The sequence below is a fragment of the Triticum urartu genome, chromosome 6 (assembly GCF_003073215.2).
Source record: "Triticum urartu cultivar G1812 chromosome 6, Tu2.1, whole genome shotgun sequence".
Taxonomy (NCBI): Eukaryota; Viridiplantae; Streptophyta; class Magnoliopsida; order Poales; family Poaceae; genus Triticum; species Triticum urartu.
This window is the reverse complement of record NC_053027.1, coordinates 2,172,160-2,244,248: the sequence shown is the minus strand read 5'-3', so window position 1 is coordinate 2,244,248 and position 72,089 is coordinate 2,172,160. Positions and strand designations below refer to the sequence as shown.

General features: G+C 43.9%; 2 protein-coding genes and 1 pseudogene across 2 annotated transcripts; 2 read left to right on the top strand and 1 right to left on the bottom strand.

The window, feature by feature from the left end:
- The first annotated feature begins 4,359 nt into the window (after positions 1–4,359).
- On the top strand, positions 4,360–5,975 carry LOC125516187. Its single transcript, XM_048681669.1, has one exon. It carries the CDS (start codon positions 4,551–4,553, stop codon positions 5,514–5,516), a length of 966 nt encoding a protein of 321 aa, XP_048537626.1. The 5' UTR covers positions 4,360–4,550; the 3' UTR covers positions 5,517–5,975.
- Positions 5,976–55,561: 49,586 nt separating this feature from the next.
- Positions 55,562–57,659, bottom strand: LOC125513820 (BTB/POZ and MATH domain-containing protein 3-like). Its single transcript, XM_048679029.1, has 3 exons — positions 56,833–57,659; positions 55,841–56,157; positions 55,562–55,695 (listed from the first exon to the last, which is right to left on the bottom strand). Exons 1-3 carry the CDS (start codon positions 57,657–57,659, stop codon positions 55,562–55,564), a joined length of 1,278 nt encoding a protein of 425 aa, XP_048534986.1.
- A 5,247-nt stretch (positions 57,660–62,906) lies between these two features.
- Positions 62,907–69,305, top strand: LOC125516087 (annotated as a pseudogene).
- The last annotated feature ends 2,784 nt before the right edge of the window (positions 69,306–72,089 follow it).

Genomic DNA, 72,089 nt, shown 5'->3' with positions numbered 1-72,089 from the left:
CAAGGCTTATGTGATGTGTATTACCGAGAGGGCCCAGAGATACCTCTCCGACAATCGGAGTGACAAATCCTAATCTCGAAATACGCCAACCCAACATCTACCTTTGGAGACACCTGTAATGCTCCTTTATAATCACCCAGTTACGTTGTGACGTTTGGTAGCACCCAAAGTGTTCCTCCGGCAAACGGGAGTTGCATAATCTCATAGTCATAGGAACATGTATAAGTCATGAAGAAAGCAATAGCAACATACTAAACGATCGGGTGCTAAGCTAATGGAATGGGTCATGTCAATCAGATCATTCAACTAATGATGTGACCTCGTTAATCAAATAACAACTCCTTTGTCTATGGTTAGGAAACATAACCATCTTTGATTAACGAGCTAGTCTAGTAGAGGCATACTAGTGACACTCTGTTTGTCTATGTATTCACACATGTATTATGTTTCCGGTTAATACAATTCTAGCATGAATAATAAACATTTATCATGATATAAGGAAATAAATAATAACTTTATTATTGCCTCTAGGGCATATTTCCTTTCAAAAAGGACTAAGGAAATGTTTCTCGTTTATGGAGGTGACGAAGAGCTCGTCGTAAAGGGTTACGTCGACGCTAGCTTCGACACATATCTGGATGACTCTAAGTCACAAACCGGATACGTGTATATTTTGAATGGTGGGGCAGTAAGCTGGTGCAGTTGCAAGCAGAGCGTCGTGGCGGGATCTACATGTGAAGCGGAGTACATGGCAGCCTCGGAGGCAGCGCATGAAGCAATTTGGGTGAAGGAGTTCATCACCGACCTAGGAGTCATACCCAATGCGTCGGGGCCAATCAAACTCTTCTGTGACAACACTGGAGCTATTGAACTTGCCAAGGAGCCTAGGTTTCACAAGAAGACCAGGCACATCAAGCGTCGCTTCAACTCCATTCGTGAAAATGTTCAAGATGGAGACATAGATATTTGTAAAGTACATACGGACCTGAATGTAGCAGATCCGTTGACTAAACCTCTCCCTAGAGAAAAACATGATCAACACCAGAATTCCATGGGTGTTCGATTCATCACAATGTAACTAGATTATTGACTCTAGTGCAAGTGGGAGACTGTTGGAAATATGCCCTAGAGGCAATAATAAAAGCATTATTATTATATTTCCTTGTTCATGATAATTGTCTTTTATTCATGCTATAATTGTGTTATCCGGAAATCGTAATACATGTGTGAATAAATAGACACCAACATGTCCCTAGTAAGCCTCTAGTTGACTAGCTCGTTGATCAACAGATAGTCATGGTTTCCTGACTATGGACATTGGATGTCATTGATAACGAGATCACATCATTAGGAGAATGATGTGATGGACAAGACCCAATCCTAAACATAGCACAAGATCGTATAGTTCGTTTGTTAGAGTTTTTCCAATGTCAAGTATCTTTTCCTTAGACCATGAGATCGTGTAACTCCCGGATACCGTAGGAGTGCTTTGGGTGTACCAAACGTCACAACGTAACTGGGTGACTATAAAGGTATACTACGGGTATCTCCGAAAGTGTCTGTTGGGTTTACACGGATCAAGACTGGGATTTGTCACTCCGTATGACGGAGAGGTATCTTTGGGCCCACTCGGTAATGCATCATCACAATGAGCTCAAAGTGACCAAGTGTCTGGTCACGAGATCATGCATTACGGTACGAGTAAAGTGACTTGCCGGTAACGAGATTGAACGAGGTATTGGGATACCGACGATCGAATCTCGGGCAAGTAACGTACCGATTGACAAAGGGAATTGTATACGGTGTTGCTTGAATCCTCGACATCGTGGTTCATCCGATGAGATCATCGAGGAGCATGTGGGAGCCAACATGGGTATCCAGATCCCGCTGTTGGTTATTGACCGGAGAGCCATCTCGGTCATGTCTACATGTCTCCCGAACCCGTAGGGTCTACACACTTAAGGTTCGGTGACGCTAGGGTTGTAGGGATATGAATATGCAGTAACCCGAAAGTTGTTCGGAGTCCCGGATGAGATCCCGGACGTCACGAGGAGTTCCGGAATGGTTTGGAGGTAAAGAATTATATATAGGAAGTGCTATTTCGGCCATCGGGACAAGTTTCGGGGTCACCGGTATTGTACCGGGACCACCGGAAGGGTCCCGGGGGTCCACCGGGTGGGGCCACCTATCCCTGAGGGCTCCATGGGCTGAAGTGGGAGGGGAACCAGCCCCTAGTGGGCTGGTGCGCCCCCCTTGGGCCTTCCCCCTGCGCCTAGGGTTGGGAACCCTAGGGTGGGGGGGGGCACTTGCCTTGGGGGGCACTCCACCCCCCTTGGCGCCCCCTTGGGAGATTGGATCTCCAGGGCCGGCGCCCCCCCCTTGGGGACCCTATATATAGAGGGGGAGGGAGGGCAGCCGGACCCATGCCCCTGGCGCCTCCCTCTCCCCTCCAACACCTCCTCCTCCTCCGTAGAGCTCGGCGAAGCCCTGTCGGAGTACTGCTTCTCCACCACCACCATGCCGTCGTGCTGCTGCTGGAGCCATCTTCCTCAACCTCTCCTTTCCCCTTGCTGTATCAAGAAGGAGGAGACGTCACGCTGACCGTACGTGTGTTGAATGCGGAGGTGCCGTCCGTTCGGCGCTAGTATCTCCGGTGATTTGGATCACGTCGAGTACGACTCCCTCATCCCCGTTCTTTGAACGCTTCCGCTCGCGATCTACAAGGTATGTAGATGCATCCGATCACTCGTTGCTAGATGAACTCATAGATGGATCTTGGTGAAACCGTAGGAAAATTTTTGTTTTCTGCAACGGTCCCCAACAGCTCCCAGGCAGGAGGCCTTGCCTTTTCGATCGATGTTGCTTTTGTGCTAGCCTTCTTAAGGCAATCTTGTCTAATTTATGTCTGTACTCAGATATTGTTGCTTCCGCTGACTCTTGTGTATTCAAGCTTATGTATTCGAGCCCTCGAGGCCCCTGGCTTTTAATATAAAGCTTGTATTATTTTATTTTGTGTCTAGAGTTATGTTGTGATATCTTCCCGTGAGTCCTTGATCTTGATCGTACACATTTGCGTATATGATTAGTGTACGATTGAATCGAGGGCGTCACATGCCACTAAGGATAAAACAACAGGGTTTCATCATATTGATTGATGTCTTGGTGTCTACATTATGTCATCTTGCTTATTGATGCTTTGGTCCTTGCAAACTTAACACATTGAGATGCATGCTGGATAGCGGTTGAGTATTAGTGGTAGATGCAATTGGATTAACAGTCTACTTATTATGTAATGCCTATATAAGATTGTGCCGTAAATGATCATAGTCATAAATATTGCAATTTTATCGTTGCCCAACTGTAATTTGTTCACCATGTCATTTGCCTGTTTTCGAGAAAGATACCACTAATCAACCTATGCCCACTAGGTCTATTCTCCGTTACTAAATTCTTTTGCAAAATGGCTACTTCTATTTTTGCCGTGTTACATTACTACAAACTATCTCTACCACTTGCTATTTAATCATGTAACTAGGAACACAAGGGGATTGACAATCCTCTTGCCATGTTGGGGACGAGTGTGTGTGTGTGTGTGTGTGTGTGTTTGTGTTTGTGTTTGTTTGTTAGCTTGGAGACTCCTAGTGGATTGATAACATTGATTCTCTAACTGAGGGACATATTGCTCCTGTTCTGCTTCACCCTTATACTTGGAGAATCCCAACAACTCATGTGGCACCGAGCAACCTTCTTGGCCCTCGCGCAGGCCTACTGCTGGGCTCCTTGTAAACGAGCCGACCACTTTGTAGTACACCGTCGTCCCTGAGTCAACAAGGCCAAGGCAATAACTTCGTCCATGTACACGGACACAAACACGTAAACGAACATATACGCGGCAGTGACTTACACGGAAAGGCCATATAATGTAAAGGGTGATGGCCGATTGTAAACTGAAGCCCGCAAACCAATCAATCAATCAATCAATCGGACCTTTGTTACAATCTACGTCTTCTTCATCCTTTGTCACGACTTCCGTTCATCGGCAACCCCCGCTCCTTACAATTTCGCCCGCCGATCGACGATCGAGCTAGAGGCAAGCAAATCGACCTAGCTCAGCCAGTCGTGGCCATGAACCCTGACAAGGTCCCTTTCGGACGAGCGGGGCTTGTGGTTGGAAAGTCTCGGCTGAACTGTGTTGCGTATCGCGCTCCGAGTTGGCTCTCCAACCTTCCATGTGGCTTTTGCGATTGTGTTTGTGGGAGGGTGGCTGAGAGAGCCGTTGTGCTGTGAGGGGCGGGCCCACTTGGCAGCGAGACAAGCCGAGCCAAGGACACAACGGCTCTCCCCCTTTCTCTCTGTCCACTTCCAATTGGATTCCCCACACCACACCACACCCACTGAGAGTGAAGACTGAGCTTAGGAGAGGAGCGGGCGGCGGGCTGGTCAAAGCCCTAGCCTTTGTCCGGTCAAACCAAATCGATCCCCTTTCCCCGCCGCGGAATTGGTCTCGCCTCCGGCTCCCGGGCGGCGGCGGTGGCGGTGGCCGGCGGGCGATGAATCCCGACCTGTCCCGGTGCGCCAGGCACCCGTCGCAGCCGCCCTTCACCGGCTTCTGCTCCGCCTGCCTCCTCGAGCGCCTCTCCGCCGCCGCGCTCCCGGCCACGCCCCCGGCCCCCTCCCCGTCCCCCCTCCCCCCTCCTCCTCCTCGACCGGTGGTGGCCGCGGCGCAGGAGGTGGCGGAGGAAGGCGGGGGCAGGACGACGCTGCTCCGCCTCTTCCAGCTCCACGACCAGCAGGACCGGCCCGCGCCGGTCGGAGCTGGAGACCAAGATCCCGAGCCCAGGGCCGAGCCGGAGCCGCCGCCACCGCTGCAGCGGAAGCGCTCCCTCCGCCAGTCCTGCGAGTGGATCGTCTGCTGCGAGCACGGCCACGACCCCGCCTCCTGGCTCCCCTCCCGCCAGTCCTGGGACGCCAACGACTCCGCCTCCGCCTCAACCTCCGCCGCCGCCGCTGCGCCCAGCACCACCGCCCCTGCTTCCGCCTCCGCGCTCGTGCTCCACTCCAGCTCAAGCAAGGCCTCGCTCAGGCCGTGGTGGGACCGCACCCGCCGGGCGGCGAACCCGGTGGCGGGCTTCTTCAGCAGATCCCTGTCCTCCCAGTCGTGGCGGGAGACAGACGCCGCGGCGAGGTCCCGGGCGCAGGGCCACGCCGCGGCCCGGGTCAACGGGGGCAGCCACTCCGTGTCGTCGTCCGCGGGCGGCGTCGACTCCGAGGTGTCGCCGGCGGACTCGCTGCACGCGCATGTACATAGCGCCGGCCGCCGCGACTCCCTGCTCAGGAGGTTCTACTGGCTCGGCCGCAGCAGCAGCGTCCACTGCCCGTCGCCCCGCCGGAGCCCCGACACCGGAATGCTGCGCTTCCACCGCACCCCTTCCACCACCAGGAGCAAGACCCAAGGCAGGAGGCGTCTCAACCTCTTTCCTGCTCGCAGTCACAGACATCAACAGCAACAACATTAGCCATGGACAGTGAAATGTTTCTCCTGCTGCAGGCTCAATGTGTCCTGGTCCTGGTCCTGGTCCTGGTGTAAAGGCCATTCAAGTTAACCAAATGTTGCTCTTCCATGTTGTCACAAGGATGTTTCAGGTTCACCATCAATTCAGAAGTTGTCTTGGTCGTGGTTTGCCGATATTTCGCTGCTGGCGACAGTAATCAGGCTGCCATATTGGACAGCATCGCGACCGACGGTGCCTGGGAGTGGAAGACGCACGCCAAAATGTCCCCTCATTGGTAACTTGTAGGTGTTAATAATTCGTCCCATTCTTTGTACTATGTATGTTATACAATAAACTGCTGGATCCAGAAACTGAAATAGAAGCTGATAATAGCTGACCCTGTTCGTTCATTCTTAAGAGTGTTCACTGATGGACGAGCTGCTGTTTTTGATGTGGATAGAAATTCTTCCTTTTTTTCCTGCATTTCATCCTGATTCCTAAATGAATTCGCCTGGTTATGACATTTTCACCTGTTTGTTGGATACAGCATGGAACTCAAGGTTCTTTTGTAGTGGTAGTGATGGCAGAATCAACAGTCAACTTAAAGAAGTCTGATACTGGCTCGCAATGATATGATTCATTTGTGTGGATGGGTTTTACCTAACTGTAGGCTATTTTGCCCAAAGTACTCTGCTGTTTTGCTCTGGTTGACTATTCTTCTTCTCTGACACGGTTCATTTGTGTGGAATGAATTTTAGTTACTTATAGGCCATTGACCAATCTGGTCATCTTTGTTTTATTGCATGACATTGCTACAAAGGTGCGCACATCCAGTGAATACTTACTCCTGACTTTTTGCACTGATTTAACAGTCATCCAGTGAAATATGTGTTGCCATGCTACTATCATGTTAAAGAAGGGCCTTTTATGAACATTCAATTGTGAACTTTGATATTTTTTCGATAACTCATGGACACACAATGCTGTTTTGCTGTGGTTAGAAACTCTTATTTCTCTGCTTGATAAGCATGTAAGGTGTTAATAACCAGCCTCATTCTTCATACTCCCTCCGTTCCAAATTACTCGTCGCAGGAATGGATGTATCTAGAACTAAAATACATCTAGATACATCCATACCCGCGACAAGTAATTCGGAACGGAGGGAGTACTATATATGTTATACAATAAACTGCTGAAAGTCTGACATACGAAAACAGAAGCTGAATAGCTGATAATAGCTGACCCTGTTTGTTCATTTTTCAAAGTGATGACTGGTGGACACTTTCTGCTGTTTGCTATGGCATCAAACCGATGAACATTCTTGTACTATGTATATTTATATGCAATAATTGCTGAACTCTGAGATGCCGAAATAGACTTCATTCTTCAGAGTGATGACCGAGCGGCGCACACTCTGCTGCTTTTCTGTGGTTGAAAATTCTTCTTCTATGCGTGCAATGGTCCTGAATGAGTTCCTTCTGTTCAGCCATGCTATAACTTATAAACAGTATGAGATTTCCACCTGTTTGCTGGATACAGTTTGAAACTCAAATTCCTTTTGATTGTCAACTTAAAAACTCTGATTCTGACTCATGACAATAAGTTTCAGCTAATTGTAGGCTATTTTCCAATTTAGTCATCTTTGCTTTATTGACACTTCCAGTCAATACTTATGACTTTTCATTGCTAATACAACACAAGTCACAACTTTAGCACTTCTGTCTCAATTGTGAAATACACATTCATATGATAAACAAGGGATGTTAATATGAATTTTCAGTTTTGAACTTACTATCAGTTCTTTGCTTCATTTCATCTCATTTGGGAATGTATAAAGTATCAACCATCAGACTTTAGATCGTAGCAGCTCTAAACCTTTTGATCATGTATTTCTTGATTTAATCCCATTTTCTTCAGCAGGAATGATTTAATCTCATCTGGGAGAACTAAAGAGTCTCCATTGATTGGGCTTAGGATCCTTGTCAAATAACATTGTTTTGCTCTCGGCTGAGTTACTAGATGGGCCTATAATGAAAGCAACAACTTTCCTCTGTTGTTCATGTTGACGTGAGAGCCTTGCCCAGGCATGCTTTTAAACGATAGAAGACCAACTCTGAGCCCCCTAGTTTCATTTTACCCGATGTTCTGAATGATGTAACTGCTTTTTGGTACCAACTATGAAGAACTGACCAAGAATTATATTCCTCACAATGTTGCCTTCAACTTGAGACGTTGCCTCAAAAAATGGAAAATCCGGCAAAATCAAAGCCGTTTGTTTAGCTAGATTGATTTTCTATCTCTGATCAACACCCTACATGTTCTACACAAAGCTATCTTAGCAAGGTCAATTGTATTCCATTATGAAATATTCAGCAAGTACATGTAGAAAAAATTGTTAGTCTTTATAATATGTGAGATCCATTGAACTTGAAAAAAAAAGGTGAATAAGAGCCTGTTCGGCAGCCCTCAGCTCCGCAACACCGCTCCTGGAGCGGCCAGTGTGGCACCGAACGCGCTAGCTTGACGCTTTCATCAAAGCGGAGCGGAGTGGCCAGCAGGCCATTTTCTCGGAGCGGGTGAAGTGACGCTCCGCGCACTCCACGCCTACATGGAGCAGGGAGTTGCGAAGTAAGGAGCAGAGGGCTGCCGAACAGGCTCTAAGCATGATGCTAATTGTTTGGTAACAAGCCCCAAATAAATATTTTACATATTCTAGAGTTTTCTATGTGCATACACCTAATCATAAACTAGTATCTATTCTAAAGATATTTATGAGACCATATCTTTTACGGATGCACACACACATATATGTATATAAAATATGAGTATGTAAGTATCATAAATTAATCTACGAAGGCATGCAATGTTATGTTTTAATATTATTGTTCACACATCATATAAGTTTGATTCAAATATATTTTTAAGGCACAATGTAAATCAAATATAAAGTAATATAACTTTGATTACAAATGTGATTTAAAGTTAGTGCACGTGCACGTTCATTTTGAAAAATTAACATTACAATATTATCATAAATAACATTACTTCAAATATTTTAGCAACACTATGATCTGATTAACTATAATAAATAAATTTTAAAAGGTACTACGATTGTTATTTTTAAAGAGTTATTACTAAATATGAAAGTTTGCAATAAATATTGAATTTATTTTTGCACGACATTCAACGCCCGTAGAATTCCGGTTGTCTCCACCTGCTCGAGCCTATCGTCATCTTCATCCGATGTTTTTAGTCTTGCCACTGTTATAGGAGCAGAGAATAACATCAGCAACGTTACCACCACCTGCAACAATATAAGAAAAACTGGCCCATGTCGCTCAGTGATTCACTCCAGCGGTGGCGCCTCTTCCAATACCCGAATCAAGTACTCCTGTATTTCGGAAAATAGTCTGAATTTCAGCAAAATTTCTGAATTCCAAACAAATTTTGTAATTAAAAACACTTCATGAATAAATAATAAATCACAAATTTTATAAAATATTAACAAATTAGATAAATGTTCAATATTTACAAAAATGTTTAAGAAATAAAGAATGTTCTCAGATTTCTTGAAATGTTCCAATTTACTTACTTTAAATTTTGATATACCTTAGATTTTAAAATGTTCATGAATTTTAAAATGGGGTATGAATTTCAAAATTGGTATACGGTTTAACAGCTGTTCATGATTTGAAAATATTCATGTATTATAAAAATGATAATGATGTGAAAAATATTTTTGAATTTATAAAATTGTACGAAATTTCAAATGACATTCATAATTTCTTTAAATTTCCTATATTTGAGAAAATGTTCCAAATGCCAATAAATAATTAATTAACTAGAAAGAGCTCCTGGATTGAAAAACATTTCATGAATTTGACAATTGTTACATTATTTCTATAAATTCATGACTTCGGAAAACAAATTGGCGCTTTGAAAAATTTTCTTATTTAAAAAAGTTTCTATTTTTTTAAAAGTATTTGAATTTTAAAATATAAAGATGGGAAATGGAAAAAGGAAAAAAGAAAAAAGAAAGAAAAGAAAAAAATAAAAAAGAAAATGATTTAAAAAAATTAATAAATGGAAAAAAAAAGAAAAAACCGAAAGAAAACAGAAAGAAAGAAACGCAGAAAAGCAACCGATTCAAGGAAGGTTCCTGTATCTTCCCAAAACAATTGGAAAGCATACACTGATAAAAGGGCAAAATGTGGTCGCCCATGTAGCGGGGCAGCCCTCAGGGATCGTGTGCGTTTGATGGGCATTTACGGCCCAACGTGGACAATAGGTTTTCCTGTATTTTGAGTAAGAGCATTTGGTGTCAAAAAATACAAACAAAATATTTTTATCTCATATAGGTGAAAATAAAAGAATTTGTTAATCATCATTTTGAAGTTAAAAACTATATATTATGGGGGAAATACGCTCACATTCATGCATACGAAATTTTCATTATGTATTGAAAAAAATATTAATTGCATAGTTGAAAAATAATTGTCATGTTTCTGTAAAATATGCATCACATATTATAAAAACAATGCTCTATAGATATAAGAAATAGGAACGAAAACCAACGGAAAAATTGAAAAGAGGGAGGTGGGATTTATTTGTAAACAGACATCTATTACACACACACACACACACACAGAGAGAGAGAGAGAGAGAGAGAGAGAGTGAGTGAGAGAGAATGCTCGAGCTGAGTTGCGTATGAAAATTTTGCTGTCGATAGCCCTCCACCAAGTCAAAAGGTGTTATCTTCGCAAGTATTTTACCAGTGGTCATTGCTAGCGTGGTACCTGGGATTAAAATGTCCCATTCTTTGTGCTATGTATGTTATGCGATACCAAAATAGTAGTTTATAATTGCTGATCATGTTGGTTCATTCTTCATAGCTACGCTCCTACGACACACTCTGTTCTCCTAAACCGGTGAGGAAGAAACCCAAATTGGGCCGGCCCATATAGATTACCAAGCGCGCTAGGGGTTATGGGCTAGGTCGCTATTTAGTGATCCAACAAAAAAGGGTCGTTATTCAGCGTCCTATCCGCCAATAGGACTGGCCATCATGAACCCTCATGCGCCTCCGAGGCAGAAAGGGTACGCGAATGGTTCTCGGCCCTCCCTTATATAATTCGGCTCGCAAGTGATTGGTAATGGCCCAGAGCCAAAGGCCGAAACCGTCCAAGGATGCCATTACCTAAAGTGATTTTCTATTTCCGTGCCCATGGTTTCCTGGTTGTGCTTACCAAACCAATCGAGTAATTATTAAATTCCACACATAAACAGGTGCTCAATCCAGTAATTATTGAAATTGTTGCATCATATCTGCAAGCACAACTAAGGAACCAAGGGCATGAAAATTGAAATCCCTTACCTAAAATAAAAAACAAATTCATGGAGTGCTGCTGCCAAGGAAATCAGGAAGCCCCTATTCGGTGCTTCAGGCGCAAGGGAACCTCCCTGGCGCCCACGCGCCGAATAGGGCTCCCTGATTTCCTTGGCAGCGACACTCCATGAATTTGTTTTTTTATTTTAGGTAAGGCCCCGCCGGCCATGCACCGACACTACTGGGCCGGCCCATGTAGATCCCAAAAGCGTCTGGTTTGCCTGGCTTGCTCGATCACATTTGGGAAAACAATTGAGCAGAAAAAACAACACAAAATCGAGAATCCAAAAAGTTCACAAATTTTGAAAGACGTTCATGACTTTGATAAAATGTTCAACGAATTTGAAAACTATTTATCCATTTTTTATAAAAAATTATCAAATTTGAAAAAAAATTCATTGATACTGGTAAAAAAATCATCAATTTGAATTTTTTTATTAGTTTTGAAAAAAGTTCATCAATTTTGGGGTTTTTTATTGATTTAGAAAAATCAACTTCAAAACATTCGTTTCAATTAGCAAAAGGAAAAAAAGAAATAAAAATCAAATAGAACTTTCCAATAAAAATGAAAAAAAATACAGATAGAAAACGGTGTAATTGAGCACATCAGGTGGGGATGGCAGGGGGGGCGGCCGCCCCGGGCCCCAAAATTCCAGGGGCCCCCTCCCAGGGTTTGCATGTTGTATATAGGTAATTGGCCCATAAGGCCTTCCGCCTTCTCCGGAAAACAAAAGTAACCCAGCGTACGCTTTTCTCAGAAAGAAAAGGTCCAGAGTACGCACGCAGTTAGCGCCAGGGATGGGGTACTCACGTAGTTTTCCTTTGATGAATTACCTAAAAAAACGTAGCTTGCCTTTGATCCCTCAAAAGAACGATTGTGAGATCCCTAATTACGTACTCTCTTTTCCCCAGATCCAGTACTCCCGATTCCCATCTCCCAGGCAGCAGCGGAGGCACAGCAGTGCAGCACGCACAACATCGCCGAGCGCCTCTGGTCTCTGCTCTCCAGCCTTCACACACTGGGTGTACATGTACATCACGTCATCGCCGACTTTCATCGCCTACGCGATCTCGACTAATTCACGATATTAGGTATATCAATAATCATTCCCTATTTCCTATTCCCTAATCCTATATATGTTGCTATTTGCTAATTGAGTAATTTACCTTCGACTAACACTGGGCAGCCATTGATACATTTTTCTTTATTTTCAGCATTGTGTTATCATGTGGTCGAAGATTACTCATTCGGTAGGGATAAAAGAAAAAGAAAATAACCTGAGGTCTTCTTGGTAGAATCACAGAGAGGGTCTATTGGCAAAAAAAAATCAAGGGTATACTAATGTGTCGATGAGCCAAGATGATGAATTGCCGATACTCATGGTGTTTGAAGATATATTCAGATTTTTATTGAGAGCGGGCACCCTGAAGTCATTCAATGATAATGAACATGAAAAGTGTTGAACAAAAATTGCAAAAACTTTGTCTCGCAATGGTTCATCTGACATTGAGGTATATGATTTTACTTTGCAATTAAAGGTTATAAAATTCACTTTGCCAGATGGTGATATGTAGATTTTCGAGCATTTGATACTGTTCGATTATTATCCTAATGTCTCCGTTGCTTATCATATCTTATTTACTGTGCATATGATATTGCACCACCTGGAAGAAGCTTTTCAAAGTTGAATTATTGAAGAAGTATTTGGTTCAATAATGACTCGAGAGAGGTTGAATGATTTGGCAACGTTATGCATAGAGAAGAAATTATTGGAAGAGGCTGACATTGATCGTAAGTGAATTTACATCGAGGAATGTTAGAAGATGTTTTAATGTAATATGTATAAATCATTTGGTATGGATACTGCACTTGGACACATTTTAGTGTTTATTGGTTACATTTCAGGCCCCGAATTTTAGTTTCGCCCCGGGCCCCCGAAATTTCAGGACCGGCCCTGCCAGCAGGCGCGGTAAATATACAGCACTCGCGCCCAGCACAAACAACATATCACACTCAAAATAGAAACAAGAAGATCAAACACTTAAAACATAAATCAACAATAAATAGTCCAATTTATTACCACTCGAACAAATAGTTTATTTTTCAATACAACAAATAGTTCAACAATACAACATCAAACATACAACATCAATAGTTTTGTCAGCCATTCTATGCCCACCACTCCTCGACTCCCTACTCAGGAGGTTCTACTGGCTCGGCCGCAGCAGCAGCGTCCACTGCCCGTCGCCCCGCCGGAGCCCCGACACCGGGATGCTGCACTTCCACCGCACCCCTTCCACCACCACCAGGAGCAAGACCCACTAGAATGTCCCGTGATCGATGACTTGTAGGTGTTAATAATTCGTCTCATTCTTTGTACTATGTATGTTATACAATAAATTGCTAAACTCTGAGATACCAAAATAGAAGCTGATAATAGCTGACCCTGTTCGTTCATTCTTAAGATTGTTCACTGATGGACACACTGCTGTTTTCGATGTGGATGAAAATACTTCTTTCTCTGCTTGCAGTTTATCCTGATTCCTGAATGAATTCCATTTTATCCAGCCATGCTACAACTGATAAATATCTCTTGCATTCGCCTGGTTACGACATTTTCACCTGTTTGTTGGATACAGCATGAAACTCATGGTTCTTTTGTAGTGGCCGTGATGGCAGAATCAATTGTCAACTTAAAGAAGTCTGATACTGGCTCGCGATGATATGGTTCATTCATGTGGATGGGTTTTACCTAATTGCAAGCTATTTTCCCCAAAGTGCTCTGCTGTTTTGCTCTAGTTCACTTTTGTTCTTCTCTGACACTGGTTCATTTGTGTGGATGAGTTTTAGTTAGTTATAGGCTATTGACCAATCTGGTCATCTTTGTTTTACTGCATGACATTGCCACAAAGGAGGGCTTATCCGGTGAATACTTACTCATGACTTTTTGCACTGACTTAACAGAGTCATCCAGTGGAACATGAGTTGCCATGCTACCACCATGTTAAAGAAGGGCCTTTTACGAACTTTCAGTTGTGAACTTCTTTTTCCCTGCCAAAAAAAACTTGATATTTTGTTGATGACTGATGGACACACTGCTGTTTTGCTGTGGTTAGAAATTCTTCTTTCTCTGCTTGATAAGCATGTAAGGTATTAATACTTAATAATCAGCCTCATTCTGTTTACTATATATGTTATAGAATAAACTCCTGAAACTCTGACATACCAAAAAAGAAGCTGATAATATCTGACCCTGTTCATTCATTCTTGAAACTGACGACTGATGTACACTCTCCGCTGTTTTACTATGGCTTCAAACTGACGGACATTCTTTGTACTATGTATGTTATAGAATAAATTGCTGGACTCTGAGATACCGAAATATAAGTTGATAATAGCTAACAATTCATCCATTCTTCAAAGTGACAACTGATGGACACTCTCTGCTGTTCTGCTATGGCTTCAAACTGATGGACATTCTTTGTACTATGTATGTCTTTATAGAATAAATTGCTGAATTCTAATATACCGAAATAGAAGCTGATAATAGCTGACAATATTTGTTCATTCTTTAGAGTGATGACCGAGGGGGGCACGCTCTGCTGTTTTGCTGTGGTTGAAAATTCTCTTCTATGGGCGCAATGGTCCTGAATGAGTTCCTTCTGTCCAGCCATGCTATAACTTATAAAGATTATGAGATTTCCACCTGTTTGCTGGATACAGTTTGAAACTCAAATTTCTTTTGATTGTTAATTTTAAAATTCTGATTCTGACTAACGATAACAAGTTTCAGCTTAGTGTAGGCTATTTTCCAATTTAGTCATCTTTGTTTTATTGGCTCGTCCAGTCAATACTTACTTATGACTTTCCCCGCAAAAAAAACTTATGACTTTTCATCGCTAATCCAACACAAGTCTTGTCTTTAGCACTTCTCCCTCAATTTGTGAAATATACATTTTTATGATAAAGAAGGGATGTTATTAGGAATTTTCAGTGTTGAACTTACGTTTTGGCCAAAACCTACCCACCTCAATGCAACCAGTTCTCAACTTGCTTCATTTGATCTCATCTGGTAACCGATCAAGTATCAACCATCGGATTTTTGATCGTAACAGCTCTAAAAATTTTGATCATGTATTTCTGGATTTAATCTCATCTTCTTCAGCAAGAATAATTTAATATCATCTGGGAGAACTAAAAAGTCTCGCCTTGATTAGGCTTCGGATCCTTGTCATATTGCATTGTTTTTGTCTTGGCCGAGTTACTATGTGGGCCTAGAATGAAAGCAGCAGCTTTCTGTTGTTTATGTCTTGCGCAGGCATGCTTTTAAGGTGTAGAAGACCAACTCTGAGCCCCCTGGTTTCATTTTACCTGATGTTCTGAATGATGTAACTGCATTTTGGTACCGTCTATGAAGAATTGACCAAGAATTATATTCCTCGCAGCTTTGCCTCCACCTTGAGACGCCGTCTCCAAGAATGGAAAATCCCGCAAAATCAAGGCCGCTCGTTTAGCTAGATTGATTTTCTATCTCTGATGAACACCCTATATTTCAACACAAAGCTATCTTAGCAAGGTCAATTGCATTCCATTATCAAATATTGAGCCATGTAGAACAAATTATTGGATCATGTATAATATGTGAGACACATTTAACATGAAAAGAAAAGATAAAGAAGCATAATGCTAATTGTTCAGTAACAAGCCCCACATAAATATTTTATATATTCTAGACATTCCTATTTGCGTATACCTAATCATAAACTAGAATCCATTGTGAAGATATTTATTACACCATATCTTTTACGGATGCACACACATATATGTATATATAATATGAGCATGTAAGTATGATAAATTAATTTACGAAGGCATGCAATTTTATGTTTTAGTATTTCACATTATAGAGATTTAATTCAAATTTATATTTAAGGCACAATGTAAATCAGATAGAAAATAATATAGCTTTCATTACAAATGTGACTTAAAGTTAGTGCAGTGCACGTGCATTTTCAATGATTGATATTACGACAGTATGATAAAAACTTTACTACAAATATTTTGGCAACACACTGATCTGATTAATTATAATAATTAAATTTCAAAAAGTATTACTATTTTTATTTTATAAGAGTTATGAATAAATATGAAAGTTTGTAATAAATATTGAATTTTCTTTTATAGTAAATTCACCACACGTAGAATTTCGACTATCTTGTACTGCTTCAGCCTGTCATCGACTTCGTCCATCGATTTCATTAAACCAACACTTACTCCACCCTGAGAGCAGATAATAATATTAACAACGCCACCACCAACAACAATAACTTAAGTAAAACTCGTACATATGAATTTAGCGATCATTTAAATCAACAATGTCTCCTGTCATCATTGAAGCCCTCGCTGACAATTCCAGAACTCTTTTATTTCATTAAACATTATAAATTATAAAAAATTTAAAAAATCAAAATTTGAAAAAAATAATCCGAAATAAAAATGTTGACAAGGTAAACAATGTTCTCAGATTTCCGAAAATGTTCTCAATTTATAAAATATCTTTAATCTTGATATTCCTTAATTTTAAAAATGCCGAGAAATATAAAAATCATATAAAATTAAAAAATCACGAATTTATTAATATTTGTGTATTTTAAATAATTGTCATGATATTAAAAATGTCTCTGAATTTCAAAGAATGTACAAAACTTGAAAACAAGTTCATAAATTTTTAAGATGTTCCCATATCTCAAAAAATGTTCCAAATATGGAGAAATATTTCATTAATTAGAAAATTTTCCTGAATTTTCCAATAGTTGTTCAGTAATTTGAAAAATGTTAATTCTTTTGAATTCATGTATTTGGGGAAAGCAGATTTTAAGAAAATTCCCCGATTGAAAAAAGTTTCTAGGTTTTAACACTTATATCAAAAAATTGAAAATACAAAGATGGAAAATGATAAAAATTATAAAACAAAACCAAAAATGAAAATGGGAAACATAAAGATGACAAAAATATGAACAAACCGAAAGAAAACTGAAAGAAAAAAGCACAGAAAAATAACCGATTAAAGGAAGGTTTCCAGAATTTTGCCAATGCCGATTAAAGTGCACAGATAAGAGAGAGAAACGGGCTGGCCCATGTAGCAGTGTGTGCTTGATGTGTATTTTCCGCCCTACGCGGGTAATAGGTTTTCCTGTATTTTGAGTAAGAGCATTTTGTGTCAAAAATTAGAAAAAATTTACTTCACATGTTGAAACATAAAATATTGTTCATCATCATTTTGAAATGAGAAAAAATATATATTATGGAAAAAAGCTCACACGCATGCATATAAATTTTCATTGTCTATTTGAAAAACATTCATTGCATATTTGGAAAACAATTATCATGTATCTGTAAAATATGCATCACATATGTATAAAAAAATCTCTCTATATATAAGAAATAGCAAAAAAACCCAACAGAAAAATTGAAAAGTGGAATGTGGTATTTGTTTCCAAACAATCATTTAAGAATTTAAACATTTTTGCCTGTTTTCTTTGTAATAGCATTTTTTGGGGGAGTAGGATTTAGGGGCTACTGAGTTGTATATTAAAATTTTGCTGTCGATAACCTTCCATTAAGTCAAAAGGTGTTGTCCTCGCAAGGATTTAGGGACAACATGGAGATATAGATTAAAACATTCCATGATCTATAACTTTTAGGCGTTAATTCGTCCCATGATTTGTACTATATATACAATAAACTGCCGAACCAAAATAGGAGTTTAATTGCTGACCATGTTGGTTCATTGTTCAGAACTAGGACACACTGCTGTTTTGCTTTGTTTTATAGTTCTTTTTCTCTGCTTGAAATTTGTCCTGGATGGATTTCTTGTGTGCATTGTCTTCTGAAAAAGAAAGATTGCATACTGAAAAAGTAAGACACTGTCTCCCAATGATATACTCCCTCCGTCCTATAATATAAGAGCGTTTTTGACACTACATTAGTGTAAAAAACGCTCTTATATTATGGGACAGAGGGAATAGTTCATTTGTGTGGTTAAGTTTTAGTGAGTTACATGTTATTACCCAACCTGGTCATCTTTGTTTTATTGACATGACAGTTACCAAAATAGGAGCTGATAATAGTTGATAAATATGCTACAAATGATAAACGTGAAAGGTGTTAATACTCCGTCTCATTTTGTTTTTGAAAAGATCGCTTTTATTAACTCAAAAGGTAACATCAAGAGGATACAATCTTGATGAGCAACACTCGGCCTTTGTATATCTAGGATGCACACATCTAAAACATGAAGGGTCTGAGAAAAGAAAAGAAAAACCGGAATATCAGCAACGGTAAAGTCCTGAGTGACCAACATTATGCCTATGTCAAGGGAGGTGCTGGTCGGATCAGGAGAATATGATGCCACCAATGTTAGGTAAAAACCTCCTTGGCCACCTCTCAAACCTCTTACACATCGCCTTGAATAACAGTTGGTACTTCATAAGGTGTAGCGTAGACCATGTATAAAGTTATTGTGTACAACCAGTGGCGTAGCCAGGCCCAGGCAACTGTGGCCATGGCCTGGGGCGTGGCTCTACGATCCTGTGTATATTGTAGGTATTTTTTGGCACTGTAGCCTTTGTAGGTATTGTAGATACAAGGGCTGGCCCGGGGCGTAGGCCTACCCTGCCTACGCCACTGTGTACAACGGAAAATAACCTGTGTTGTTGAAACAAAATCAGTTTTACATAGTCATAGCTACCATAATAAGGCAGACGCTCCCACCCTTATTAGCATATTAAACCTATTTGAGATTCTGCGAGTTGGCTGTCACGCATACAGGCTAGTGTCCTTGATTGATAACTCGTAGGTGTTAATAATTCGTCCCATGCTTTGTACTCGCTCCATCCCAAAATAAGTGCTGCTGATTTAATACAACTTTGTACTAACTTTGATTTAGTACAACTAAATTAGCGACACTTATTTTGGGACGAAGGGGAAGGGAGTACTATCTATCTTATAGAAAAAACTGCTGAAAACTGAGATAGCATAATATGAGCTGATGATAGCTGACCTGTTGTTCGTCCATTCTTCATAGTGACGACTAATGGACACACTCTGCTGCTTGGATCTGGTTGAACATTCTTCCTCTCTACTTGCGCTTGATGCTGAATGAATTTCGTTGTGTTGATTGTCTACTGAAGAACTATAACACTGGCTCTGCCCAATCTGTTCATCTCTGTTTTATTGGCATGATATTTTTGCAATGGTGGGCACACCCATTCATACTTCCTTGTGACTTTTGTCACCGGCTCTACACAAGTCATGAGTTTAGCATTTGTATTTGAATTTGTGAAACTAGTTAGCAACCCGTGCACCTGCACAAGCTAGCACTTTGGATATAGATCGTATGCCTAAAATTGTGCACATTAGAAATGTCAGGGAAAAATTAGAACACACACATTTTAAATATTATTAGTGAAATTCATGTTACTGTTTTTGATGGTTAGATTTGGACGTTAAATGAGTTATACTCCTTCTATATACCTATTGTGCCATGGCGCACTTGACCTCAGGTTGATAGATGGTACACCCTCTATTTCTATATATAAGACGTCTTATATGTAGGAACCGAGGTAGTAGTTAATATGAGGGTGCAACTTTGTTGACGTTGTGCATATGTGGTCAACATGCATTGGTGTGGATGAAGAAAAAAAATCATGTTTGTTCAATTCATTTATAAATATCTCATTAATTTGTAGAAGTTCTAGAAAAAGAATGAATGAAAGTCTAAATTTCATCTTCAGTTAGTCTTTATGACATCCATGCAGAAGTGCGCTATGTCGAAAAATATTTTATAAAAGGACAAAGTAATATTCTATACATTGAACAGAAAAATCACAATGTCATATTTTATTTTTTCAAATCGAAGCATGCAGGATGGATTATCTGTATGGTTGTTGTTTTTCTTAATCATGTATTTTCAATAAAATTTTATATGAATATCAAAACGGATGTTCCATGTATTTTATGTGAAAATGGAGCTTCCACTATGAACAACACTCTTTAGAAGTTGCGGACATTTTTTCTTAAAAAAAATTCGAATATTAAAGTGAAGTACTTGATATAATTATTATGAGAAGTATTTCACACTTTTTCCCTTTTCTCATCACAATGCGTTCTATAGAATAACTGATTGGTACATATGTGGACGTTAGTATCCGTAGGTGCATGCTTCCAGACAAGATACGGACACATACTCTAAAAATATAATTCACCGCTCACACATGTGTCACGCTTATGTAGTAAACAAAAGAGAGAAAAGTTAGATGATGCTCATGCTTTTTCTTCAAGGGATAACGCTCAACTATTTTATTTTGAGGGAAACAAATAGTGACCATGGGGAGGAGGACTCGCGTATGTTTTCTTTAGTGAAGACGCACAATTTTTTTAGCGAAACAAATAGAGACCATTGGGACAAGGACTCACGTATGTTTTCTTTATGGATGACCCTCAAATTATTTTTTTATTTGAGGGAAAACGGAAAGAGACATGGGGAGGAGGACTTTTGAGGGAAACAAAGAAAGACCATGGGGAAGAGGACTCCTGTAAGTCGGATAGGAGAGTTGGTATCCTGTTTCATCCTACGACTATAGGTGAATCATATATTAATCCGATGGTCAAAATTTCTTAATTCTGAGGATCAATGTGGTGTCTCGTATGGTGCTTCCAATTAGTAAATATAAGATATGTGCTGCCATGTCGCATTTGCATCCTGAATGAATTCCCTTTTGTGTCCAGTGCTTGCATTCATGTGACTAATTGTGTGATTTTGACTTGGTTTGTTTGAAACATTTATGAACTGAAGTTTCATGGGGTGGTAACATCCAGCATAACATTTGATACAGTCCCACAATGATATGGCTCATTCATGTGGACGAGTTTCAGTTAACTACAGGCTATTGCCCCAGTTTGTCCACTTTTGTTTTATGAGTGAGATTTGTATGTTTGTATGTTATACTATAATAAATTGCTGAACTCTGAGATGCCGAAATAGAAGCTGATAATAGCTGACCATGTTCGTTCATTATTCAGAGTGATGAAAATTCTTCTTTTGTGCATGTAGTTGGTCATGAATGATTTCCTTCTCCATCGATCGCTGCAACTGTTCTCATCTAGGAACATACCTTTTTTTTGTGGGTCATCTGGGAACATATCAACCATTGGGTTTCAGATCATAACAGCTCTAAACATTTCAAATTGCGTGCCTTGATTTCTCGATTTAACCCCATCTTCTTTAGCAGGAATGATTTAATCCCACTTGCGAAAACTGTTGCAGTACACAAGTAAAAAGTGTCGGTTGGCCCAACAACGGTTATGAGCTATGTTGGGCTTATGATCCTTGTGATCATATTGCATTGATTGGGCCGGCTGAGTTAGTAGATGGGCCTGGTATGAAAGCAACAGTTTCCTCTCTAGTTCATGTTTCATGCAACAGCTTCATCAGCAGTGTTTTTCTTTTCTTTTGACACGAGAGATTGTGCAGGCATGCTTTAAAGCGGTAGGTAGACGACCAACTTTGAGCCCCCTAGTTTCATTTCACCTGATATCCTTAATGATGTAACTGCTTTTTGTTACCGGCTATGAAGAGCAGACCAAGAATTATATTCGGCACAACATTGCCTGCACCTCGAGATGTCGCCTCCAAGAATGGAAAATCCTAGTGCAATATCAAGGCCCCTTGTTTAGCTAGAATGGTAGTCTCTTTGATGAACACCCTACATGTTCTATACAAAGCTGTCTTAGCTAGATCGACAGTATTTCATTATCAAATATAGAGCAAGTACATTTAACAACGAATTATTGAGTCTTTTATTATAATATGTGAGACTAATTTGGCATGAAACAAGAAAACAAAGCATCATGTTAATGTTTCGGTACCAAGCTTCTCATAAATATTTTAAATATTTCTATTTGCATAACCAAAAAATAAACTAGAAACCATTGCATAGATATTTATGGGACCATACGTTGTAAGAATGAACACACAGATATATACACTATATTCATGTAAGTATCACAAATTAATCTATGAAGACACGCAATTTTATGTTTTAGTATTTTTCCCACACTACGTTGATTTTGTTCAAATATTTTTTTAAGGCACAATGCAAATCAAATACAAAATAATGTAACTTTCATTCCAAACATGACTTAAATTAGTGCAGTACACGCGCATTCTTTAATGGTGGAGATTACAACATTTTTAATAATAATATTATTAATAATATTCTATCAACATTATGATTTGATTAATTATTATTATTATATTATGTAAAATTATTTACTATGATTTGTATTTATTGAAAAAAGTTATAAATAAGTATAAAAGTCTAAATGCTGGTCAAAGTAAAATATAGTATTAGAAACGACAGGTTGCGCCACATTGATAAGCGCAACAAAAAAGGACTATACCAGAACAACAAAAAACCCAATATATACATGGCTTATTGAGGGTTTATTCTTAGGATATGGGACGAATGTGGCGAGGGAGGCAGGCTCACAAGAATGGCTACCAGTGTACAGTAATGCATTTGCCGTTTGTACCTCTTGAACGGCTCATGTAGTCAGTTTTTCATGCTGAATCTCATACATTGTCATCATGTCATTAACCGATGAAATGTTCAGCATGGAGAGAATCTAAAGAAGGTTTCTTTATAATCCGGTAGAAGCACCTGACCGGTCCTACCACGAAAAGTATTGCATGGCAGCACACCTCTGAAGGATCCTAGTTGCTCTCTCGGGCTGTACAATGACGTTCAATCTGAGTAGTGAATCTGCTTGGGTCAAGCATGCCGCCTGTTATTAGAAACATGAACTTTATTCAAGTATGGCAGAAAAAATGCGATGTAAAAAACAGTTCAGACTGAAGAATAAATGAGAAAAAACATAACAAACGACCCAGTAATATTTTAATTAGCACTCAATCAGAACTAAAAAATTATTCATTTAATCACCAAGCTAACTAGCTCTTATGTGGTCTATTTCAAGACTATGTTTTCTTTGTCTAAAATTAGTACCAATCAGTAATGACTTTGTACGTCGTGTTTTGCAATCCTCTCAAATTAGGCTCAATATTCCGGGTCAGCTTCACTAGAGCAGAACACATGTATAACTTATACTTTAAACTGGACAAAAGCGAGCCACTATTTAAGTATTTTCAAGGTTTGCTTCATCCTACTGGAACAAGTCAAATAAAAATATTCACAAACGATTTGTACCTCAGTTAATTTCAATTCGATGTACGTAAGGTGTCATTACAATCCCTTGCCTCTCATTATTAGATCTTCCTCTTCACCATCCGCATAGTGGTTGGCAATATCCATCAACCGGCTCAGGGTAGAAACATCCGGGCAAGCAAGCTTTATTTCAACATATTTCATCAAAGGTTCTAGAACATCCAAAAACCAGTGAGGAAGAAACCCAAATTGGGCCGACCCATGTGAAGCGCAAGGGGGTACGCGCTAGGTCGCTAGTTAGTGATCCAACAAAAAGGGTCATTATTCAGTGACCTATCCGCCAAATACTACAGGCCATCAATCATCATGAACCCTCATGCGCCACTTAGCATGATTGTCAACCCTCTCTTATACAGTTTGGCTCATAAATGAACGGGAATGGCCCAGAGCCCAAAGTCCTAAACCATCCAAGGAGTGCCATTACCTAATATAACAAACAATGGAGTGCCGCCACGCGATCCCATGGACTGTCCCAGCCAAGGAAATCAGGGAGCTCCTATTCGGCGCTTCAGGTGTCAGGGAAGCTCCGTGGCGCCCATGTGCTGACGCTAGTGGCCGACCCATGTAGATCATGAATTCGCTCTGGTTCGCTAGGTTTGCTCAATCGCATTTGGAAAAATATTAGCAAAAGGAAAAAAAAATCATGAGTTGAAAAGTGTTCACGAATTTTGGAAAGAAATCATGAATTTGATAAAAAAGGTTCATCAAATTTGAATTTTTTGTAGATTTTATAAAAGTTCATCAAATTTGAAAAAAAAATCATTGATTTTAGAAAAGTGCATCTATTTGAAAAAATTTCATTGATTTTGAAAAAATGTGTTTTTCATAAAAATTCCATTGATTTTGTATTTTTTCATTCATTTAAAAAGTTCATTTCAATTAGCAACAAGAAAAAAACTAAACAGAACCGTTCCAGTAAAAAAGAAAAAATGAAAAATAATTCAGAAGGAAAGTGGTGTAATTGAGCACAACAATTGAGAATGGTGGGGTGGTTAGCGCAGCTAACAAAGGACCAGGAGGTCGCTGGTTTGAAACTTACTAGGCACATTTTTTGGGGCCCAACACGGAGGGGGGGGGGGGGGGGGGATGGGCGGCCCAACGCGGAGGAGAGTGTGCGCCCATTTGCAAGGCTGAAGCGCTCAATAGGAAATGCCAGGAAATCACCAAGCATCCCCATGATACGAAAAACGAAATCACGGAGCAATCGTCTGCATCTCCGCCCTTGATGACCCGCTCAGCACAGCGGCGAATGGTGCTAACCCTCTACTCAGAAGCGGAGGGAGGGAGAGTAGTACACCGTAGATGGCTACTCTGCACCAGGGCAGGGGATTAGGGCAACGGTCGCTGGCGAGGCTGTGAACACGAAGATGGCCTGTGTGAGTTCAGTAAGATACAGATTTTGTTTTAACTCCCAAGAAACAGACATGTTTACTCCTTCGAGGGGGATTCGGCAAGATGACCCACTATCACCTTATCTCTTTCTGATTTGTGTAGAAGCTCTTTCTAGCATGTTGCAGTATGAAGAAGAAGTTGGTGGCATTGATGGGATAAGAGTGTGCAGAAATGCACTGTCAGTTTCACACCTTTTATCCGCCGACGATTCTCTGATTCTCATGATGGAAGATATGTTAAATGCAACTTCCTTACAGCAAGTGTTGGAGACTTATTGTGTCAACTCGGGACAGTTGGTAAGTGTTGGGAAATCAAGCATATATTTCAGTCCAAACACTCAGATGCAAACTAGAGATGAGATGTGCCAAGAATTAAACATTACCAACCAAGCTCTATCAGATAAGTATCTTGGACTACCTGCAATGGTGGGAGCAGATAGAAGCTATAGCTTCCAATACTTTTGTGAAAAAATCAAGAAGCTTCTGAAGGGGTGGATGGAAAAGCAACTGTCAACTATCACAGGTAGCTATAGCATGTTTCTCCGGACGACGCTACTGCTAGTTTGACTAGCTATAGCTCTTTTTCAAAAAAGCGCTACTGCTATAACCAGTACCTATAGCATTTTTCCTGTTTGTTTCTTCTATTTTCTTTTCCTTTATTTTCCCTCCCTTTTCTTTTCTTTTCCTTTTTTCCGAGAGCAAGAACGAATGGAAGGTGATACAATGTATATAACTAAAGCGATATATATTGCATCATTTGACGGTTAAGTATGTATACAAAATAGGAACATATATATTACATCATTTGACCCATGCATAACAGTTAAGTGTGTACAAAAAATAGGAACATATATATTACATCATTTGACCGATAACGGTTCCTCATCGTCGACGTTTTCGTTTTTGAGTGAGATTCTTTCCCTTCTTGTTCGTGGAAGAATAATTTAGCCCCTCATTATGAATTTTCCTTTTCCATGGAGTACGATCTTTCTTAGGTTATGTAGTATTGTTTCTGCTTTTGACATATACTTCATCGTCATCGTTATCTTCCCTCATTGGGTTGTCGTAGTCTTCCTCGTTGGCGACTCCATCTATTCCAATGACGTTCCTTTTGCCTCTCCTCACGACAACACAGCTGGTCAGTTATGAAGAAGCATTGTGTCACGTGCTTAGCATGTACCCATGGCTCATTTTTTGCGATAGCTTTCACGGTAGCGCTCTTGGCGTCGGGTATAGTCATGGTAGTGAAATACCGGCTTTCTCTTTCGATATACTTAGCCCATCTGACACGAAACATCGTCGCATTGTGCAGTCCAGAGTAGTCAAGCTCCCAGATCTCCTCGATCCTTCCATAAAACCTCTCAGTTGCGCCGTTGTCACTGTCGGTCATGCATTCCATCATCACCCTTGAGTTCTAATCATCACTGTCCATATCTTTGGCCTCCGTGTAGAACGTGTATCCGTTGATATCGTATGCCTGATAGATGACGAGGTTGGACGAGGGGCCATGTGCTAAGGCATATATGAGCAATCAGTCCTTAGAGCCCTCTTCCGGGGGATTAACAATAATATGCTCTTTGAACCAATGCAGGAAAGTGGAGTTGTGCTCTCTAGTAACTTCTGCGTCCGTCCTGCAAACCCCTCGGTCACGATACTTCTTTGCGATAGTTTCTTTGTGCAGTGCCACGAAAAGATCTACCTGGTCTAGGTGTTGTAGCACTACCAAGTTTGCTCTGTCAAAGTCGTTGCGTTGATCTGAGTAGGCCACATGCAGTTCCTTGCGACCGTCGGAGTGACCTTCTCCTTTGAGCCTCCCATCGTGCTTGTTAATGGGCAAACCAACACCAGGCGGCCGGTCTGCGCCATATAGAAAATTCTCGCAGAAAGAGATGCACTCTTGTGTCAGATAGCCTTGGACGATGCTTCCATCCCGACGGGACATGTTACGAACGAATCCTTTGATGACCCCATTCATCCTCTCAAACGACATCATGTTGTGCAGGAATGACGGCCCCGGGTCTATTATGTCGTCCATAATATGGAAACATAGATGCACCATGACGTCAAAGAACGCGGGAGGGAAGTACATCTCAAGCTCGTTTAGTATGACAATGATCTCTTCCTATAGCCTTTGGAGCTGCTTCACACTGATCGACTTTCGACAGATGACGTCGAAAAAATTGCAGAGACCAATAAGCGTGTCATGGACGTGCTTGTCCATTATCCCTCTAAGGGCAACAGGTAGCATCTGCATCATCATCACATGACAGTCATGGGACTTCATCCCACTGAACCTTTTCTTCTTTGTGTCTAGATATCTGCTAATCTTGCCACAATAACCAGAACTAACTTTGATTCCGGTAAGGCACTTGAAGAATTGATCGATCTCAGCCGGACTTAAGGTGAAGCGAGAAGGGGGGCAATAATCCTCTTCCTTTACTTTTTCCCCTTCTTCTCCCACGCCTCTGTCTCCATCTCTGTCTCATCTGACTTTTTACAGGGCGGCATGTGCAGATCTGCCCTAATCTCAAAATCTTGCAAGTCTTTTCTTTCCTTCGGCCCATCCTTGGTCTTATCCGGCATGTTCATCGGTGTCGCAAGCAAGCTCTCAAGGACATTCTTACAGATATGCATTTGATCAAGGCAATGAGGCATGTCGAGTTTGTGCCAGTACTCCAAGTCCCAGAAAATAGACATCGTCTTCCATACCTTCAGCAGCGGCTTTGGCGCCTTTTTCATCATCTTTACCGGCGCGGGGCACTGTTCCCAGTTTTTCAACAGCTCATCGATTTCGGCACCACTCCGCTTACGTGGAGGTCCTCGATGCTCAGCCTCACCATTGAATAGATCTCCACGGTCTCTCCACGAGTCGTCCTTCTCGAGCCATCTTCGATGCCCCATGTACACGATTTTTCCAGACCCGCCATCTTTCCTTGACGTTAGCTGCTGAGACGTCGTATCATCCATGCACCTTGTTCATTCGCAATATCCATGGCACACCTGGCCTGCGACATATCCGTAACCGAGATAGTCGTGCACCGTTGTGATCAACACAGCTCTCATATAGAAATACTCGCCTTTGCCGGCGTCCCATGTCTTGGCCGGTGTTTTCCATAACGTGTCTAACTCCTCTTGAAGTAGCCCCAGATACAGATTAATATTATTTTTCAGTTGTTTCAGCCCTTGAATCAGCATGCTCATGTGTATGTACTTCGACTTCATGCACAACCAGGGGGGAGGTTGTACATCCATACAAACACGTGCCATGTGCTATGGTTGGTGTTCTGGTTGCCAAATGGATTCATGCCATCGGTACACGCGTCGAGCACGATGTTCCTTGCATCACATGCGAAATACCGATATTCGCCGTTGAACGCTCTCCACAGGCTTCCATCCTTGATGTGTCTCAGCTTCGTATCACCTCCATCGTCGGGCTTCTTCCTCTTCACGTGCCAGCGCATGAGCTTTGCTTCCTTGGGATCTACGAAATACCGCTGGAGACGGGGAGTGATCGGTAAGTACCATACAGCTTTCTGGGGAGATTTCTTCCCGGCCTTCTTATATCGAGAAGCATTGCACACCGGACAACTTGTTTTTTTTGCGGTGTCCTTTTGATAAATTATGCAATCGTTGATGCATGCATGGTATCTAACGTGCGGCAGATCAAGAGGGCACACGATCTTCTTGGCCTCATCCACACTAGTAGGACATAGATTCCCCGCGGGATGAACATCCTTTAGGTACTTGAGAAGCTCATCGAGGATAGTGTTGTTCCATTTGTTTTTAGCCTTCGTCTTCAGGAGTTCGAGTGTGAAACTCAAGCGGGTCACCTCGGGATTGCAACCATGATACAAGTGTTCAAGTCTACCACTAGTTGCTGCAGCTTGGCCTCCTCTCTAGAAGCAGCTCTCTCAGTACTCGTCTCCTTGCGAAGCAGTGCTTGAACATGAGGGTCCCGCACGATTGAACTTAGTACCGACGAATTCTGTGGCGTGGAGTCCATGTTCTCTCCGCCGCCATGTCCGGCCTCTTCTCCGCCGCCATTATCGATCATTTCTTCATCTTGCCCCGTGTCATCACTGCCTGCCCCATCAGCGTCCTCAACATCATCATCCACATCTTCAATTATCCACCGAGTATAGTCATCCATGAAACCAATCATGAGCAGGTATGCCATCACATCATAGGGGTCGAGCCAACCTTCTCCTTTGCATCTTCAACACGGACATAAAACCTTTGTCAGGTTATTTTCGTTAAGTCCTGCACCGCCGACCGCAACCACCTGTCCACCACCGTTCCACTGACCATCATGAATGCCTGCACGGTAATAATAAACAAATTTATTATTAAAATGCATGCATGCATCAAAGTCATACAAAAATTCGGCATGACCCTCCCTAAAAATAGGACATATAGAGTTTGCCCGAAATTCGTAGAAACGGAAATAAATCGACATTTCAGCAAAACATAGGCAACTCATGCCACACACACAATTTCCATCATATCGCCTGATTATGTCATATTGCACACATACACATATTTCCATTCTTGCAAAAGCATAACTTTTTAATCACCTATCACGAGATCGAGAACGGTGATGATGATGTCGATAGGTGTCGCCACACACACCTATGGAATGATCAAAAGTGGACAAAGCTCTTCTTGACAAGGCTATAGATCTAGTTAGGGAGGTACATAGGTCACTTCACTAAACACTACTAGGGAAAACCCTAGCAGTAGCACTGGTTTTGTGCTCACTAGTAGCGCGGGTAGGTGCGGTACTAATAAGGCGCTACAGCTACTGCTTAGCAGTAACGCATGCCACACGCGCTACTGCTAGGACAAATAGCTGTAGCGTTTGTTCACTCCCACGCTACTGCTAATGTAACTACTGGCAGCGTGTTTTATCTCCATCGCTACTAGTATTCTTTTTTTATTGTTTTATTTTTAGTGTATTTATGCGCCATCGTACAAATATTGGTACAATACCAGTTATGAGGTTTACATCATTATGTCCATAACAGTGTGTCAAATGAAGGTGGATTAGGTTCAAGTGGAGCCAATATGTGGTGCATGTCAAAAGTATACTACTAATCCAAACTTGATCTAGTTTGGACTAGTAGTACTTTTGATGTGCACCACATGTTGCCTCCACTTGAATCTAATCCGCCAGCACAAGCTATTTAATCATCATCATAGTCATTACCACCAACAGTATTTATTTAATCACCACTAACACTAGCTAATAATAATCATCATAGTCATTACCACCAACACTAGCTATTTTATCATCATAGTAATAGTGTAGCACATCATCATCCTCAAACTCATTCCTAGCTAGCTAACCACTCCTGCTGCTCTTTCTTAGGTAAAATAACATAAAACATGTGTAGCTCTCCTCCTCGATCAAGTTGGAGCATGCAGATGAACCTGTCTCCTAATCGTGGGTAGCGCATCTGTTTGCTGCCCCCTAGTACTTCTCTGCGCTCCCCCATCACATATTTGGTCCAGTCTTGCACTATTAAGCATCCGTCGCTAATCTTGAATGCACTAAAGTAATCTGTAGGATATCTTGGCCGTAAGCTAATAATACTCATGGTACCTTTAGTCTCGATCCCATAAGGCACAACATTCATCGGGAGTCCCTATTGAAGAATATCGTATGGTAACATACTTAGCAATGAAGTTTAGCTTCAAAAATAATGTATGGAAAAGATGAACTGAGGACAAATAGTAAAAATCTTACCATCCTTCCTAAATAGATGTGACCGTAGTTCATTACGAACACTATTGGTCGCACGTTTTCAGTACTAACATTTCTAAATGCAGGAAGAAAATTTGTCTTGACAGTATCAAGATCCGCAAGCCATGAAACATAATGACTGAGCTCCTTGCAGTTGAGTTCAGCCCCGTCACAGTATACGGTCCTGTCTACCAAGCGCTGGACATGTTTGCTTGCATCGAAATAAGCTGACAATACAAATTAGTTGTCAACTATTTTTGAATAAACAATATCAAAGACATAAATATGGTTGAGAAACTTACATAATGGTATAACTGGAGGCGTCTGCACATCGACCCAGATGTCGGTATTACCTTCAATATCATCTTCCGGACGAATATCAAAGGTGATAACCATATCAGGCTCAAATGCATAAGTTTTGCATAGTGCTCACCATGTTTTGCATCCAAAATAGGTGTAGTCATCTGAATTGTATAATTTTGCGTGGAAAATATAACCATGCTCGGTCTTCAAGTAAACTTTCTTTACCTCCATAGTATGACTGAAACCTATCTTATCCAATACAAAAACTCTTGAATGGCAGGGGATACGCTAGTAGAATAGTAAAAAAATATAAGTTGAAGCAAATGAAGCAGATGTCATGCTTAATTACAAAAAAAGACTTGTCGTTGTGACTTACTGTATCCACTTCGAAGTTCTCGTCCAGCTTGATGCTGAAGCGCCTATCATCATCTAGGAAGATTCCGTCGCACAGGCCGCACTCGTCTTCGCAGTATTTGCAAATACCGAAATCCTTTTCGTCGTCAGACATTTCCTATGTTCATAGTTAAAACATTAATTAATTGAAAATCGATCGAAGACAACTACCAGGATACTCAACACACAAATCCGGGGCACTCGATATTTCCTACATATTCTGGCACAAGTCATGCCAAAATTCACGGAAAAATCCGGCATGACCTTTGCTAAAATAGGACATATCGAGCGCCTGAAATTTGCCGGAATGGAAATGAATCAACACTCCGGCAAAACATAGGCCACTCGGAGGTGTAACCTGCAAACATGACCGGCCACTTGGGCAAGCACATATCCTATTTGAGCAACACAAGATATACATTTCCAATTATCTTATAGGACTCAAATTAGCATGCATTAAATAAGCAAAAGTAAATCATCTCATGCGTCCGTACATCGTCAAATATTATCACTAATACATCCCGAATAGTGTCATACATATAACATCACTAATACAACTAAAACCCTAGCACACGATAGGTATCGGCACGAGCGGTGGACACCCACAGAGAAGGAACCATCACGGGATCATAGCTCCAGTGAGATCCCTGGAGAACCTGCCTGGTATTGGAGAACCTGTGCTCCAACGCAAACAAGTAGCGACGGACGTGCGCGTCCTCCTCACTGACACGGTGACGCACCACCTCCGCGGGGTCCTCGAGCCTCTGGACCGTCACTGGCCCACGCGACCGCCACCAAAGAAGGTTCGGGTCAACGACAGTATGGCTCCTCACCAACCTGTGCCCCCCGATAGGTAGCGCCTCCCAGTACCACCCCAGCGGAGCCCAGTCCCGGACAGGCCCCATCTGGTCAAGCAGGTGTCGTCCTCCGCCGACTCGACGACGAGGATGCGGGATAGGCAACGTCCATGTTGATGCGGGAAAAATTGCTTTAACTAAAAAAATAGCAACAAGTTCTTACTAACTAGTTCTATTAATTCAACTAGTTCTTACTAAAAATAAATTTACTATAAATAAAAATATACTAGTACCTAGTTCTTACTAACTAATTAGTACGTAGGAACTACTGCCCTAATTACCATCTAATTTGATGAACCTATAGGGGTGGAAAGTGGTAGTGGATATTCCAATTATCCAACTATAAAGTGAAATAAGTGGTCAAATTTTACTCGTTTTATGATTCATCTTAGAAATTTGATTCGTTTCCACCCTTACATGAACCCTAACTCATTTGAGCCGCATCCGCATCCGATTTGTTTCCACCCTTACATGAACCCTAACTAATTTGATGCAACTAAAATATAAAGAAACCCTAGGCAGAGGTAGGGAGAGGGAGGAGCAGGCGTGCTCACCTCGGGTGCCTGCGACGAGGGAGGGGCAGGCGGCGTCGAGGTCGGGGTCGTGGCTCGGGCGTGCGGCGGATGGCGGCGTCGAGATCGGGGTCGGGGGCAGCGTCCGGGGTGGCATTGAGGTCGGGGGCGGGGTGGCATTGAATCTGGGGTCGGGGGCGGCGTGGAGGGTGTGTGGAGAGCGTGCGGCGGTCGACGGGCGATGGCGGCGGCGAGAGTGGAGAGTTGGATTTGGGGGAAGTGGCCGTGGGGAAGGACGAACCCTGTGGTTAAGTCAGAAGTAGCAGTAGCGCGTTCCAGAAAGGGCGCTACTGCTACGTTAGCTACAGCGCGTTCTGGGATACACGCTACTGCTACTCCTTTCTCTTTTCCCCCTTTTCATTTAGTTTTCTTCACATTTTATTATTTTCCTTTCACCTTATTCTATTTCTTTCATTTTCAATTACCTTTCTATTTGCTTTCCATTTAATTTTATATCCTTTAGCAGTAGCAAGTTTAGATTAAAACACGCTGCTACAAAGAAAGTAGCGGTAGCGCGGTTCGTTATAGGCCGCTACTACTATGTGTAGCCTATCGGCTAAGCCGTGGGAATTTTAGTAGTAACGTGTTTAGAACAAGACGCGCTACTGCTAGAACTTTATCTGCAGCGCAGTTTGCACAGGCGCGCTACTGCTACTTAGCACCAGCGTGCTTTTTTGACCCGCGCTACTGCTAAAGTTCTGTGTATAAGGTTTTCTCTAGTAGTGAAATGCTAGCTAGATCTACCTAACTAGCTAGTTTCGGAGGAGACAAATTTACTCTAGTGGAGGGGGAAGGAAAAAGAGAAAGGAGATGCATTAATGAAGGTGGTGTATAGTTAGCTTGGAGTAATAAAGAGAGAGAAAGATAGGTAGAAGAAGGAGAGTAATGGGAGGGGGAGAAGTAAGGAGGAAGAAGCAAAGTGATGGAGAGAGGAGGTGGGAGCTAGGGGAAAGTGAGGAAGAGAGGAGGGGAGGGGGAAGGGGCGAAAGGTGGTGTTGAGTATATGTGTTATGTGCATATTGTGTATTGGGCCCGGCTCCTAGTTCCTTGTATAGTTGAGGTCCGTGGCCCACCTTTGTACATCATATTTACGTGCCTATGCACGAGAGCAATACATCGTACAATCATACATGGTATCATTTTTTAGGTTTTACCTCTAGTCTTCCGCCGCCGTCGCACGCCTCCTCCGTGCCGCCGCCGCCACCTTCCCTTCGCCACCGCCCGCGCACCCCTGCGCCGGCCGCTGCCCGTCACTCGCGCGCTTCTCCCAGCCAAGCCCCGCGTCGCTCAACCCGCCAACGTCCGTCCGCATCGCGCCAGCCGCCAAGTTGCTTCGCCCAATCCATCCAGCAGGGAGCTAGCTTTCTTGGTACATGTACGTGCGCGTGTATCTTGGCCGAGCTGCTGCCGCCGCCTCTGCTTCGCTTCACTTCTAATTGCTGTGTGCTGCTCCGAGCTGCGTCGCGGCCCTGTACCCGCTACTGCCGCGCTCTCGCCTACCCAGCCGCTAGCCCCGCCGCGTCTCTCGTCGTGCCGCTAGCCTTCGCCAAGCCGCTGCTGCTGCCGCGCGTATCGTCTGCAGCCGACTGCCCAACCGCCTCCTGCTGCTGCTGCCCAACCACGCCGATCGCCGCCGTCGGACCAGCAATGGCGTCACCAGGCCCATCCGCCGCCGCCTCTGCCGTCCCGCCGCCAGCGGCGTACAGCGCGGCCCCACCGCCATACGGGGCGGCCGCCACCTACAACGCGCCCGTTCCCACGTACGGGGCATACGGGACTCCGCCCGCATCCACGTACGAGTCTCCGCCTGCGTAGGAGTCTCCCGGGTCCTGGTGGAGGTCGTCAACGGGCCAGCACTCGTCCGCTTGGCGGCAGCCAGACGGCGCCCAGCACCTGCAGCATCTGTCAGCGGGGCCGTCGGTTTTTCCGGCAGGCCATCCGACCTACCCGGCACCGCAGTTGCAGCCGGGACAGCCGGAGCTGTATGGAGCATACCCACCGCCGCCGTTGAGCAGCGACTACGGCTTCCCCATGGCGTCTCCGTCCCTGCCGCCGGCGCCTTGGGACCCGGTGCTCCTCACTGGGCTGCATGCCGCTCCTACGCCGAACAACTACACTGGAGGTGGTGATTGGTACATGGACACCGGTGCTACGGCTCACATGTTTGCTCATCCTGATAACTTTGCCTCCTTCACTCCTGTCTCCACCGACCGCCGCATCATTGTCGGCGATGGTTCCACACTTCCTATCATACATGTTGGGCACACTTCTTTTCCTTCTACTTCTACTCCATTATCTTTGTCTAACATACTTGTGTCACCTCATCTTATTAAGAATCTCATTTCCGTTCGTTGTTTCACTCGTGAAAATCCTGTTACCGTTGAATTTGACGAATTTGGTTTTTGTGTCAAAGACGCTCGAACCAGGATGGTACTTCACCGATGTGACAGCCCCGACGAGCTCTATCCGGTGCACTCGCCTTCATCCACCACCACCGCACCGGTTGCTCTCTCCGCTGGCGTCAATCTCTGGCACGCTCGCTTGGGTCATCCTAATCCCGTCACACTTCGTCATATTCTTAGGAGTTCCAGTTTCAGTTGCAATAAGATCGAGGATCACACTTGTCATGCCCGTCGAGTCGGCAAACATGTTCGCCTGCCGTTTAATAATTCCACCACCATTGCTTCTTTTCCTTTTCAGTTGATTCATAGCGATGTGTGGACTTCTCCGGTTCCCAGTAACGCGGGCTATTTATATTATCTAGTCATTTTTGATGATTATTCTCATTATGTGTGGACTTTTCCTTTGCGCAGAAAGTCGGATGCACTCTCTACCTTGACGGCCTTTTACTCCTATGTCCGCACGTAGTTTGGGCGTCCCATCCTTGTGCTTCAGACGGACAATGGAAAAGAGTTCGACAACCTCGCTTTCCGCACCTTTTTGTCGCATCACGGCACAGTTTTCCGCCTCACATGCCCCTACACTTCACAGCAGAACGGTCGAGCCGAACGCGTCCTTCGCACTCTGAATGACTGCGTTCGCACGCTCCTGTTTCATGCCAACGTGCCGCCTCGTTTCTGGCCGGACGCACTCGCCACTGCATCACTTCTTCTTAACATTAGACCCTGCCGCCCACGGTGGAACTACGCACCTCACCATCTTCTCTTTGGCACACCCCCGTCTTATGACGACTTGCGTATATTTGGGTGCCTTTGCTATCCCAGCACTGCCGACACTGCTTCTCACAAGCTTGCACCTCGATCTGTCGCTTGCATCTTCATCGGCTACCCCTCCAACTCCAAGGGATATCGGTGCTACGAAACCCGTCTCCCACCGTGTGTTCATTTCCCGGCACGTTTATTTTGATGAGCATGTGTTTCCGTTTCACCAGGTACCCCCGGCTGTTCCTCCCGCCACCGGTGACGGAGGCTCCTCGACGCCTCTCCCAGGGCACTTGCGCGCCTCTCTTGGCCCGCCCCTGGCTTTGAGGCGCCCCCCCCCCCCGCATGTGGCACCTCCTACAGCCGCGGTGCTGGCGCCCCCGGCGCCCCCGACGTTGGCGCCCGCGGCCCTCGCGGCTTCTCCGGCGCCCGCGGCCCCCGCGGCGCCCCCGGTGCACGCGCCCCCCCGGCGCCCCTGACGTTGGCGCCCGCGGCCCCCTCGGCGCAACCGGCGCCCCCGACCCCCTCGGCGCTCGCGGCCCCCCCGGCGCCTGTGGCCGGTCCGGTCACCCGCGCCCGTACGGGCGTTTTTCGTTCGAGCTCGCGCTACGCCTCGGATGACTACGTCCATGCGGCATCCACCTCTAGCCGTCGCCGTTGCCATCCTACGTTCGAGCTGCTCTTCGTGACCCGCTCTGGATGGCTGCGATGCAAGAGGAGTTTGACGCTCTGTTGCGCAACCGGACGTGGCAGCTTGTTCCCCGTCCCCGGCACGCCAACGTGATTATCGGGAAGTGGGTCTTTAAACACAAACTCCGTCATGATGGTACCCTTGATCGTTACAAAGCGCGATGGGTCGTTCGTGGCTTTTGACAGCGTGCTGGCATCGACTTCACCGACACCTTCGCTCCGGTCGTCAAGCCCGGCACGATACGCACGGTTCTCCACCTTGCGGTCTCCTGTGCTTGGCCGGTGCACCAGATGGACGTCTCCAACGCCTTCCTCCATGGTCACCTCGAGGAGTAGGTCTTCTGCTAGCAGCCCATGGGTTTGTTGACCCGGCGCTTCCCGACCACGTGTGCCTGCTTTCGCGGTCCTTGTACGGACTCAAGCAGGCTCCGCACGCTTGGTACCAGCGCATCGCGGCGTTTCTCCACCAGCTGGGGTTCCGCTCTACCCGCTCGGACGCCTCGCTCTTCATCTATCATCAGGGCTCTGACATGGCCTACTTGCTGCTCTATGTCGACGACATCATCCTGACGGCATGTACGGCTGGTCTCCTCAGTCAGCTCACGGCTCGTCTTCACGCTGAGTTCGCCATCAAGGACTTGGGTCCTTTGCACTACTTCCTCGGTGTCGAGGTGGTGCGCCGTCCGGATGGCTTCTTCCTTCATCAGCGAAAGTACGCTCATGAGCTCCTCGAGCGTGCTGGCATGCTTAACTGCAAGCCCGCCGCTACGCCTGTTGATACGAAGGCCAAGCTTTCTGCCACGGATGGTTCTCCTGCTTCGGATGTTGCTTTCTATCGGTCTATCGTTGGTGCTCTCCAGTACATCACTTTGACTCGACCGGAGATCCAGTATGCCGTGCAGCAGGTGTGTCTTCATATGCATGCTCCTCGCGACGTTCATTGGGCTGCCGTCAAGCGGATTCTCCGCTATATCTGTGGCACTATGGATCTTGGCGTCACGCTTCACGCCTCCGCCGACACCGCCCTCACCGCCTACTCCGATGCAGACTGGGCGGGCTACCCTGACACTCGTCGCTCCACTTCGGGCTATTGTGTCTACCTTGGACCCTCACTCATCTCGTGGTCGTCCAAGCGGCAGCCTACGGTGTCTCGTTCCAGTGCTGAGGCTGAGTATCATGCAGTGGCCAATGCCGTTGCCGAGTGTTCGTGGCTTCGCCAGCTGCTTCAGGAGCTCTCTTGCCCTGTTGACCGTGCCACGATGGTCTACTGCGACAATGTCTGGGCGGTCTACCTCTCCGCTAACCCGGTGCATCATTGATGGACCAAGTATATTGAGTTGGATATTCATTTTGTTCGGGAACAGGTGGCTCTTGGCCATATTCGTGTTTTACACGTCCCTACTTCCCAACAATTTGCAGATATCATGACCAAGGGCTTGCCTACGGCGTCATTTGAGGAGTTCCGGTCCAGTCTTTGCGTCAGCCGCGGTGCCGCTTCGACTGCGGGGGGGGGGGGGGGTGGGGTATTTGTGTTGGGGGGGGGGGGGGGGGGGGGGGTGTTGAGTATATGTGTTATGTGCATATTGTGTATTGGGTCCTTGTATAGTTGAGGTCCGTGGCCCACCTTTGTACATCATATATACGTGCCTATGCACGAGAGCAATACATCGTACAATCATACAGGTGGTATGCCTGCGGATTAGCAGTAGCGCTGGGTGTAAAACGTGCTGCTGCTAATAAGATTGCAGTAGCGCTCTTCTGGCACACGCGCTACTGCTAAGCGGGGCCCGCCATGTGGCTAGTTTCAAAATTAGCAGTAACAACCTAAAAAAAGCGCGCTACTACTATTATATTAGCAGTAGTCGGGAACGGTCGGTTAATTTTAGTAGCAGCGCGGTTCCACCGAGCCACGCTACTGCTAAGTTCGTAGCAGTAGCGCCTGTTTTCATGCCGCGCTACTGCTAATTAGCAGCAGCGCCCCTTCCTGTCCCGTGTTGCTGCTAAGATTCTGTGTATAAGGTTTTCCCTAATAGTGTTAGGTCCACTTGGTGACTCCTGCCTTAGGTCTCATCCTCCTGGCTCCTTGCAAAAATCGTTCATGTGATCGAGGGCCCATCCCATCATCCGATCGAGGGCCTTCTGGTCGAGCACCAGCAGGTGGTGATATGAAGATGTGATCGATCATTGGATGTGGGGCATCACTTGCTCAACGTATTCGTCTAAGGTGACAGTGACTGTTCACGTGATGGAAGATCTCAGCCAAGAATAAATGAAACACTAATCTCAGCCTTGTTGATATTTGCTTTTAAAAAGTTTTTCATAATTTAGTACAACATCATTACTTCAATTCACTTTCCATTTGTCAGATATTGAGATTTCTATGAAATTTTATGTATTATGCATTTGAAATTCTGAATTGTCGGATGTTGAATTGCCAGTGCCCTTTCCACACTGAGTTGCTAGAAGTTCAATTTTGTGTGCCACTGGTGTATTATAAATTCAGTCCCTTGTTATTAAAAGTCATGCTTGTTGTTAGAAGTCAGTGCCCCTTTGTACACAACTCAAACTTTTCAGACGTAGGGATGGCAAAGAAGTTTAACCGAATGGTTATAGTAGGTAGAGATTTTGGGGGAAACAATTGTTGGGGTTTCGTGGGGATTAGATGACGGGGTGAGGATCACCCAATCCTTGGGTGGGTTTAAACCTCAAGAGTTTTGGTTCCCAGGGAACCGAACAAGGCCTTAGAGAGCTTACTCTAGCCTAAAAATGCTTGTCTGGTGAAAGTGCATTTATGCTCTTAATGTTTTTGGTATGCCTGGCTGGGTAATCAATCTGTTGCAGTGCAGACGAGCAAGATGGCAGTGCCGTCGATGGCCCTCCACGGTCAATTCAGAAGTTGTCTTTGGCCGTGGTTTTTCGGTGGTGGCCACAGTAATGAAGCAAGAGACCTGGCCTGCCGTGGTTTTTGAAGACTCGGACTTGTGCTAGGTGTTAATAATTCGTCTCAGTCTTTCTCGTACTTCGTCCGTAAAGAAATATAAGAGTGTTTAGATCACTAAAGTACTGATCTAAGCGCTGTTGTATTTTTTCTTTACGTAGGAAGTACTAGGTATTATTGTTACAGAGGGAGTATCTTATATAAAAAGTTGATGAATTATGGCTGAGTAGCGAAATAAAAGCTGACCTTGTTGTGTTTGTTCTTTCTTCAAGAGTGATGACTCATGGACTGTTTTGCTGTGGTCTAATAATCTACTCCGCTTTTGTGTACAGCACGTTTCACTTTCACGTACCAACGGCCTTCCTTGATTTTCTTGTTTCTTTTTCCAAACGAACGTACCAACAAAGATCCATCCAGGATGTCCATCAGTAAAGGTCCAGTGGACCCCCCACCCCCCTTCCTCCCAGCCCTCGCGTCGCCCCCTTGGGCGACTCGGCCCCTCCACCCCCTTCCTCCCCTCGCCGCTACCAGAGACGGCCGCTGGTAAGCCCGCACGAGCGCCGGCGAAGGTGGTGACGGGGATCTCGGCGCTCCATCCCCTATCGGAGGCCAGTGGTTCCTGGGGCGGCGGCTCCAGTCGAAGAGGCAGCATCGTCGGGCGGTTGGCGGCGTTCGCAGGGGGTGCTGGCCAGCGTGCTTGGCCGTGCGGACGGCGGGTGGCTGGTGGAATCCGGCCCCGGCGTGAAGTCTCTTCTTCGTCAGATCTGGAGGTTCGAATTCCCTCTTCCCTGTTGCCTCTCTCTCGCCTCCGGTGTGGGCTAGCGATTTGTTTTCTGGCTCCCGTGTTGGTACGTGTTGGTGGCCAGCTAGGGGACTGGGGGAAACCTTGGCCGGTCCGGCCGGCCCGGTGGCGGCAACACCCAAGGGCGCTGCTTTCTTCCATGGGGGCGCAGCCAATGTCCCCTGCTCTCCACCCCGACCCCCCTGCCCGAGTGAAAACCCTTTATCCACTGCGGATTTGGCGGCGGCGGTGCCTTGCGCGTCGTGACCTTGCTCGAGGCGTCGTCAGGGGTGCTGGGCTCGGTCGGTAGGCTCTGCAGGTGAGGGATTGAGCTGCCTCCTCTTCGCTGTCCGATTACATGAAGCTTGTCTCCAACTAGTTGGGCATGGACCGTGGCGGAGCGGCCGGCTAGGGATATCCCAAATCGAAGTGGTCGCCCTATGTCCACCTTACGATGTGAGGGTGGCATTCTTCCAGCTCTAGGGTGATATTCCCGAAATCCCGACGGTGCGGCGCCTACGAGCCATGGCGAGGGGGTAGGGCCCCTCTTTGGTGATAGAGAAGGAAGATGGTGTTCCCCTTCTTCTCTAGGTGTTTCTGGAGCATGGTCCATCTTTGAAGGCCAGCAATGTCCTGCTTTGCTGCTCTGTTTTGCTACATATGATCCTAGTGTGGAGTGCTCGGCCTTTGCAAGTTGTAATCTTTATTTCCATTTCTTTAGCTGCTTGTGGAGGTTGTAGTGAATGTTTGCTTTCCAGTGTTCCCCATTGTATCGTTCTGGCTGCTGTAATTTGAGTTGTTTGTTGTTACTTCTGGTCGGTTGATGGCTTTGTTAATTCAAAGCCGGGATCTTCATGAGCCTTCATTCTAAAAAAGAAAGATCCATCCATCCCATCCAAGCTACGAAATCCCATCCATATATATTATATATATAAATTGTGTCCGCGGTCACCACTGTGCATGTGCTGCGTGATGTCAGTTGGATAGATTAGTTGCTGCTAATGCGAGTCATTATGGTGGCATATGGATACAGATGCCCCGTGACAAAAAGTAGCTCGGGGCATCTATATTGTTTTTTGTCCCCAATGCTAGCTACTACTAGTGGGCCTTATCAAATAATAAAAAATAGACTCTTACTACACATGCATCTCTACTTTTCACTTGAACTTTTTCAGCTTTATGCACTGGACCATACTTTTTTTTCTCCCCAAGCACCCGCCTCCTGAAGAGGATCCCGCTTCTCCATCCGAACCTATTTTTTCTAACATCGGATCCTACATGGTGTATGGGGCATCACCCTGGGGCTATGCATTGGACATGCCCTTAGGAGTCCGGCGAGGAGCTGCATGCATGAAGCCAGTCCGTGGTCATCCTGCTGGACCGCCCCTTGCGGATCTTACGTGTGGGTGCGCGTGTATCTCGTAGTGCATGAGTGTGGCTCATGCAGAAGTGGTTAGAGGCCCTGCGTACATGTGCTGAGGACATGGCCAGGTCGTTGGTCTAGGCGGTGTGTGTGCTGGGCTATATTCGCCGATGTAATCGTCTTGTTCGTTGAGCCAAGTGGAATACAGAGAGAAAAAAAGGCCCAAATTTGTCTTCACGTATTCTTGTGATTATTCGTTGATCTTTGGCTCCAATAATATATACACTGTCGAGTCGATCCGCCACCTGGACATACTGGCCAACTCGGTCAAGGTCATGGAGGGAGACGGACACTGCGGCGAGGCGAGGTCCCGGGCGCAAGGCCACGTGGGCGTCACCGCAGTCCATATCAACGGGGTCAACCACTCCGTGTCATCATCCGCCGGCGGCGTGGACTCGCTGCACACGCATCGCATGTACATAGCGTGGTACATCGCTGTGGTGACTCCCTGCTCAGGAGGTTCTACTAACTCAGAAGTGAAGTCTGTATTAAACCTTGAGTTTGTAGAGTAAGACACAAATGAACCCTTACGTGAAGTCATGGACACAAGGAAGGTGTTCGAGAAAATTGCACAGAGGAGCAAGACAAAGGTGTATTTGCCATATAAGCATGTAGGCCCATGCAGTCAGTGAGAGCAACAAGCAATCCCGGTCAGGATTGTCCTTCCAAACAGTTCAGTTTAGGGTTACAATTGACCGGGATCGATGAGTATAGGGTATAGACTTCAGAGATTTAGATGTTAGAGTTGGTTTGCGTCACACTCTACAACTTCAAGATGCAAAATAGACTTCACTTATATCTCGGCTGCAGCAACAGCATCCACTGTCCGTCTCCCAGGCGGAGCCCCGACACCGGGATACTGTGCTTCCACCACACTCCTTCCACCACCAGGAGCAACACCCAAGGGGGTTGTCTCAACCTCTTTGGTACTGACAGTAGCAGATACCAGCAACAACATTAGCCATAGACAGAGAAATGTCTCAACCTCTTCTCTGACACGGTTCGTTTGTGTGGAATGAATTTTAGTTAGTTATAGGCTATTGAATCGTTTATAATATGTGGGACACTTTTAACATGAAAAAATAAGATAAAGAAACATAATGCTAATTGTTTGGTGAAAAGCTTCGCATAAATATTTTATATATTCTAGACTTTCCTACTTGCATATACCTAATCATTAATTAGAATCTGTTGTGAAGATATTTATGAGCCATATCTTTTATTCACACACACACACACACACACATATATATATATGACAGCACTATTCTAATCCCGGGATTAGAATAACTATTTGGATCACAGTCAGCCGATGTTCCGAACTTCCGAACCGGGCAGCGACGAACAAAAGAAAAGAAAAAAAAAACCCACCCCACCTCCCTCAATCCCGATCCACCACCTCCCCGATCCATATCCCCCACCTACCTCCCGCACCTCCTGCCCCAAACCGGCCGATGCCCGCCACCCGCCCCGGATCGATTCGCTGCCCGCCCCCTGCCCCAACCGGCGCTGCCGGCCCTGCGCCGTCTGCACCGCATCCCAACTGACGCCGCCACCCGCACCCCGCCCCAACTGCCCCGCCGCAATCGGCGCCTCCCCAACCGGCGCCGCCGGGACCTAGCAACCCTGCACATCGCCGGTCACCTCGCTCGCAGCCACCTCCCCTCCTCCCCAATGGCGACGCGGCCCCCTCCCCTCCTCCCCAACGGCGGCGCGGCCCCGGAACCCGCCCGTGCTTTTGCCGGTCTGCCCTGGTTCCTGAGCGCCATCGCCGGTCCCCGGATCGCACGAGCAGTCGCCGCCTCCGATCCCTCCTCCTGAATCCACCGTAGTAGTGGACTCTTGTAACACCCTCGATGCGACTATAGCTCCCACGTGTCGAGGCACGACTTAGAGGCATAATCGCATTGAAGGCATATGTCGCAAGTCAGGTAATCATCACAAACATCCCATGTAATATAATAATGAAGAGGGATAACATAGTTGGCTTACACTCGCCACGTCACATCAAAGTACATAAATAACATACATCATCCAAACACTCATGGCCCGACTACAGTGCCAAAATAGAAGAAAACCCAACAAGCGACAAAGGTCCCTATCACCCCCAACAAGGCACCACTACTGATCATCGGGAAGAGACACATAGTAACGTTGAGAGTCCTCGTCGAATTCCCACTTCAGCTCGTACGCGTCACCTGGAGCGGAATCACCTGGACCTGCATCTGGAGTTATAGTATCTGTGAGCCACAGGGACTCAATAATCTCGCACCCTCGCGATCAAGACTATTTAAGCTTATAGGAAGGGGTAAGGCAATTATATGTGGAGCTGCCGCAAGCGACTAGCATGTATGGTGGCTAACTTATTCGCAAAGGAGAGCGAGAAGAGAAGACAAAGCGCGAGCGAGAAACTAAAGGAACAACCTGCGCAAGCATTACTCCAACACCGTGTCCACTTCCCGGACTCCGCCGAGAAGAGGCCATCACGGTAACACACATGGTTGATTCATTTTAATTAAGTTTATGTTAAGGTTATCTACAACCGGACATTAACAAATTCCCATCTGCCCATAACCGCGGGCACGGCTTTCGAAAGTTCAATCCCTGCAGGGGAGTCCCAACTTAGCCCATGACAAGCTCTCACGGTCAACAAAGGAATAGACCTCCACCCGAGACGTCCCGATCAGACTCGGTATCCCGGTACAACAAGACATCTCGACAGGTTAAAACAAGTCCAGCAACACCGCCCGAATGTGCCGACAAATCCCGATAGGAGCTGCACATATCTCTTTCTCAGGGCACACTCAGATTGTCTTAGGTACGGGTAGGCCAGCCCAGAGTTGCCCCTGGTGGCCACCGGCAGCTGACAGGTGGACCAATACTCAGAGGAGCACTGGCCCGGGGGGGCTTAAATAAGATGACCCTCGGGCTCCGGAAACCCAAGGGAAAAAGAGGCTAGGTGGCAAATGGTAAAACCAAGGTTGGGCATTGCTGGAAAAGCTTTAATCAAGGCGAACTATCAAGGGGTTCCCATGATAACCCAACCGCGTGAGGAACGCAACAATTCGGGAACATAACACCGATATGACGGAAACTAGGGCGGCAAGAGTGGAACAAAACACTAGGCGAGAGGCCGAGCCTTCCACCCTTTACCAAGTATATAGATGCATTAAGATAACATAGCAATATAATGATATCCCAACAAGTAAGTAAATGTTCCAATAAGGAACGGCTCCAATCTTCACCTGCAACTAGCAACGCTATAAGAGGGGCTGAGCAAAGCGGTAACATAGCCAACCAACGGTTTGCTAGGACAAGGTGGGTTAGAGGTTCAACATGGCATTTGGGAGGCTGACAAGCAAAAGGTAGGCATCGTAGCATTGGCATAGCAAAAGAGCGAGCAAACTAACATAGCAAAGATAGTAGTGATTTCGAGGGTATGATCATCTTGCCTGCAAAGCTGTCAGAGTTGACTGGATCCTCAAAAGCAAACTCAACGGGCTCCTTGTTAGCGAACTCGTCTCCCGGCTCTACCCAAACAAAACAAACAAGCAACAAGGATACAATCAACCATGTGCAAGTTCAAACAATAAGATGCAATGATGGTATGCTATGCGGCATGCAATGCGGGATGCAAAATGCAAGATGTGACAGGAAATGCATGAACCTGGCCTCAACATGGAAATCCAAGTGTGCCACTGGAAAGATGGGATGAAATCGCTTGAAAACGATATAAAGAACGCCGGAATCGGAGTTACGGTTTGGAAATGGCAAGCGATTTAAGAATGACACCGGTCTGCAATTTACAGCAAGTAGGCATCTAAATGCAATGAGATGAACATGCTACAACACTCAAATATGGCATCAAAATACATGGCAGGGAAGCATTCAAGATGCTTAACAAAATACTAGCACTGAGCCACGGCCAATTCATCCATTATGAGGTTCAAACAAGCATGGCAAAAACGCAAATGCAAAACAGATCTCAGACTTAGTGAAATTAACACTTGTCTGAAATTTCAGATCATGAAGCCCTCTTCGGAGCAACAAAACAACATGGTACATGACCTTATCATGATAAAGAAGAACATGGCATGAAGCTACTCAACAAGCTTAACAAAAGACCCAAAGTGACCTGGGGCCAAAAGGGTTCACAAATTATACTAACAAGCCCACGAACATAGCTAAAACACAATCAGTTTCCAGACTTAGTGAAAACTGAGACATGCTGAAATATAACTCACGAAGGCATGTAAACGAGCTCGATGCACTCACTACGGTGCAAGTCATGGCAAGGCAAGCATACATCCATTAATAAGGCATAAAATGCTAGCTAAACATGGCAAGAACAATGGCATAGCATGCACGGATCAACTACAATAGCATCGGCAAAATCGCAAACGAGTTGACGATCTGCCCAGATTCACAACGAAGCAAAAGTAAAACTCGATTGACTCAAGCTAGGGTGCTCCATAATTGCAAGTAAAGACATGGATGGATAGAGCATAACAAGATTAACAAAACTCCTTTACTGATCATCCTCAAAAGAGGCACGGATCACTAGGAAACAGCATGAACATATGGCATCATGAACTAAATAATCCCAAACTTAGTGAAAACCACTAAGTCCCTGAAAACAGATTTACCGGGTGCCTCACTTTGCAAGCTTGCACAAGTCACCACACATTCTAAAAATGCATGGGTTGCACCTCTGGAAAGATAACAAGATGCTTAACAAAACATATGAAGGACTCACAGGCATATCATGCACACAACAATCATGGCAAAAATGACAAAAGTCTAAGATGAACTAGCAGATCTGACAATTAAGTCACGAAGCCTCCTTCTAGCAGCATTGTGGGCATCAAGATGAACTCAAATGAAAATGATGCAATGGAATGAAATGATGTACTCATCGAGACGAACATTTTGATATACTATATGTCCAAAACGGAGCTACGGATGCGGAGATATGGCAGGTCAAAGTATGCTCGAAAATTAGGGGGGAGAGGGAAAAAGTCAACCCTAGGGTTCCAGATCCAGATCTGGATCGGCGTGCACTGTTCACGACACTGTTCACCGGCACAGACTTCGAGGATTCCGGCGAGGTGGGAGATCTCCGGCGAGGTGGGACGAGGGGAGGCGAGGCCGAGGCGTCGCCGGCGTCGAGGCGGAGGAAGGAGGAGGACGGCGGGGGCCCGGCGGCTTCGGGCGGCGAGGCGAGGTGGCGCGGGGCGGCGGTCGCTGGAGCTCGGCTTTGGGAGAGGCGGCGGACGGCGGCGGCGCGCAGCGGAGGCAGGCGGCGGGCGGCGGACGGCGTCGGGGAAGGAGACAGGCGACGGCGGGCGGCGGAGTGGCTCGGGTAGGCGGCGGCGGGGGCCGGAGATGGGCCTTCGGGCCCGTGGCGGCGGCGAGGTGGCGGTGCCAAATGGCGGCGGCGGATTGGCTGAGGGCGTCGGCGGCGATTTTGTCCGGCCGGGTCGGACACGTCCGGCCGGCGCGAGGGGATGTTTAGGGTTTTGAGGAGAGGGAGAGATCCGAAAATCGGGGGTCCTATTTATAGGCATAAGTGGAGCTAGGAGAGTCCAAATGAGGTGCGGTTTTCGGCCACGCGATCGTGATCGAACGCTCTAGATGATGGAGTAGAGTTTGGTGGGTTTTGGGCCAAAATGGAGGGGTGTTGGGCTGCAATACACACGAGGCCTTTTCGGTCCCTTGGTTAACCGTTGGAGTATCAAACGAAGTCCAATTGATACGAAACTTGACAGGTGGTCTACTGGTAGTAAACCAAGGCCGCATGACAAGTCTCGGTCCAATCCGGCAATGTTTAATCCCCACACATGAAAGAAAGGTAGAAATGGCCACCGGAGGAGAACGAAGCGCCAGAATGCAAAACGGACAACGGGGAAAATGCTCGTATGCATGAGATGAACACGTATGCAAATGCAATGCACATGATGACATGGTATGCGATGCATGAAAACGAAAACAACACACGGAGACAAAACCCGAACCCGAGAAATAAATATAACTTAACGCCGGAGACGGCAAGAGTTGGAGTACAAATTGGGAAAGTTATATCTGGGGCATTACAACTCTCTCCCCCTGAATCCCCCACACTCCTCGACAAGCTCCCCTGCCTCCCAGTTCCCGCCGATGGAACTCCACGCACCCAGATGTAGTCCGAGAACGGCGTCGCTGTAGTCCAAATCCATGTGCGGGGAGATGCTACAAGTTCGCCGTCCCTTGATCTACCGAGAAGCCTCGCCATCGTGCCTTCTTTTCTTGCAATCGCATAGCTTCAGCATGATATGCTCGACTGATGCATCTCTTTCTTTTTGTTTCTTTTTTGCAAACATCTTGCTTTTCATACCTCGACTTGTGTTAGATCTTTTGGCAATACCGACACAGAGAAGTCTGCACTTCCAACTGACATTCAAAAGTTCAGCTCGACGCCATGCGGGACACTGTAGAGCTGTCGTGGTGTCGATCGAGGCACTGAAGTCTAGGGTTTCTGCATGCTGCATGCTCTTTCTTGCTGAGGTCGAGGAGCTGGAGTGCAGTGGTGTCCATGCTCGCCACCCTTCTAGAGTTCGGCGCTACTGCGGGTTTTCTCTTGCTTCTTTTTGTCTTACCTTGAGAGGTAGAACAAATTATTTAATGTATGTTTTCTCCTTTACACCTGCTACTCTGAAATAATTGGCTCCCGACAGTAGGTTGGTTCTGTTCTAATAATGCAACGGAATTAACGGACTACTGGATGAGAAATTGTGTTTGGCTTTCACTGTCACTAGTGCATTCAACTTTCACTGGCGCTGATTTTCTTCCCACGGCCAAACTGAACTTCATCGCGCCGCTGGCTTTTACCTCCAGAACCGAGCCTTTCTTCCTCCATGCTCCTGCTGCAACTCTTCCTCCATGTTGTGGTTGGAACAATTCGGGAGCAACAGCGACTGATTGCATTCAGGAACTACGGTTTAGAGTTGTGGAGTGTTTCGGAATTTCAGTGATTGGTATTCCTTGATGCTGGAGGTCAATGAGCTTTTGTTGTTTTAATGAGAATTTGAGGTGTTGATCTTCTGGTTGTGATAGCAACGTGGTTCTCAAGTATTAGTCAGGATTTTACTTGTCATTAGCTTCCCTCTTATAACGTGACACTAAAGACACTTTGTGGTGACAGTATATCAGTATGATATAACTTCCGATAGCCTAGAAGTTGGAGATCTAGTGTTAATTATAGTCTAAGACCACCATTTAATTTGTAGATTCCTCTTTTCTAGTGTCACACCTCATTTCTGCAAGTCTTCCGCTGCCTCTATAATAGTTATTTAATTGTTTGTTCTGCAAGTCTTCTGTCAACAATTGATGCATTTCTTCTTATGTTTCTGCAGTTCTGTTAACTGAACTTCACTCTGAATGATTGAACGACAGCTGACGTTTGGACTATTAGTCTAAATGCTCGCGTGTGAAGTGCCACCGAAGATATATAGCAATCCTATTTTCACATGTTACACAAGTCTGAGAGTGTGGCTTGCACTTCGTCTCCGCGCCACCTTAAGACAAAAATGATAAATAAATTCATCCACTCCACATGTGTGTTTCTGCGGATTCAGGGGATTTGCTCTAAATTTCCAATTTTTTATTTTGTGTCAATGAGCTAATTTCTGAGATGCTTAGAGACGTTCCATGAAGTTCTGGTACAGCTATACACCAGGTTCTAGTACATCTATATGTCAACTGCGCCAAGTTCTACTACGACCATACGCCTACTACCAGGATTGTCTGCGTGACTTGCTGCTGCCGACTACTAGACATGTGTGCTTGTGGACTACTTGTTGGACGTGTGTTCGTTTTTTTCCTTTCAAGTTACATACTCAAGATATTTGCTAGGTTTGGTCGCCGCGTGCTTGTACATCGCATTGATCTATGGAGAAAGAAAACGCATAAGAGAGGGATATTGTAGTGGTTAAAAAATAAATAGGAGAGAATAAGAGCAAAAAAACGTGTGGTGGGAAACACTCAGTGCTTTATCACAAAATGGCCCAGCACGGAAATGTTGCGTTTGGAAAACAAAGACTAGTCATTTTGTAATTTGCCTAATTAATGTTTGTACCTAGCTAGTATGATGTGTCGGCCTCTTAGTCCCTTTTCTCTTGTTCTGCATTATTTCTTGAAAGTTCAATAGTATCCGTTCAAATTTAAAAAATGGTGAAGTTTGATGTCTATGAAAAATTCGGATTTTTCACATTATTAAAAAATAAAAGCAAGAAGTTCAAAATTTTAAAACAAAGAAGTCCAAAAACCTCGATTTTCCTCGTTACTAAAGAATAAAACTAAGAAGTTCAAATTAAAATAACAGAGAAGTCCAAAGTTTATAAAAACCTCGGATTCTTGTTCTAAAGAATAACTAATAAATTAAAATTAAAATAAGGGAACAACAAAAAAAGTTTTAAAAAAATTTCCCACTTTTCTAAAAAAATTTGGATTTTCCCCAATACTAAAGATTAAACCAAGAAGTTCAATTTTAAAAAACAAAATAATTTAGTGTACATAAAAAACTCAGTTTTTCTCGTTACTGAAGAGTAAACCAAGAATTTCATTTTAAAAACATGGATAAGTTTGATACTTAATTAAAAACTCGATTTTTTCTTACTAAAGAATAAAACCAATAAGTTCAATTCAAAATAACAAAGAAGTTTGATGTTTCTAACAAAACTACAATTTTCAGATTTCTAAAATACATATAAGAAAATTCAAATAAAAAAGTTAGCGTGGTTCGATATAGTTCGATGATTATAGAAAATTCAGATTTTCCTCGTTATTAAAGAATGGAAACAAGAAGTTCAAAAATAAAAAAAACAAGAAGTTCAACTTTTAAAAATATAACGCTTCAAAATTTCATAAAAAAGATTAAGAAATAAACCAAGAAGTCCATATTAAATAGATGGAGAAGTTTGATGATTATAGAACATTCAGATTTTCCTCGTTATTAAAGAATGGAAACAAGCAGTTCAAAAATAGAAAACAAGAAGTTCAAAAATAGAAAACAAGAAGTTCAACTTTTAAAAAATATAATGCTTCAAAATTTCATAAAAAAAGATTCAGAAAAAAACCAGGAAGTCCATATTAAAAATATGGAGAAGTTTGATGATTATAGAAAACTCAGATTTTCTTCGTTATTACAGAATGGAAACAAGAAGTTCAAAAGTAAAAAACAAGAAGTTCAACCTTTAAAAATATAATGCTTCAAAATTTCATAGAAAAGGATTAAGAAATAAAATCAGGAAGTCCACATTAAAAAGATGGAGAAGTTCGATGATTATTGAAAAACTCAGATTTTCTTCGTTATTAAAGAATGGAAACAAGAAGTTCAAAAATAAAAAACAAGAAGTTCAACCTTTAAAAATATAACGCTTCAAAATTTCATAGAAAAGGATTAAGAAATAAAACCAGGAAGTCCATATTAAAAAGATGGAGAAGTTCGATGATTATTGAAAAACTCAGATTTTCCTCATTATTAAAGAGTGGAAACAAGAAGTTCAAAAATAAAATAACAAGAAGTTCAACTATTAAAAATAGAGCGCTCCAAAATTCATAAAAGGGATTAAGAAAATCAGATGAAAAATTCATTAAAAAACTCAAATATTTTCACGTCACCGAGACAAGTTCACATTGATAACTGCCAGAAGTTCACGTACTACATGGTGTGCATTTTGTATTAAAAAGAATAAAAAAGCAAAGACTAAAAGTTTGTTGATATAAGTCCAAGTCCTCCATCGGAAAAAGTTAAAAAAATATTGTGAGAGAGGTTTATACAAAAGAAATATCATTGGTGTAACACTTGACGAATGGATGAGAAAATTACAAATGAAAAATACGTCACAGAAGTTCAATGTGAAAACAGCAGGAAGTTCACCTACTACACTGAATGAATATTAGATGAAAAACTTTTAAAATCGTCACGACTATGAAAAAATGATCAACACGGGAAAGTTGCGTGTTTACGGCAGCTTTCCACCGGTATATCACTTGCTCAATTCCGGTGAGTGGATGGAGAGCTACGAGCAAAAAATCACGTGAAAAACAGAGTGAAGTTTAGGTACACGCGCCGAGAAGTTCAGGTTCTTCACGTGGTGCATTTTCGAAGAATCTGTTTCGCGATAAAGGCAGAACGAATGATCTCGTTGTTTTTGAAATTACAGGAAAACAGCTAGGAATCAGATAAAACCATCAACATGGAAAAGTTTCGCATTTTCTGTAGCTTTTCAGCGGTATATAATTTGCCTCATTCCGATAAAGTTTGTAGAAATTACAGGGAAAATATGTTTTCAGCCATTTTCCAAAATGACTTAAAACAATAAAGTATTGGGAGAAACAATATATACAAAAAAAATTCGCATTTGTTCAAGCTTTCCAACGCCATATCGCTTGCTGCATTCGGACGTTCGGTTAAAAAATTAGCTCGAAAATACGAACTCGGTGGAACTTGTATCATTTTCTAAATTACTTTTAAACCGTTCAAAATTAGAAAAAACTTTTAACATGAAAAAGTAGCGCATTTTGATAAGCTTTCCAACGCCATATTATTTGCCTCAATTGGATTAGCCATTTAGAAATGACATCGAAAATACGAACTCGGGTGTTCCGTTTGTGAAATTCTACGATTTTCCAAATTACTCTTTATCCATAGGGAATTAGAGAAAACATTCAACATTTGGAAGGAGCGGTTTTGCAGCAGCTTTCCAATGCCATATTATTTGCCTCATTCCGATAAACGGTTTAAAACGCGATTGAAAATACGATTCACGTTTTTTCTATGAAGAAAAAACGATTTTCAAAACTGCTCTTAAACCGCTCACATTTTGCCAAAAATTTAACTTGGGTCATGATACTGGTGTCCATACCTTTCCAACGGTATATCGCAAGCCCCATTTGGACACTTTTTAGCTGAAGTTCAACCTAGTACGGAAAGGTCAGGCACGTTACTCGGGAGGTTTATGTTGTGATCAGAATATTATTTTGATCCCGTGATCAGAATAGTGTTTATATATATATGTGTGTATGTATGTATGTATATATATATATATATATATATATATATAATATGAGCATACAATTACGGAGATTTGATTTAAATTACGGAGATTTGATTTAAATATATAGTTAAGGCACAATGTGTGAAAATACAAAATAATGTAACTTTAATTACAAATGTGATTCATGTAACGCATGTGCATTTTATTGATATATATTACAATACAATCATTAATAACATTACTAAAATATTTTAGCAATAGATCTGATTAATTATAGTTATTAAATTTCAAAAAGTACCAAACACTGTGATCTTTAAAATTTTAATTCTCCGTTATCACAAAATTTTATAATAAATATTGAATATCTTTTTCCACTACATCCTCCGTTATTAGAATGCTCGCCGTCTGTTCATGCTCTGGCCTATCATCATTTACGTCCGACACTTATTATTAAACCAATCATGTCACCATCGTGGCAGCAAAAGATACGACTAGCAACACCATCACTTAAACCAAATCACTGCAATGATTCCTTCCAGGCGCAGCGTCTCTTGTCGACACACGAAAACCCTCATCACCAGTGCCTATACTCATGTATTTTAAGAAAATAATTTGAATTTAAAAAAATATGCGATTAAAAAGTCTTCACGAATAATGTTTTCATGAATTCAAAAAATAGTCCAAAAGTTGTAAAATATTCAAAATCAAAAAAATCATGAATTAAAATTTTTTCTCTCAGATTCCACAAAATGTTCTGATTCTTAAAAGCAATTTAGTTTTAAAGTTAATGGAGATAAAAAAATATTCATTAATTTAAAAGCTGGTACGAATTGCAAAAATACTCCAAAACCAGTTCACGAATTTATAGAATATTTATGTATTCTGAAATATGGTTATGATATTATAAATGTTTCTTGATTTCAAAGATAATAATAATTTTTAAAAATGTTCTTCTATTTGAAATTTATGTCGAAATGTCAATAAGTTTTACATTAATTTTCAGAAGTTCCTAAATTATATATTTTTCAATTTAAAAATTGTACAGCATTTCGAAATATTCATGATTTAGGAAAATAACTTAGGTTTAGGAAAATCCCCTGATTTAACAAAATGTTTCTAATTTTCTATAAAATTTGGAATTGAAAATATAAAGACAGGTATTAGAAAAATAGGCAAAATGAAAAATGAAAATGAAAAAATAACAAGCAAAAAATGACAAGACGCAGGGCAGCACTGATAAAGGGCAAAATGAAGTGGCCCGTGTAGCAGGGCAGCAGTCATTGAGGGATGCGCATTTGCCGCCTGACGCAGGGAATAGATTTTCCCGTATTTTGAGTAAGAGCATTTTTCCCATATCGATGCAGGGCGCATACTCTCTGCTTTGCCATGGTTGAAAGTTTACCATATTACTGTGTATGAGTTTCTGTTGATTATATCCTATTTCCCAGTTTGCCTTCTTTTGGTTTATAAGTGACATTTCTAAATTTTTAGGTGTTAATTGTTCATCTCAGTCTTTGTAATATGTATGTTAGGCGGTAACAAATTGCTAAACTCTGAGATGCCAAGATAGAAGATGATCATAGCTGATCATGTCCGTTCATTCTTTAGAGTGATGACCTGTATGGTGTGGTTGAAAATTCTTCTTTTTTCTGCTTGCAGTTGGTCTTAAGTAAATTCATTCTGTCCAGCCATGCTATAACTGATAAATATTATGAGATCTTCACCTGTTTGCTGGATACAATTTGAAACTCAAATTTAATTTGGTTGTCTACTTAAGAACTCCGAAACCGCTCACAATGATATACTCCCTCCGTCCCATAATATAAGAGCGTATCATATTATGGGATGGAGCGAGTAGTTCATTATTCGTGTGGATAAGTTTCAGCTAATTCTAGGCTATTTTCCAATTTAGACATTTTGTTTTATTGTCATGACATCTTTACAAAGTTGTGCACGTCCAGCCAATACTTAGTCATGACTTTTTGTTGCTGATGCAACAAAATTGACAAGTTCATCACTTTTGTCTAAACTATGAAATACCCCCTCCGCCTGAAAATACTTGTCGAAGAAATGGATGTATCTAGATGTATTTTAGTTCTAGATACATCAATTTTAATCCATTTTTCCGGATGGATGGAGTATATGTTATGACAAAGAAGGATATTTTTACGAAATTACAGTTTTAGACTTAGTTTGGGCCAATACCTAACATATTAACCACAACCACCTCAACATAACCAGGTATCTATCTGCTTCATTTGATCTAAGAACGTGTTAACCATCGTACCTAAACAATGCCGACTTCTCTAGATAGGATGTTGGTACCATCTACTTTAGCAAAAATGATTTTAACCCCATGTGGGAAAACTGCAAGTGAGTCTATGTGCCGCCCGCAGCGAGACCTAGCTATGGCTCGCCTTTTCGAACACGGAACTCGGCAAAATGTGTCGTGTGGCAGCAAGCGGGACCAGCATACGGTAGTTACCAACATCCTATCTAGAGAAGTCGGCAATGTTTTTCCCCATTTCAAATAAGACTACAGAAAATCTTTGTGAGCTTCTTTTGGCAGGAACTCAGCAAACGGTAGCCACCGTGACGAAGCCGTCATCCAGTAACGGGAGGGACATATGCATGTCACATCTTTGATAAGTTTCGTTTTCTGTGCTTTGAGCAAAGGTCTTATAAGGCAATTCCCTAAAAAATGGTCTTATGAGGTGAATTCTTTGTTTCTTTCGTGTCCTCAGCGTCACAGATCATGAAACTTCCAATCTGTTCCAAAAATTACTGTGGATAAGAGATGTTTGGGTATAACACAGGCTTGTATTCCAACAACAGGACTCCCATAACAGCGAAGGGACCATGCTAAAGAACTTGTAGGCTGCCCATGCATGTCACCCATGCATGCACCGAAACTAAATGTTTCAGCCTAACATCCCAACGGAGATATATATGCATATGACTGACGAAATGAAAGGGAATTCGACATATATATTTTTAGATAAAAGGCATTTTAGCCAAACGGCCGCGTCTATGAAAGACCCCATGCATATTCATTCCAACGTTCAACCAGAACAAAAGATAACAGGTTGGGATTTCCAGCTTAAACATCAGCACTCACGCAAACTAGAGAAACCGCCAACATGACCTCTATGCCGCGCATCCACCTTACGCTTCTTCGATCCGTCTTCAGCTTGGCCACTTGCGCCCGTATCATTTCCGCCTTGCACAACAGCTCCCACCGCTGCAAATAAAGAGTACACCAAAGATATAGTCAGTGGGATGGATGACACAAAAACTTGCGATCAAATGTAGAACAGCAGTACTCAAAGCCACTAGACGTACGATTGACACATGGACGGAGTGTACTATATACAAGAACTACGGACCTGCACCTTTGTGCGAAGCAAAGGTGGAGATGAGCTCCTGGAGAACGGAGGGGCGGCCGGTCCTGATTATCTGCTCCAGGCCATCAGCCGTTAAAACCGTGTGCAAACTGGTGTGTGTTTTGATGAACTCCAAGCAGGCCTCCTTCAACCAGCGGCACCGTTTCCGCTCAGCCACGACAATAACGTCTGCAACCCTGTTCTCGCATATCAGATTGGCAAACTTCTCTTCACAGATAAACTTCAACTTTTGGAGATCGTATCTTTCCGCAGCTTCAAGCAACTGCAGCAGCCATGTTGCATCCTTTTCACCACCCTCACTATACAGCAACCAAACATGCATTCTATCCAAGTCAGGCAGTCCGTCAGTGTAGATGAAAGTAAGCAGGGCCTCGAAGACACTTGCTTCGATGCCATCCTGTTCTCGCATATCAGATTGGCAAACTTCTCTTCACAGATAAACTTCAACTTTTGGAGATCGTATCTTTCCGCAGCTTCAAGCAACTGCAGCAGCCATGTTGCATCCTTTTCACCACCCTCACTATACAGCAACCAAACATGCATTCTATCCAAGTCAGGCAGTCCGTCAGTGTAGATGAAAGTAAGCAGGGCCTCGAAGACACTTGCTTCGATGCCATCCTGTTCTCGCATATCAGATTGGCAAACTTCTCTTCACAGATAAACTTCAACTTTTGGAGATCGTATCTTTCCGCAGCTTCAAGCAACTGCAGCAGCCATGTTGCATCCTTTTCACCACCCTCACTATACAGCAACCAAACATGCATTCTATCCAAGTCAGGCAGTCCGTCAGTGTAGATGAAAGTAAGCAGGGCCTCGAAGACACTTGCTTCGATGCCATCCTGTTCTCGCATATCAGATTGGCAAACTTCTCTTCACAGATAAACTTCAACTTTTGGAGATCGTATCTTTCCGCAGCTTCAAGCAACTGCAGCAGCCATGTTGCATCCTTTTCACCACCCTCACTATACAGCAACCAAACATGCATTCTATCCAAGTCAGGCAGTCCGTCAGTGTAGATGAAAGTAAGCAGGGCCTCGAAGACACTTGCTTCGATGCCATCTATCTTCACGACACTTGGTGCAGCAGCTCCCTTGTCCATGGAGCCAAAGAGCTGTTTCTTGAAGACGGTAGATCGGGCTGCAAGCACGCACCGGTGTGCAGCCAACTTCTTGCTGCCAACCTCGAACGTAATGTCAGCACCCTCCTTGCTTAGGAGCAGGTCGCTAAAATGGCTTGGCAAGTCAGACGGTGGCAATTTGATGAACGGACGAGCACGCTCATGCTCCTCCTCTTCATCTTCGTCGTCCTTCCTATCGAGGACAATGACATCACACCGTATGACGAAGCTGTCATTCTTGAGATGGTTTGATCGTTCGAAAGCTTCCCTTGTCACAAATCTTCCTGGCTGATAAGCAGTATCAGAGCAGTCATAATAGAAGCAACATGGTTGGCTCTGACGGATGAGATTTGGCACTCGCAACTCAGGCTGGTCAATGAAACTGAAGGCAACGTGAGCCTGAACTTCGCTCCTGACAGATTCGTCGAGTTCAAGGAAAACCGAGATGAAGTCTTCGTCACCACTGCCATAACCATTCGGGTGGTAGTCGACCTTCCAGCGACGGCCTCCAACAATGAAAGGACGAGACTGGATAAAATCCCTGTTGGGAATTGTCTCTTTGGTGCGCGAGTAGCCTTCGACAACGAGCAAGTGGTACCCGCTGTCGGCGCCGGAGTCGAAGACGGACTCGGTGGAGGCGCACAGCCTGCCGTCGGCGATGAGAGACACGCCAGCGAAGGCCATGCCTGACAAACCTCCGATAGTAGAGCTGCCAGAAACATATATAGGATCTGATGAGAATCGCGTGATATGGGATGGAGTACTCGGTGATGTCTGGATGCACTTACTGATCCAAGAACGGAGGATCGCTGGCCGGGGTGGGACCGTGGGAGAGGATGAGATGAGCCGGTGGAGGAGGCGGCGACGGTGAGGTTCCGGTCCGGGAGCCAGCCAGGGAGAGGCGAGAGTGAAGTGCTGATTTCGGAGAGAGGCTCATTTATAGAGATGCACGACCTCCCTCTCCTTTTCACAACCTCGTTGTGTTCAACCGTCGTACTACCTCCGTCCGGGTTTATAGGTCCCCTCGACCAAAACGCATGGACCAAGGCAGAAATCTGACTCCAGCGACGCACGATTTTCTAGCAAGGCAGCGCGGCCAGTAAGTGCATGCAATGCTTTGGTTTCCACCCCCTAATTCTACTCGTACTCGTGCATGCAGATGTAGTGCCGGAGAATTAGTACTTTAATCTCTCTGTGGACAACATTACCCAATCAGCAAGCTCCCTCTAGCATGCACTGGCCCACATCTGGTAACTAAAGGCTGGGGAGCATTGGGAGATGTACAGACGTGGGCCGCTTGAGGAGTTCACTTTTTTGCTTTTCACGGGACGATCGAGGTAGCGGACTTGTAAACACGTACGCGCCTACGCTGCCTACGGGACCTCTAAACCCGGACGGAGGTCCAGCAGCGTCCATCCGTCTCCTCCGCTGGTTAATTACGATTAATGCGTTTGTTTAGAGTTCCAAGGAGGCCATCGATTCCATTTGAGATGGATCCGGCTTGCCCGCTCCCTCCCCATGCTTCCATCCGTGCTCCCACTCCATCCTACGGCTGTCCTTTTCTTCTTTTTCTTTCTAATCTAATCATCTCCTCCCCTGATTTTAAGGGGGTGGGGCCGGGCCTTATTTTGTTCCAATTAAATCATGCCACGTATGTGGGAGCACGGATGGGAGCACGCTGGGGGAGCAGGCAAGTCTCGTCCGTTTGAGATGGATTCACACTGGTGCTACTGCATGCTTGCGTGCCTGAGCGTGTCGTCTCTTCTTCCATGGTGAGACGCATCTCCAATGGCAATGGATGATGAAAAAAATACGGACATGCCAAAAAACACACACTTGTGTTTAGGTTATTTTGGGCCAAAAACGACACTCTAGATACCTTATTCGTATCTGTTCTTTTTTACGAAAGGAGGATAATCCCTCACCTCTGCATTGAACAATGAACACGGTCATATGTTATTAATTATTGAAAATCCAGTAGTCAACAACATCAACCTGCAAAAAAATAAAAATAAAAATCCAAGGCCCCATGCTGCATGATGCGCAACAGAAACTCCACCGGTAGAAACTCCACATGCGCGTGTCGACATAGCCTGATTAGAGATCTTGTGTTACCACTCAAGTGCGCAAACTCGTCATTGAAGTCGTCTCTAACATCATACCTTGTCTGGCTACTGATGCCTCAATAACCGGATACCTCTGAAGTACATATTGGAAGACAAGGACGCATCATACCGCCTTGCCTTCTGTCATTGCTGTCGCACCACTTTTGATCCAGCAGCACCACTTTTGATGAGTATCCCTCACAGACGAAGATGCGGAGGAAGTGCACGTCTGGTTTCACCCTGCACCATGCCTTATACGACATCGTGTCGTCGACACTTCTAATGAAGGAGATCTTGAGGATGAAGACGGTCGTGAGCACCGCCTCCCCGCAAAACAGGCTTGGCTCCAGCTTCACCTTCAACATGCTCTGTGCCATCCCGAGTACCGTTTGGTTCCGCCTCTCGATGACACTAGTCTGCTGGGGCATTTACACCGCGGTGAGGTGGTGCTGCACACCTTGCTCGGCGCAATGCTTGTAGAACATGGGCGATATGAACTCGCCGGCATGGTTGGTGCACAGTACATGCAGGTTGTGGTTGCACTCCACCTCAGCTGTCGGCCGGAACTTGACGACAGCGCGTGTTGCGTCATCCTTGGAGGCGAGGACGTCCACCCACATGAAGCGGCCGTGGTCGTCGACGAGGAGCAAGAAGTAGCGACGGCCTCCTCGCGTCGCTGGCGTGATGGGGCCACACTAGTCTCCGTGGACGAGCTCAAGGGGCTGCTATGCCTTGTACCACGCCTTCTATGGGAACGACAGGCGTCATTGCTTCCCGGTAAGCCACGCCTCGCACAACTCATCGGTGTGCTCAATGTGCAGGAGCCCACGCACGAGGCTACCACATGCCATCATTTGCATGCCCTCGAAGTGGAGGTGTCCGAGCTGCGCGTGCCAGCGCATGCATCAGAGACGCGACCCACGGAGAGGCACACTGCACGCAGAAAAAGGTAAGCCGGTACAAACTGTTTGGCAAGCGTTTTACTTTCACGAGCAGACGACTGCACTGGTCTCGGACGGTAATCGTGCCACAGCGGATGTGGATGTCATACCGTCAAGCTGACCGAGGCTCACGACGCTGCTCTTAAGCGTCGGGATGTAGAAGACCTTGGTAAAGGAGCGGTGATCGACGGCAAAGAAAACTGTGCCACGTCCATGGATGTCCACCCATCACGGAGCCATCCACGAAATGTACCTTGCCGGCGATTGAGCGGTCTAGCTCGGCAAACACGTCGAGGGAACTGGTCATATGGTTCATTGTGCTGGTGTCGAGGAACCACACCTCACCGTGCTCGACATCATCGCGGGCTGTGATAACCACACTCTCCTCCTTGAGGAAGACTTGGCCTCCAGTGTGCATGTACCGGGCATGCAGCGTGGTTTCTGTGGTGGGCCTGGCGCTGACCATTGGAGCTGCTTGTTCGTGAACATTCATGACAAACACCATCATGAGCCCAGGGCCGTCGTCCTTCCCGGCCTTAACGAGGTCTCGTTACGCTGCTTCTTGCAGCACTCACGGGCCCAATTGCCTTTGTTGCCGCAGTACCGACACCTCTCCTTGTTGATGAGGTCGTTCAGACCACGCACTGGCGGGGCCTGTTGTCGAGGATTCGCGCCCTTTTCTCCATCGCTCGTGCGACCAGCAGCGCCGCCTCCGCGTGGATGCATCTTCCGAGCCTCCTACTGCTGCTCGGTGAGGAGGAGCTGGCCGCCGCCGCTTCCTTGGTCCTCATCCAGGCGTGCCACGACAGCGCCACAGCTGCTTCCTTGGTCCTCATCCAGGCATGCCTGGAGGTTGACTGGAATAGGCCCACCTAATTAACGGTTAGATGTTTCTAATTATTGTAGGATTTTATACTCTATTTTTCTTTTTTCTGATGAGTCTATCAGATACATTTTATATATAAACAGAGAGATTATTTTGTAGAACCGGTTTTGCTAAAAACCCGTTTACAGAAAACTCATCACTAATTCTCTGTATCCAAATAACCACTATGTGATGAAACTCAACGTGTCCAACACACCTAACACCTAACACCTAAGAGAAAAACAGAGATAGGGAGGGACCCGGGGTTTAGAGACCTGCATCAAGTCAATTTGGACCGTTTGTTTTTGTGGTTGGACGGCCCAAATAAGGCAATACTACATCAAATTTTTGGTTTTATATTGGGTAGTTAGGGGCATTTTAGGTAGTTCGTTGTTTTATCAATCTCAGACTTCCTGAAGACACGTGGTTGTTCCTATAATGATTGGGACGAGCCGGTGATGTCACCCCTGTTCCCACCTAGAGGCAGAATGCACTTGATTCGCGAGGTGCTGCTACACTTCACAGGCTGGCTCTGGTCGAGAGATGGGGCGCCGCCTGCGTCGTCCTGTTCATCGACTGGCTGAGCTCTGGCCCGTTGATACGCCATGACCTCACAATGCTACCCAATACTTTTTGACAATACACATGTACTAGGTAGCTTGACCAGTTCCGTCAGGATGAGGAGAAGACAAATGTACACAGCTAGCGTCTAAGCAGACTGCTAATTCATGCGAGCCAAAGCAAAGCGTCGCGTGCAATCATGGGATTGATTCCCTAGTCTTGGTCAAGCTCCCGTGGGCTGCTTTGAATGAGAAACATAAATATATGTTTACGTCCCGTGCGAAGGATCGTTTCTTAATCACGTGGGCTTATTAAGAAACGATCCTTTGCTTAATGGCTCCCGCACATTGTTTTGCTTGGGGTTGTGATATTTGTTTACATTGGAGGGGATTCGAATGTGGCAGCATGCATGTCTCGCAGCCAAGACCCTTCCAACGAAATGTTTTATATTAGGATTGCGGATGCACCGGCTTCTTAGCCACGTGGGTCAACTTGACTGTCGTTTTGCTGACTAATAAATGATCCTTTGCTTAATGGCTCCCGTGCACCACGCCATAACGAGGAGCGGTTGCTTACACCCTCCGTATTTAAAAGAGTGTATTTCCAACTTTGTCGAAGGGTCAAATTATCTCAAAGTTTGACCGAGTTTGTGTAAACATATATCAATACTTGTGAAACCAAATAGGTATATGAAGAAAATATATTTTATCATGAATATAATGTTACTAATTTGATGACATAAATGTTGGTTTATTATTGTACATACACGGTCAAATATAAAAAAATTTGACTTTTCAACAAAGTTGGAAGTACACTCTTTTATGGACAGAGGGAATACCTGATTACATTAGCATCGTGGGCTTTGGCCTTGTGAATGGCTTTCTTTTATTTTAGACTTATAATTGTAGTTTGTTAGTCCTTTAACCTAGCATAGCTGACTGATTCAACGAAATATCAACGTGTGCTTTCGTTGTAGCCTATATGTTGCTTTTTGAACGCTAGCTTGATTCACCGGGACGGACACAATGCACGCGTGCAAAGAAAGATCGGCGTGTGCTTTCGCTGTAGCTTATTGGGTCAAGTTGCATGGTTCGTCAAAACGCACGCTGGCGGGAAAAGTTGCAAAGAAAGTCAAACAAAATTCCACCGCAAGATGCAGTATCTCTATTAATTCCTTATCCTTAGATTAATGCAAGTTGCATCTCTTTAAAGAGAAATTCACCTACCAATGAACAAAATTCCACGGCAAGTTGCAGTACCTCTATTGATTCCATAGATTAATGCAAGTTGCATTTCTTTGAACCAAACTTTTGTTTTCTTCACACCGTGCGCATGGAGGCCAAGTCATGGGAAGCAAGGACTAAACCGTACGCGCTAATTGGTTATATTTTCCTCTGCTATATAACTAGCTCCACAAGTCACTTGTAGCAGATACGTACGCCGTTTCTTGCTTGAAACCATGGTGATCAATTTCATTTGCTGGCCAAGTACCAAACTGGCATGGATCTTGGCGCTGCTGCTCAACCTGGTCATGATGATTCAAGTTCACGGCCAGCCTCCTTCTTCTGGTAACACAAGCCATATCCTCATAGCTTTTCCGTTATAGATCCTACAGTTCTTTAACCTATTCTCTATCTGCATGCAGTACAGTTGTGTTTACTTGCGCATGCAACTTAAAAGAAATCCAGCTTTACAGTAATCTGAACATCCATACATTATTATCAGCTTCTGAATATGCAGTCCCACAGCTAGGCCTCCTTTGGTTTGGTGGAATTCTATAGAAATTTCATAGGATAGGATTTCTATAGAAAAAATTCCTTTAGAGCCCTTTGGTTTGCAGGAATACAATCCTATTCCTATGGTGGAATTCTTCCTATCCTTCACATCTCATAGCAAAATAAACATTAACCTGGACTCAATGAAAAAAAAAATCTTATGATGTGAATCAAAGAGCGTCTCCTTTCCTATTCCTATTCATAGGATTTGAGATACATGTCATCTCATTTCTATTACTTTTCTATTCCTATGACTTTTCCTACCCTATGAAACAAAAGAAGAGCTAATGATCTTTGCATCAATCCCGAACTGTTGGAAGTTGGAATTGGAACAGATGAAATTGATACATATTCTCCATTATATTGTATAGGGTTCATAAGCATCGACTGTGGATTGAGAAACCGCAGTTCGTACAACGACAGTGCCACCGGGCTACGGTTTGATCCTGACGGTGGATTTGTTGAGGGTGGCATGATAAAAAAGATTTCTCACGAGTTTATGGATGCTGCCGAAAATGAGCAACAAAAAACCCTGAGGAGCTTTCCCGATGGCTCAAGGAATTGCTATACACTGCCATCCACCATCGGTAAGAAGTATCTATTGAGAGCCACGTTTACTTATGGCAACTATGATGGGTTGAACAAGACTCTGGACGGGTCGCTGTTTCTGTTTGGGCTCCATATCGGCGTTAATTCCTGGGCTACGGTGAACTTGACAAACTGGTACGGAACGAGGTGCTCACCGTTGCTCCGAGCAACTCCTTGTCCGCCTGCTTGGTAAACTTGGGTTCAGGGATTCCCTTCATATCCTCGTTGGAGCTAAGGCCACTCGAAGATACGATGTACCCTTTTGTCAATACTTCTGTTTCAATCAGCCTTCTTAGTCGAACCAGATTTGGCAACGTCACCAACTTTATCACAAGGTGAGATGAGGGGTCCCGTCCGTCCATTATAATTTTGGAGTAGATATAAGTTGTGCCTACCAATGGTTTTCGACTCAGTTTTTGCTAGCTTAATGCATATATAGTGTTTGCTCCTTTTTCGTTAATCCTGCCATTGCTTCTAACAAAAACTAATAGTAGTAATTAAATCTTACTACAACTTGTATGTAAATGCCGTATTGTACCGTGCTAGCTATTTATCTGTCTTTAATTTTGTGTCCTTGTGTTCAATTATTAAGGTATCCAACGGACAAATATGACCGCTTCTGGGATAGCGACTCCACATCCTACCCCGGGATCAACCTGAGCACTACCAATAAAGTGGAGAGCCTCCCCGGCAACAACTTCTTCAATATACCGTCGGTCATCATGCAGAATGCCTTGACCGTAGACATGAACTTCTCCAGGTCCAGGATAATCATCAGCCCGCCAGAACATCCCAATCTAGACACTAAGAACATGCAGGTTCTTCCAATCTTTCACTTTGCCGAGATCAATGGGAGCAACCCGAACAGGAGGTTCGACATCTACGGCGCCGGCGAATTGCTCTTCTCAGACTTCTCCCCTTCACGATTCCGGGTGGACAGCATGCACCAGAACGGACGGTTCTTGCCCTACGCAGATGGATCCTTCCTCCTGAACAAGACGGGCAGCTCGACACTCAAGCCGTTGATCAACGCGATCGAGACCTACTATCTCGTTCGGATGGATAAGCTCACTACTGACTCGGAAGATGGTAAGCTAATGTAAATACTGCACGTTCATTACACAGTTATCATTTAGTATATGACAGATTCACATGATCGTGATGCAATTTAGTCACTTGCTTGAATAGCACATCCAGCTGCGTGCATGCGTTTATAATGAAATGTTAATGACCGGGATATCACTGTGTAGGCCCCTGAAAGTTTACAAAGTTTGACTTTGACCAAAGCTAATACGCAGACTAAATAAAAATGAAGGGAGTACTGAAGTTAATGTTTTCATCTTCTTAATACATATAAGCCCTATAACCAACATATACAATTTTTTTATTCCGGGTTCATATTTTTCTGTGTTTTTCCTATTGTAGTCAATTACATGAAAGAAGTCAAGAACCACTACAATTTGACACGAATAAACTGGAATGGAGATCCGTGCTCCCCAAGAGAATATTCCTGGGAAGGTTTGACTTGCGACTACTCAAAGAGCAACCAGAATCCAAGGGTTGTTTCAGTGTAAGAACATAATACCATATTCATTTGAATTAAAGCATCGGAGTTCTTTTTTTTTACAATCTAAGTGCAAGTTTAATGCTCCACAAAAGCCACCTCTTGATTTGAGTGTGTCTCCATATATGTATTGTTATGTATAAAATTTTTATTATACGGACACTTGGTCATGTTTCTTACCGGCTAAGATCTTGATAACACAGATAATTTACTTGAAATGAAGAACATGTAATTTATTGTAAACCTTCACCACAGAAATATATGTCAGCTCAATGAAATCACGAGATTGTAGAACTTGTTGTAATATGAGTTGCTTTTGCAGAAACCTCTCTGCGAGTGGATTGAAAGGTGGATTAGCCATATCATTCATGAACATGGTATCACTAGAAAACCTGTAAGTGGTACTTACCACAATGAATTGATATGCTAGACACTTATTGCGATTATTATATATGTTGGCATAATTTTGACCCTAAGCACAAACATATATAGGGATTTATCACACAACAATTTGACGGGAGCTATTCCAGACTATCAGCTAAAGTCACTCAAAATTCTGTAAGTCTGACTATACATTTGGTTGATAACATAGATTTCACATGAATAATTTTAAATATTATTTTCCAGCAATTTGTCAAACAACCAGCTCGTTGGGCCAATCCCTGATTCTATTCTACAAAGAGTTCAGGCTGGTTTGCTTGATTTAAGGTTTGATACACTCTATTGCACAATTCCTTGATGTATTTCTATTTCCAATAAAACACACCAATAGGCTCAACCCAAGGTTCATTATCACAGAAATAATTGGACATTTAGAAACAATAGTTGCAAATATTATATAATTATTGGTGGAAACACATTCTGTTCCTTTAGCATGTCTTGCCAAACAAGAGCTACACATGTTCACTTTCTACTTGTGCAGCACCACACTTCTACAGCTATATGCATAAACTCGTCAAATGCGACTAAGTTGTGGCACCCAATTAGGAAATAGTCATACTTTTGCAGTGCTTATTGATCCAAACATACCCCGGTAACATATACTAGCATCTAGTAACTACAAATGATTTATCATTTCTGAGCCTTAAGAGGAAGACAATCACCTATTGATAACGGGATGCGATTTCAAAACAATGCAGTCTGTTAATTTAGAGGTTGGAGGTCCTTATAAGAATTATTAGAGGGTTAGTCGTGGTACAATCATTAATTTTTATAGCCGTTGTACCTAATATGTTTGAGAGATGATTTATATATACGTTGTGCATTTGTGTCACAAGATTGGAAGGCAATCCCATATGCTCAGAAGTCAAAGATACATACTGCTCAAATAAGAAGAAGAACACCATACAAGCAATGCTTATCACAGTGGTAGTTCCTGTGGTAGTAGTAGCCATCCTAGTATTGATGTGCATAATCGGGAAGTTGTGTTGGAAAGGTAAAATATAACTTTTACACTCTAAAATCCCCTTTCATCGCTGCAATAAAATTAGGTAGACATTAGACAACAACTTCATACCTAAACTTTCATGTAAACTTAATTTCTTTACCATGCAGGTAAGTCAGACCATGAGGATTATGCCATGTATGAAGAGGAAACTTCCCTGCATGTTGACCTCAGACGATTCACGTACATAGAGCTCAAGCTCATAACAAACGACTTCCAATCAATCATTGGAAAAGGAGGTTTTGGTATTGTTTATCATGGCAAACTGGAAAATGGTGATGAAGTAGCCGTTAAGGTGCTGATGGAAACATCAATTGCGGAGTCAACAGACTTCTTCCCTGAGGTATAACATGAAACCAATGTGGCTGAATCATTTTTTTCTTCAATAGAGAGTATACAATAAGTCAGCACAAATAAATATACCTTTATGTTGTCTATCTGCAATAAATGCAACTGGCTTGTATGTTTGGTAACTATATGTATTCCCACAGGTACAAACCTTGTCCAAAGTTCATCACAAGAATCTTGTGACTTTGAAAGGATATTGCCAAAACAAGAAGTGCCTCGCTCTCATTTATGACTTCATGTCGAGAGGGAATCTTCAACAGCTCATAAGAGGAGGTTTATTTATTAATTGTTTACCTTTTATTAATGTTTATATCAAACATAATTGACTTGTTAAGTTGTAGTTAAATACACATATAGGTTATTTATGACTTAAATCAATAAACTTTAACCCTCAGCCAAACCTAAAATCAGTAAAATCTAAAATGCAGATTAAGAAATTCAGGGTTTAAATTCCTCCAAAAAAAATAACACAAACAGGCAACTTGACCACATAGTCTAATTAACCCTTGGGACACAATTACTTCTAAAATTATATGAATATATGGTGTTTTGTAGAGTAATATAGAACTCATAGGACATGTCCCTAAGTACAAAAACGAACTCCAAAGTCAAAGTAGCCAACCTTTTGGCATCTTACTATCAACATGATTTCTTGTTACATGTGTGGTTGGTTGCCTAGACTGTTATTGTTACTCTGATTAAATGAATTTGAGTTGGCGGACCTAATTTACTATGTATATGTAGAGTATGTGGTAAGAAGTAAGGCCCTAGCAGGACATTCTTGAAGTTACAACCTTGGAATGTTCAATTAATTGTTCTTTGATATGTGGCTAACAAACCGAGGAAAGCATAGTTACACTCCTAGAGTCATACCAATGCCATGATGGGATTGTAAGCATCTTTCGAAGCCATTATGAATGAAATAAACTCTAGAGGAAATTTTAAGTAATAATTTAATAGTTGGTTCTCTTCTTAATTTGATTTGGATATAACAAAAACTCACGTAAAGAGAAGGAAAAGCATCAGTTGCCTCTCGAATATCAAAGCTCAGTTTTATGCAGGTTTAAGATCTTAATATATCAATTGGTTCTATGCTTAACCATTAAGGCAGCGTGCATAATTTGTTAGCTTAAATATATGTACAACATGATAATAATAATAGTATTAATAGTGGTGGTGGTGGTGGCAGTAGTGGTAGTAGTGGTGGTAGAAGTAGTAGTAGTAGTAGTAGTAATAATGGTAGTAGTACCAATAATAAAAACATATATTTATGTGCTATCCATGTATCAAGGAACTTATATTAATGTCGTATTTCTTGATGCAGGAGATGACTATAGTTTGAATTGGGAACAACGACTTCATATTGCACTTGATGCTGCACAAGGTCCATATTTCAGTTATTTACTAATTTTATGTATTGTATGTATGTATGCTTGCTTTGACTAAGTATGACTTCAATAAACTATAGGGCTGGAGTATCTACACGAGTCTTGCACCCCATCAATAGTTCACAGAGATGTAAAGACCCCCAACATCCTTCTAGACAAGAATCTTGTGGGGATAATATCTGATTTTGGGCTTTCCCGGGCTTTTAATGATGCTCACACACACATATCTACTGTTGCTGCTGGCACTCTTGGCTACCTCGACCCCGAGTACCATGCAACTTTCCAACTCACAGTCAAGACAGATGTTTATAGCTTTGGCATCATGCTTTTGGAGATCATCACTGGCCAGCCCCCAGTATTGATGGAGCCTCAAACCTTTCATCTACCAAACTGGGTACGCCATAAGATTGCCATGGGAAATATTCATGACATCGTGGACAAGAGATTGTTGGATCAGTACGATGCCAGTTCACTCCAGAGTGTGCTAGACCTCGCCATGAACTGCGTCAAAAACGCGGCCATCCACAGGCCGACCATGACCGAGGTTGTTTCAAGGCTCAAAGCGTTGTTGCCAGTAGTTTCTAGTGAGAAGTTGTCTGTTTCTGCTTCAACTGGTAGTATGAACCCCATGGATGCTGAAATTCGAAGGCAATTTCAGTTGACGATTTCTGGAGTAAGCAACGAGGAGAACTCCTTCCAGTCTGGTTATGGCGGTGGGATGTCGGAATTAATCCATTTATCTGGACGGTGAAAGGGAAACTCCTACCGGTTTTTGTTGCATCTGCTTAGTCAAAGTTTGGTAATCTGCTCAAATGTGTCCTTGTTTGTTGTTCATAAACTGCAATCGATTCATTTTATGTTTCCGGCACGTCTGTGGTGTTTTCCTTTCTGTTCTGTTCTTGTGAGAAGTATGCTACTTAGTTGGAGTAATTTTGAAAAAGGAAGCATCTTCTTCGTGTGAGAACTCGTGACATATTATCCAGTACCCACGCATTGAGTCCCAGAACGAATCGTAAACAAGTGGTCTGCTCAAGCGTTGCTGATTTATAATTCTGCTTATTTATCCCTAATATCTCACGCAGTGTGTGCTATAAGATAAAATATAGATGCTCCTTCTACCAAACCCTATGAACATATTCCGAGTCACAGAATTATACATGATGGAGTTGCGCTATGTGCGAGTTCGAACCTGAGCTGTGAAGAGGCCGATCCTGTTCATGGTAGCCGGCCGCCCGACGGCAGTTCCTCGACTCGGGTGCACGCATATTATCCAGTACCCACACATTGAACACAAACTGTTGTGCCGCACGTACGGAGCTGGAGTCGCTCGTGTAGGCCGGTATCAACGGCCCATAACCCCTCCGTGTGTCCCTTGTCTAGTAGTCTTATTTTATCTCACACATAGCTGCATTCCCTCAAAAATAAAATCTCATGGCTGCAGGTTATAACAGTACAAGCGTGTATGCCATCTGGGGACGCTTTCAGTTCACGCCTCGGTTCCGAGCCACCGATATCCTGGAAGAATAATTCATCCTAACCAAGTACTACAAACTTGCACAGTGTGAAAAATAGATATGACCTGCACGGTTTCCGTATGCACTGCAGTCGTACGGATGAATTATATGTCTTACAAGCTGTGCACATGGTTGTTCAGGCTTCCACAGGCGACCAAGCGCTATCTTTGTTCCTCGCCCAAAGCTAGAGAGAGAGATGACCTTGTTGAAAAAGCAATTTATTTTGATGGACACCAAACATGACAGTATATTCAAGAAACAGCATCGACCTTGTTGAGAAGGGACATATCTGTTTTTTTTTTGGAAAAGTGGAGCATGTACATTATTTGATGTAACTACTCCTGCTTGACATCCATATCTGTGAATTTTTCGCATTTTTCCCCGAAACTTCATATTTGTTATCGCTATTTCTTAACCAAAACTTACAGGCGCATAATCTATTTTATCATGTAGCTCTCAGTGTTGTCCAAATTGTTTTGAACTATCAGGAGAGGTCAACCAGGAGTAGTTGCTCCTGTAACCATACCAGAATCCGTTCGGCAAGTTGTCTTTCTTTTAGGCATCTAGTGGTAGTTCCATACTGTTCTTTTTTTTAGGGGCAAAAGGAATTTATTTATTAGTCATTTGGGCAGTCTTTTGCACATAGGCTGTGAACATCTCCCGGCCCGGAGGCAAGCCACACCACAGTGCGCTCCTCTACTCTACCAAAGTTTGCCAGGTAATGGCTCACTACATTTCGTTCGCGAGCTACAAGGCGTAGCTCGAACTCCCTCTCGTCTTTCATAAGCCTTCTAGCTTCGGCAACCAGCATAGAATATCTTGACCTGTCAATACCTGATGCCATAAGCATGTTGAACGCCACTGAGAAATCAGTCTCCACTTCAATTGGACGTTGGGTCCATTGGCACGCTAGGGATAAGCCCTCCATGCACGCGTATAGCTCAGCTTCAAGGGGTTCCACGAAAGTGTATAGGACCCGACATGATGACAGGATTATCTCCCCTTTTGCATCCCGAACTATCATCCCACCGCCCGCCATACCTGTCTTCTCGCAAAAAGAACCGTCCACGTTTAGCTTTAGCCGTACATCTGGTGGAGGCGTCCACTTCCCCGACGTCTTGGCATCAACAAGGGCATGTGATAGTGGACTAGGAAGCGGTACAGGGTGCATTACTTGCTTGCCCTTCACGGGATCAGCTTGTGGATTGCAGTGTAAGCTTATCAGGGACTCCGCGTACGATAGAAGGAAACTTCTAGACGCGTCAATGGGAGGCGTCGGCTTCGCGTGCGTCAGCTCGTTCCTCACGTACCAGCAACGCCATAGGGTCATCATGAGCTTCATGCGATCAAACTCCGTCAAGTCACAAATATGTTGCACGAGCCATTCCTTGCCTGTCCGCCGGATAGCCGATGATAGCCGATGCATCCGGGAGACTCCAGTGCTCAGCCATAGCCTGCCAAAGTGCCACTGCCAACAGGCATCTGCAAAAGGCATGAAAAGTGTCCTCCGGTGTTGACACCAGATTTTGGCATGGTGACGAATCCGGGTTCGTATGCAAAAGTTAGAGGCAACGCTTCGCGAGCCGGCCCTGAGTGAAAAAGTATTTGGCCTTTGCCGGGTGAATGAAAACCTTGCCTGGGTAAAACCTTGCCGGTGTGAAGGCTTGCCGGTGTGGAAAGCTTGCCGGCGGAGAAGCTTGCCGATGTGAATTCTTGCCGGGGTAAAACCTTGCCGGTGTGAAGGCTTGCCGTCATGGAAAGCTTGCCGGCGGAGAAGCTTGCCGATGTGAATTCTTGCCGGGGTAAAACCTTGCCGGTGTGAAGGCTTGCCGGCGTGGAAAGCTTGCCGGCGGAGAAGCTTGCCGATGTGAATTCTTGCCGGGGTAAAACCTTGCCGGTGTGAAGGCTTGCCGGCGTGGAAAGCTTGCCGGCGGAGAAGCTTGCCGATGTGAATTCTTGCCGGGGTAAAACCTTGCCGGTGTGAAGGCTTGCCGGCGTGGAAAGCTTGCCGGCGGAGAAGC

Bases quoted from the DNA above. Each gene is read 5' to 3' on its own strand.
- LOC125513820 (XM_048679029.1), bottom strand. From the start codon at position 57,659: ATGGCCTTCGCTGGCGTGTCTCTCATCGCCGACGGCAGGCTGTGCGCC. The intron at 56,158-56,832 runs GTTGCTGTATAG...GTTGCTGTATAG, and splicing joins TTGGATAGAATGCATGTTTG to TGAGGGTGGTGAAAAGGATG. The intron at 55,696-55,840 runs GTCCGTAGTTCT...CTTTATTTGCAG, and splicing joins TGCTTCGCACAAAGGTGCAG to CGGTGGGAGCTGTTGTGCAA.
- LOC125516187 (XM_048681669.1), top strand. From the start codon at position 4,551: ATGAATCCCGACCTGTCCCGGTGCGCCAGGCACCCGTCGCAGCCGCCC.